Source organism: Anolis carolinensis, chromosome 6 (genome assembly GCF_035594765.1).
Source record: "Anolis carolinensis isolate JA03-04 chromosome 6, rAnoCar3.1.pri, whole genome shotgun sequence".
Taxonomy (NCBI): domain Eukaryota; kingdom Metazoa; phylum Chordata; class Lepidosauria; order Squamata; family Dactyloidae; genus Anolis; species Anolis carolinensis.
Genome location: NC_085846.1, coordinates 31,459,612 through 31,531,700, shown reverse-complemented (window position 1 = coordinate 31,531,700; position 72,089 = coordinate 31,459,612). Strand labels below are relative to the sequence as shown.

The 72,089-nt window shown below is 39.7% G+C and overlaps 3 protein-coding genes across 3 annotated transcripts; all 3 read right to left on the bottom strand.

Annotated features, from left to right (window-relative positions):
• Positions 1-10,448: 10,448 nt before the first annotated feature.
• On the bottom strand, positions 10,449-18,422 carry LOC100553650 (keratin, type I cytoskeletal 19). The gene is made up of 7 exons (XM_003222579.4): positions 17,734-18,422; positions 15,980-16,062; positions 14,239-14,395; positions 12,837-12,995; positions 12,178-12,303; positions 11,050-11,272; positions 10,449-10,789 (listed from the first exon to the last, which is right to left on the bottom strand). Exons 1-7 carry the CDS (start codon positions 18,304-18,306, stop codon positions 10,743-10,745), a joined length of 1,368 nt encoding a protein of 455 aa, XP_003222627.3. The 5' UTR covers positions 18,307-18,422; the 3' UTR covers positions 10,449-10,742.
• Positions 18,423-28,833: 10,411 nt separating this feature from the next.
• Positions 28,834-39,642, bottom strand: LOC100553851 (keratin, type I cytoskeletal 19). The gene is made up of 8 exons (XM_016994589.2): positions 38,608-39,642; positions 37,120-37,202; positions 36,329-36,485; positions 34,235-34,396; positions 33,561-33,686; positions 32,638-32,864; positions 30,600-30,762; positions 28,834-29,118 (listed from the first exon to the last, which is right to left on the bottom strand). The coding sequence occupies exons 1-7, from the start codon at positions 39,571-39,573 to the stop codon at positions 30,624-30,626; spliced, it is 1,860 nt and encodes a 619-aa protein (XP_016850078.1). The 5' UTR covers positions 39,574-39,642; the 3' UTR covers positions 28,834-29,118; positions 30,600-30,623.
• A 16,578-nt stretch (positions 39,643-56,220) lies between these two features.
• Positions 56,221-67,667, bottom strand: LOC100564200 (keratin, type I cytoskeletal 14). The gene is made up of 8 exons (XM_003222465.4): positions 67,008-67,667; positions 65,121-65,203; positions 63,748-63,904; positions 62,099-62,260; positions 61,862-61,987; positions 60,542-60,762; positions 58,433-58,473; positions 56,221-56,517 (listed from the first exon to the last, which is right to left on the bottom strand). The coding sequence occupies exons 1-8, from the start codon at positions 67,494-67,496 to the stop codon at positions 56,420-56,422; spliced, it is 1,377 nt and encodes a 458-aa protein (XP_003222513.1). The 5' UTR covers positions 67,497-67,667; the 3' UTR covers positions 56,221-56,419.
• Between the last annotated feature and the right edge of the window lie 4,422 nt (positions 67,668-72,089).

Below are 72,089 nucleotides of genomic sequence, written 5' to 3'. Positions count from 1 at the left end.
GTTGCTGTTTTGTTGTTGTGTGCCTTCAAGTCATTTCCAACTTAAGAGAACCCTAAGGCAAACCTATCATGAGGTTTTCTTGGCAAGATTTGTTGAGTGCGGTTTTGCCTTTGCCCTCCAGTAAAGTTGAGAGAGTGTGACTTGCCCAAGGTCACCTTCACATCCTAGTCTCTGAAGTCCTAAACCAACACTCAAACCATTATACCACACTCTCTCATAATTAGGGAGGGGCATTTAGAATACTCAGCCAAAAATTCCTAACATTTCACCAAGCTAAAAAAAAACCCAAACAAACCCAGAATACCATAGGATATTGTCATGGCAATTGAAGTGGAATCAGAATGCTTTCAATGTGCAGTGTGAAATGACCATAGTCATGCACAAACACCTGTCCATCCTCCCCAAATAAAACATTCAGACTTTTTGCTTTATAGAACCATAAAGGAGCAGACACATTTGCTCCATTATGCTTTATCAGCACAAGTACAGTTGTCACTTCACTTAAATAAACCTCTAATATAAGCTGTTACTAACATAAAGCTCCATCCAGGTAAATGCTTTATAGAACCATAAAGGAGCAGACACATTTGCTCCATTATGCTTTATCAGCACAAGAACAGTTGTCACTTCACTTAAATAAACCTCTAATATAAGCTGTTACTAACATAAAGCTCCATCCAGGTAATCATTGAGGGTTTATTCTCATTAGTGGTGGACCAACTTGGCCTCCATCCTATTAGTAGTCCTAGTTCAGTGGTTCCCAGCCTGTGGTCCGTGGACCACCAGTGGTCCCCAAGAACTAAAATATGGTCTGCGGCCCTAATTTACCACACCATTGAAATGAGAGCAACTGGTCTCACAAAACCCTCATATAATGCCAAGGCAACAGAGATGTCAGGAAAGGAGAGGCTGACTACCCACGGAAGGCACAACAACAAGCCTCCTGACTGATGCTTCTCCTCCTCCTCCCTCCCCCTAAGTGGAGGCGTTCCATATGGGGCTTGAAATCAGGGGCGCCTTGGTGTCTTCATTTTTAGGCCTGTTCCTGGGTTATTTGGGGCGCTGATTCAGAAAATTGCATTGGATAGACCACATCAGCTCTATATTATTAAATATGGTTTTCTGTGGGCGAGCAGATGGTGACTACTGTATGGCATATGTTCTGTATCAGAAACTAGAGCTGATGTGGTCTATCCAATGCAATTTTCTGAAATAGCACCCCAGATAACCAAACCAAATCTAAAGTTGACCAAAAACTGATTTGTGACCCTTTTGGTGCTAATGTAGGAGAATGGTCCCTGGTCAAAGTGGTCCCTGGTGAAAAAAGGTTAGGAACTACTGTGCTAGTTGCAGTAGGTCCATAGATTCAGCTGTTGAATGATGAGTCAGAGTGTATGTAAATTTCATTGATTCAGTGGGGCTACTCTATATAAAGCTTTCTTGACTTTCTTGGGGTAGATGTAAATCCATTTATTCTTGGTATGCTGAGGAACTTACCTTGATAAGTCTGTGACAAATTTCAATCCTATTGAAACTGGTTTAGAACAGGATGCCCTGAAGAGAGCTAGTGGCCTCTTCAGAATTTTGCCATGCACAGGTTCCTATTTAGAATCATAGAATCATAGAATCATAGAATAGTAGAGTTGGAAGAGACCTCATGGGCCATCCAGTCCAACCCCCTGCCAAGAAGCAGGAAATCGCATTCAAAGCACCCCCGACAGATGGCCATCCAGCCTCTGCTTAAAAGCCTCCAAGGAAGGAGCCTCCACCACAGCCCCGGGGAGAGAGTTCCACTGTCGAACAGCCCTCACAGTGAGGAAGTTCTTCCTGATGTTCAGGTGGAATCTCCTTTCCTGTAGTTTGAAGCCATTGTTCCGCGTCCTAGTCTGCAGGGCAGCAGAAAACAAGCTTGCTCCCTCCTCCCTATGACTTCCCTTCACGTATTTGTACATGGCTATCATGTCTCCTCTCAGCCTTCTCTTCTGCAGGCTAAACATGCCAAGCTCTTGAAACCACTCTTCATAGAGCTTGTTCTCCAGACCCTTAATCATTTTAGTTGCCCTCCTCTGGACACTTTCCAGCTTGTCAACATCTCCCTTCAACTGCGGTGCCCAAAATTGGACGCAGTATTCCAGGTGTGGTCTGACCAAGGCAGAATAGAGGGGGAGCATGACTTCCCTGGATCTAGACGCTATACCCCTATTGATGCAGGCCAGAATCCCGTTGGCTTTTTTAGCTGCTGCATCATATTGTTGGCTCATTTACTTCAGTTTCACATAGTAATGGAATTATAATTAGCACCTAAGCTGCAGACTTATTTTCCACATACTCGTCCATTGGAAATGGTGTCTATCCTAGGGTATTGTTGGGGGTGGAAGAAATGATTATCCTTAGGGGGGGAAAATTGGTATGTTCTGGTAACACCATTTTTCTCCCATCATCTTGACTCCCCTTTCATGCTGCAACCCACCTGCCCAAAATAAGAGTCTTCAAGGAAAGCTTGGGCTTAGAGATGATCCCAATGTCTTTAAAACAGTGGTTCTCAATCTGTGAGTCCTGAGATGTTTTGGTCTACAACTCCCAGAAATCCCAGCCAGTTTACCAGCTGTTAGGGTTTCTGGGAGTTGAAGGCCAAAACCTCTGCAGACCCACAGATTGAGAACCACTGCTCTAAAAGGATCCACACACTAAAGGAAATATACAGTGGGCTCTTGGTATCTGCTGGGATGTGGTTCCAGGACCCACCGTGGTTACCAAAATCCACGGATGCTCATCCTGTTATTTACAATGATGCAGCTAAGTGTATTTCATGCTTCCTTTAGCCCATCTGAGTTCCTTTGGATGAAGAATATTCCCTCTTCTTTCTATGTGAATTTCACTTTTCAAGCTAGAATTAATACATTTCTTGAATAATGTATTGATGTGATGTGCATTTTCTTCTCAAATCCAATTAATTGCTTTAATGCAATTTATGTGAGTATTTTTCATTTTGTTAAATAGCCACCCAGACTTTGTCTGGAAGAGAAAGTGCCACCCTGTTACTTCCCATGATCTCAAGAGCTGGTCAGGTCTCCATTCTGCAACAATTTCCATTTGTAAAATAAACACAAATGTACATTGCATTCACATAACAAACACTATTTAATTTGCCTCCTCATTCATACATATTTATGTTTACACTTACGTCATATTTGGGACCGAGTCAAACTCATACCACAAAATTATATAGATTTGACACCAAATTAACTTCCATGGTTCAATGCTATGGAATTCTAGGATTTTGTTATGCAATCTGGTCCCATCACAAACTATAAATCCCAGGGTTTCCTAGAATGGAATTATGGCTATCAAAGTGATGTCAAACTGCTATAATTCTGCACTATGGATACAGCTTTAATAATAGAGCGGGCTCATAAAAGTAAGTGGAACTTCAGTCTGATCCATTTCAATTCTTTTGTCAGATATGGACAAAGTGGAGCTAGACGCCTCTGTACAGGTCGGTGAAATGCTTGAGAGTTCTACTTTTGAATAAGGTGGGTTAAAAAAAACTTTAAGTTAAAATTCATAAAATTATCCACCTCATTTATATTAAAAAGTTACCTGACATTAATTAAAATTAATACTTTATTAACAAGCATTAATTTTTCCATTACTTATCAAGAAATCCAGACACTTATGTAATAAATTATTATTTATAATATATTTAGATATAAATCATTCTTAAATGTATTTTGATTTATTTTATTTTATTGGATATTAAAACGATATTGTGTATTGATGCAGAATTGTAAGGAATGAAAATGACTATGATAATTCCTATTCCATTGACTACCAATTGTACTTCATCTGTTTTAATCTTGTTTAGGCTTGTTTTAATCTTGTAATAGTTTTAATCATGTTAATAGTCTAATTCTATTTTAATGTTGACTCTTTGTATGCTTTTAATTCTACTGTGATCTTTTCAATTTGGAAGCCAATTACCCATTTGTAAGCCTTGTCATTTAGCCATCTGCTGCCAAAATTCTGAGCACAGATTAAGCGTTCATTTCTATTGAAATACAAACGGGTAATGCATAATAAAAAGTGCCTCAGGTGGAACACAGTCCATAGCTACCTCTCCCCAAAAAGGTAGGGGGAATATAAGGAAAGAAAAAGAACCAGAATGAAACTATCTCTCTTGTGTCAAGTAGAGAAGATTCACCTGAAGCAATTCTGGAATCTGACAGATCTGGACAGCCAGGAGCAGGTTCAGAATGCTAGAGGCACACCCAAAATGATGCTGTTTTTTAAAAGTATTTATAAGAGCACAGAATGTCCTTTTTTCCATCCAATGTAAAGAAGGCCACTCATTCCTAGATTACTAGAAAACACCTGTAATTGTTTTTAAAGTGATGCTTAATGCTTTAGCATAGCCCTGTAGGGAATCTGGTGTTCCACCTTCTTATTAAAAAAAATCTCACATAACAGTGCAGCACTAAGGAGAGGACACCAAAAGGCATTACTGGAAAAAGGTGGCTGAAGCTTGGGAGATCTTATCTATAGGAACAAAATAAACAACAACTCTGGGCTCAAATGGATGAGGCCCCACCGGGCGATTTGCCACCACCCATGATGAATCATCGGGGCAATCCCAGCACTCCGCCTTGCCCACAGCTGATGCTTCCCAATCCCACGTGGGGAAGTATCACCACTGCGACTTGGCCTCATACTTTTCTATGGAATACGGGAAGCCTTCCTTGTTCTGAGAGAAACCTCCTGCACTGCTATCAGGACACTTCCGCCACAGGGCCCCACCAAAAGTCACTATACATCATGTTGTCATCTGGCAAGGAGGAAGTGTCCCAGAAGCATCCTAGGACACTTAATTTGCCTCATGTGATGAGCCTGTATGAAAAAAACATGTTCATTAAATTCATAAATAATTAAATGAACAAAAAGTGAAGCCCCCAATTGGTATCCCGCCAGAGATGAGACCCAACACTTTTTATAGCAATCACTAGGACTCTCATTTGCACAACAGATTTATTATTATTATTTATTATTATTTCCATCATTTCTATCCTGCCATTCTCACCCGAAGGGACTCAGGGTGGCTTACAAAACTGGCAGAATTCGATGCCAATATACAACAATACAAAAGAATAAAACATAAGCAATTAAAAACAGATTTAAAATAATACATCCACAAAACCTTGTACATACATAAACCTTAGTCCAGACCGAGTCGAAGCCAATGAAACTTATTCTTTGAACGCTTGCTCGCATAGCCAGGTCTTCACTTTCTTTGTAAAACTCAAAAGGGATGGAGCCTGCCGGATGTCACTAGGGATGGACCAGTTCCAAGTGAACGGGTTATCTAATTAAAGCCATGCATACAAAAGTTTTAACATCTTGTATAGTTGGAACACAGAAACAATATGGTGGCTTGGATGCAATCCCAGACAGAAATCTCTGCTTCATGTAGGGGGAAAAAACCTCTTGTGATAAACCCTTGTACTTGCTATTGTCCATCCTTTCCCTTAAGAAAGCACCCAAGTCATCCCCCAGATACAGTCTCAGCAGAGATCAAACATTAGTGAAATGAAATAATGGATGAAAGGTCCTCTGGGCAAGGAGAAGAGACTCTAGTAACTATAATTGGTCATGGGGAATGCTTGTTAGGGAAGACAGACTTTGGCATAGTGTCTTATTATTACAGTGTCTCTCCCACAGTGGAATTGCTTAACAAATAGCCTCCAGCATAAAACATCTCAACCACAACATTCCAGTCTCTCGCTCTGTTGTCTACTTTCTTGAGACTGTAGGGAAAAAAATTCTGGGTAAAAAGTAAGAAAAACATCCTGATGGTAAGAATTGTTAGATAGTGGTGGTATACACTGCCTCAAAGTATAATAGAGTCTCTTTTTCTGGGAGTTTTTAAACAGAGACTGGATTGTCATTTTTTGGGAGTGCTTTGATTGTGTATTCCTGTATGGTAAGAAGTTGGACTTGATGAACTCTCTTCTATGATTCTATGACCTGTGTGTGTATATACATATATATATACAGTAGAGTCTCACTTATCCAACACTCGCTTATCCAACATTCTGGATTATCCAACGCATTTTTGTAGTCAATGTTTTCAATACATTGTGATATTTTGGTGCTCAATTTATAAATACAGTAATTACTACATAGCATTACTTCATATTGAACTACTTTTTCTGTCAAATTTGTTGTATAACATGATGTTTTGGTGCTTAATTGGTAAAATCATAACCTAATTTGATGTTTAATAGGCTTTTCCTTAATCCCTCCTTATTATCCAACATATTCGTTTATCCAACATTCTGCTGGCTCGTTTATGTTGGATAAATGAGACTCTACTGTATGTATATATTCCTCTGCCTTTCCTACATGGAGAAGGAAAGGGGAGAATCAAAGTATGTTTACCTGGTGCTTGCAGAATCTTAAAGTATCAGCATCAGCAGAGAATGCCTTTCCCAGATTTCTGGGAGGATGCAGTAAAGGACTATGTGGAGAACCTTCTTGGATCAGTTCAGGAACCTCCACTAGTTAGAAGTTCCTTTCCCTAGCTGTGATATAATTTTGTGGAGAACCTATGTAGTTGAAACAGCAAATCAAGAAGCTCCACCAGGCAACCTAGACAAGAACTCAGTTGTGTTAAGGGTGCAATTTTATTTATTTATTTATTTCCCTCATTTCTATCCCACCCTTCTCACCCGAAGGGACTCAGGGCGGTTCACAATCTGACAAGAATTCAATGCCAATACTTCCTAAACCTCTAAAAAAACCCTTTCCTCCACTCATCTCCAAATTGTTGTAAAGCTTGCAGAATTACCCACAAGACCTTTCCAGAGATCAACCATAAGGAGAGTCATTACCCCAATGCTACTAATGAGAGTTCAGCATAGTCGCTGGATACAGAACACACTGAACTGCTGACTGGAATAGAAAAGCAGTGGCTGAAGGAAAGGGAATGGAATACCTTGCAAGAGGGCATAGCTGGCCTGCCAGAACCTTGAATAAGTCACTTTACACTCCAACATTGTGTTGCATATCCCACATGCAGAATAGCTCAGAAACTTTTTCATCCCAAAACAAGAAATGTTACATTGGTTTCATAATGGTGACTTCCCCAATCATTATGCAAAGCTTGTTCAACATCATTTTTATCTTATTGCCTGTCGTAATTAGTTTACAATATTTGCATAATGCCTGAGAGGCACCTTCTAATGAAGGCTTTTTCTGTGTCTTTGATGAATTAAGCAGACTGCGTGATGAGAGAAAATAGCACAGGACACATAATAAATGTGGTGTTTTAATTTGTGTGCATGCATTAGACATAAAGAGAGACACATTCGATTTTAATTCTATTTTGTATGTTTATTTCATTCTTGAATTCCCTACGCTTCAGAATGAACAACCTGGAAGATGTTGGGGCTGCAATTTTTTGCTTTTAATAATGACGTTGTCCCATACATCTTTAATAAATGCAAGAACTTAGGCTCCAGTCAGTCTCATTTCTTGTTCTCAAAAAGAATTCATTTTAGTCTTTCTCTTATCCAAACAATGCTTTCATGAAGGACAGATTGGTACTAGACGGGACCAGAAGGCGGATGTACAAACATTTATTTATTTATTTATTTGCAGCATTTATATTCCGCCCTTCTCACCCCGAAGGGGACTCAGGGCGGATCACATTACACATATAGGCAAACATTCAATGTCTTTTAACATAGAACAAAGACAAGACAAACATAGGCTCCGAGCGGGCCTCGAACTCATGACCTCTTGGTCAGAGTGATTCATTGCAGCTGGTTGCAGCTGGCTTGCTCTCCCGCCTGCGCCACAGCCCGGGCCTTCACAGTTCTTCATCAAGAGACAGATTTTGCTGCTCCAAATGCTTGTTTTGGACAGAACTTAGAAAAGTTCTTTCAGAGGACTACAACTCTCAGAATCCCACAGCTAGCATCTGCCTGGGATGATGCCAGTTAGCACCTAGCTGGGATGTTCTTCAAGCTGTAGTCTTCAGAAGTAACTTTTCCAAGCTCTGGCTTTGGAAAAGACTTCATTTATCCTGATCCAGAAACTCCCAAGCTCTGAAACTTTCTTTGTTGGATGTGCAATGGAACCTTAATCCTATTTAGGCAGCATACACAGACAGGGTGAACATATAGAAGAAGAATGGTGCCTTTGCTATTTATCCTATTGGTCAGTCACAATTTGGGTAAGCCAATTGAATCAGATGTTGAGTGATGAGAATTAATTAAACCTGTTGGTGTAGTGAGTCTACTCTGGTAGAATATATTAACAGGATTCTATTCATATACTTCAAGCCGACCTCTAATGAAGTCTTTGTCTCCCTATATTTTGTGGGGAGGCTCCAGCAGGCTTCTATTTGCATTTCCATTGATGAAAAGGGAAGGAAATGTTATGCTCTCCCATTCTATGGTGCAATTGTCATTCTTTTGGGAATCAGTTGCTGTGGTAGGAAACTTAATAGCCATCACCAGTTGTTAGCAATGGCAGCATCCTTGATGGGGTAGAAAGAATCCAATATGGACTTCATATCTCCATAAAGTTCCCTTCCGCTTGGAAGAATATCATGGCACACAAGAAATCCTGAACAATACTAGATTTGACTTTATACAAGATTAATACTACTGCAAGTGTTTTCCTGACAAGGGAGCCAAGTCTTTCTGATGTGCATATTTAGCATGCTACTTGGGTCAATTGTAATAATAATTATTCTTACAGTTCTTATTGATCCATAAAATTACTATTTTGGAACTAGAGTAATGTGAGATGGTTTTATAGGGCTGTGTTGCAGGAGGGAGGACAACCCAAGCCATAGAATAAAGGCAGCCTGTCATTTTGCATTGTCTGTTAAAAGTGGTTTCTCATGAGGGCATCATCTTCATTTTGCAGAACTGACTTTCTTTTCAGGATTACTTGCAATGAGTAAAGCCATTATTAGAAACACATGAGCTAATTAACCAGCTGCTGGAAGTATTAATATGAACAAACTGTCTGGCTTAACTTGAAAGCAAAGAACTTGCCAGAAGCAAGAAAAAGAGGGGTCAGATTCACTTGAAACCAGTGAGAGGGGATTGTTTAAATAAATGTGTCCCAAACCAGCCTCAGATTCAGCATGTTCAAACTGATTTTAGGGCTGTTGTATAGACAACCAGGGAACACATCCACTTTTGCTGGGGTGGCGAACATCTCAATTCCTCTATGTCACTGCTGCTTCTACTAACTACCTACAACCTGGAGATGCTTCTGGTCAGAAGGGGGCACAACAGGCAAGGGAAAGGTGCAATCCTCCATTGTTCTTGCTGATCACATGAGCATCTCATGCTGACATTAACAGAGGTGTCTATGGCAGTCAGGTGCTCAGATCCATGCCCATGGCTGTTTTCATGGCAATCTAGAATGGAGCCGATGATAACATGGGCGTGATCCATCCCTTTCCCCTGTGTTGAATTATGCCCTGAAGTCTGGTCTGGATAGCCGATCTTGCCTAATCAGACCCAATACTATCGTCCAGAATACCATAGAGTTTCCAGTAAACTGCAGCCTATCCCCCAAATTTGCCCAAAGCACAGTAAACTCACATTAAAGCAAAACAAAAGCCTCTGTATTCATCAGAAGCCATTGTGCATCATGGAGGCAGGTAGCCGTCCAAGCATGGTGACTACAAGGTGTTTTTTGTTGGGTGGGGGCAATGGTGGCAGTGTAGTAAAGCCTGGATTCATTCTTTTAGAATATAGAGTCTTGTATGGTGATCAAAGTCCTCCCACAACCCACCATTTACTGTATGTGGTTTTCCATGACTGTGTACTAGATGGTAGAGTAGTAGATAATCCTTCAGCTATATCCTTATAACTAAAGGATTCTCCACTTGGACATCATACTCAAAAATCTCTGGGTGGTGTGAGGCTCCTTCCACATAGCTAAATAAAATCCTACATTATTTGCTTGGAACTGAAATATATGGCAGTGTGGACTCAGAAAACTCAGTTCAAAGCTGATACTGTGGGTTATTCTGCCTTAATATTCAGGGTTATATGTTTGTGTGGAAGGGCCCTGAGCATGCTTCATCTATGAGGATCCAGGTACTGGAATATAGCTGGATGCTACTCTGATGTCCCCTTTCTCTCCATTGTCCAGGATGTTGCCATGAGAGAACAGCAACTAAAAGACTGGATGCCCGTGGCAACCTTAACATCTCCCTATCTAAGATCTCAGCCAAAATATTCCAAAATGTTTAAATTATTTATCCTTTTATCTTATTCACTGTACTGTAAACATGAGAAATCTTGAATATCACCTAGTAGAAAGACCTAGAAAAACTATTATAGCTTATGTGATTATGTATCACCATCACGTTTTTTCCTAATCTGCGCAAGGTCTGCAAAAACTATTTCTTTTTCGAGATTGACACATACACATGTTTTATTCCCCAAGATTGGCTCCTTTATTGTGTATACAATTCAGAGTTTAAAGTGTGTGCAAAAATAGGTTTCATCCTATGATAAATGACTACATACACAGAGGGTAGCATCCCAAATTGAATCCAGCAAAATGAAAAACCAATAAACATCATCAGGTATAATAGCAACACAGAAAAAGAAAGACATTGTGATTGCTTACTGTCGCTCTGATCAAACAAACATTCTTAAATGGGTGAACACTATAAAGATATACCAAACAATCTTCTGTAGAAGAGTCTCTTCTCATGCAAGGGGAGATCTTTCTGGCTGCATGTCAATGGTGGATGAGGCTGAAACCAACCAGATGCAGCACCAAGATCAACTTTTTTGTTTCTATCTTGGTATATCCACCACCATTGTCAATCTCTCTTTTCCACTCTTCTCCCTTTTCTTTTGTTTCCACTCCCAGCAAGCTGCACTAAAAATGTATAGATGCTTAGCGTACATATTTTATTTTTAGTTTCTACAAGAAGTGTGGGCAACTTGTGATCACAGGGCTATAGACCTCATTCTCAAGTGGTCCTTTTTGACCCCTCTACACTTTACTTACGGTCATTCTGCCCTTCTTTGAGCAGGCTGCTATAGGTCTGGATCTCTTGCTCTAGCCGTTTTTTGACATCTACAAGCCCTTTGTATTCCTGATCCTGAGTCTCCATTTCCAAGTGCAGTTCTGCTAACTGATGCTCCATGTTGGAGATCTGCTCCTGCATTTCGCCAAGCTGAGTCTGGAAGTGACATTCTATTTCAGCTAAGCAGACTTTCAGTGTATCCCTCTGTGTCAAGGGGTGAAAATGGGCAGGGAGAGAGAAAAGAAAGCAATAGTATTATATGGATTAATTGTACATGATGGATGTATTGCCTTTTGAACTGGAAGTTGCCCAGGATATAGAGAAAGATAAGATGGAGAAAACGTAAAAGTAACTCATTCAGTCTTGCTCTCTCTCCATCCATCAATGTATTAAAATAGTGGTTCTCAACCTGTGGGTCCCCAGATGTTTTGGCCTTCAACTCCCAGAAATCCTAACAGCTAGTAAACTGGCTGGGATTTCTGGGAATTGTAGGCCAAGACACCTGGAGACCCACAGGTTGAGAACCACTGCATTAGAATATTTCTATCACACCCTCTATCAAAAGATCTCAAGGCAACACATGATTAATACAATATGAACAATTTAAAACAATTCCATATAAAAATGACAGAATAACCATAATAGGATAAAAATCAAAGACCTCACCAAGTAGCTAGATATATCAGAGAAGAAGGCACAAATGTTATTTGTGGCACACAACTGACATCTCCAGAATACTGATTTGCAAGAGTATTGCATCAGCACACAGATCCAGGTGAAAAGTCCTCACCTATGCTACATCATTCCAATACACTATGAATCCCTGTATCCATGAGAGATAGGTTCCCTCAACTTCATGTGTATACATAAAAACACAGAGAATGACGGACCCTATTGAAATGAAGGAATTCTGACACAATAATACGATAGTCACATTGGAGGATCTGGAAAATACTTAGAGGGAAAAGGCGTCATCAAGTTGATGCTCTTATTCAAATTGCAAATCATCAAGAGATCTACCAGTGGATTCTGAATCTATTTTTACACAAAGACTGCTCTAAAAACACAAGATAGAGCAGTACGATGCTCCTCATCTCCATATCCCTTACCATATTATATTGGGCTTGTAAATCAATCTCTAGGGCTGGCAGTTTGCATTTGAGATCCAAGACTTTGTGGTTGCCATCTTCGATGTCTTGGCTACTGTTGTTGACATTCAGGTTCATCTCCTTCAGCTGAAACAAATATTGATGTAACATGAGAATTTTAAGAAGGCTTATGTATAATTTATTGCACAGGAAAGATGGACTGGATTTGTGTTTAGACAGCAGGCATGTTATTGAGAAGGAGAACATAACAGCCCATAATAACATAGGGGCCTTCCAGACAGTTTCTATATCCCAGGATCTGATCCCAAGCTTTCTGTTTATCCCAGATTATCTGGCAGTGGGGACTCATATGATTCAGGTTAAAGTAGAAAACCTGGTATCAGGTCCTGGGATACAGGGCATGTCTGGAAGGACCCATATACTACTAAGATATTGATCTTAAATACCAGTGTGTTATCATTTTGAAAAAATGAAATCAAGTTGTGCTGCTTGAATATATTCTGTATTTGTTTTGGTTGTTCCTTCCGCTACTACCCACCAACCATGAAAATGGACAGAGAGTTATTCATAGGCCAGTACCATCATTGCCATTCTTGCCCTTTCCCCATCCAGCTGCCATCTTTTACATTTTATTCTTGTGCAGGGCTTACAGTCTTTACCTTGTCTTCATACCGTTGCACAACCTCCTTGCGGTTTGACTCTATCTTTGCTTCATATTTTTGTCTCATTTCCTTCAGCATTTGCTTCAGATCTGTGCCAGGGCCAATGCTGACTTCTTTGTTGCTGCCATGTGATCGTTTTTTCCGACAGTTTAAGTCCTGCAAAGTATCATTAAAAGGTATGTTATGAATATAAAAGCATACATGTAAGAAGATCACTATTGGGTCAGACCAATGGCCTAGTTAGTTATCCCAGTATTTATTCAAACATAGGTCAATCAGTCAACAGTGGAAAGCTCACAATGTTTAGATGAATGCAACAGCACCCTTAGTAATATGTGTCACAAATTCCTTCCTTGATACAAGTCAGTTTGGTTAGAATGTCCTGAACTGGATATAGATCATCCCCCCGTGTTTTCTACTTTGTGTCCAGGAAGACAAGGATGGTTAGTCTGAGATCTTGAACAGGGAAGGAAAAGTAGTTGAGGAATCTTCATGCATACTGCCATGAACACAACAGTTTCCTGATCATCATATTTTCCAGCAACCTGTATACAGGTAGATATTCTCTTTAACACTGGAGATATAGCCATCATGACTTGCCTTGTTCCATATGAATATTTCCAGAACCTTTTTAAAGCTAAGTCAGCAACCTACGTTATTGCATGTGGTTGCAAATTCCACAATTTATGCACTTTCTGAAGGAGTACCCCGCTTGTCCAGATTTGGAGCATATTTCACGATTGCTAGATCTTCACCGCCATTTGGTTAAATTCAACATGAGGAAGACGGCATATGTGTAGATAGAAACCCTAGACATCACTTTACATCAGGCCTGCATAACCTGCGGCCCTCCTGGGGTTTTGGACTTCAGCACCCAGATTTCCTACCCACTGGAAAAACCAGCCAGAGCTTCTGGAAATTGGGGGTCCAAACATCTGGAGAGCCTCAGGTTGTGTAGGTCTGCCCTAGACAGTTATATCAGGATCACATAATCCTACATGAACCCTTTCTCTCCATTGAAAACCTCAATTCCCAGAAATCCTAACAGCTGGTAAACTGGCTAGGATTTCTAGGAGTTGTAGACCAAAACACCTGGGGACCCACAGGTTGAGAACCACTGTTCTATTGTGTTCCTTCTATCATCTGGTTGGTATGTATGCCAAACAAGGTTTTCCTGATTAAGACATTTAGATTTGGGGAACTCACTCCTTCAGGGGAGAACTCCTTCCACAATCACCTTTCATTTTAAACAATATTGTTTAAATGTGCCTTCCTGTTCCCTTCCTTATAACCTTTGGCAACCCATACATTTCCGTATGAAAACTATAATAAACAGATAATGATTGCACTTCTTTTCATTAATGAAATGGTTTAGATTTTGATGAGCACAACAATCTACCTTTTCATGGGTCTTCTTGAGGTCACATATTTCCTCTTTCAGTGAATTGAGCTCAGCCTTGAGGTCAGCCTTATAGCCAGTGAGTTCCTTTAGAACAGGGCGTAATCCATTTACATCAGCTTCCACATTTTCACGGATGACATATTCAGTCTCATATCTAGATCAACCAAAGAAAGGTCTCTAAAACTGTACATTCATTAGAACACTGGACTTACTCAATTAACATGCTTACATCTCTAGTTCCAGTGTAGCAACTAAAACCCAAGCTCAATAGATGTCTTCCCTTTAATGTTATTGAGTATAATGAGCATGCTTACTTCAATAACTAAACCTTATCCATCATGTTTTTCACTCCATTCTGGGAGTCAAATGTTAAAATCCTGTAGAAGAATTGAGCATTTCTGGAGCCCTTTAGTTGTCCAGATGGCTGGCTGAGTGCATTGAGGCCACCATTGCCATTGTTTCACTGGCTAAAAGCAGCTCTGTGGCAGAACCTGGCTGGCGACATGACTTCTGATTAGGTTGCAACAGGGCATCCAGCCATGCGACCCAGAAAAGCAATGTCGCCAGCAAAGCTCTGCTAGGAAGCTGCTTTTAGCTTGCAACATAGTGGCGGTATGTTGGCCATGTGGACACTACATCAGACTGGATCCAGCAGTCCGCATCTCAAAAACAGTGGGATAATTCCAAACCTTCCTAGCTCTTAAGTAAATTTTAGTTCTCCTTTGTACTAGATTCATGGTTGAAAGCAATGTTTCTGTTGTGAAATCAGCCATACAAAGTGTGGATAACAATTGCAAGCGCGCGCACACACACACACACACACACACACACACACACACACACACATATATATATATATATATATATATATATATATATATATACATACACATACATACATACACATACATACACTGTCCAACAAAACTCAGTCTTAATAACATTACCTCTAATGATACAGAGAAGGGAAATAGAACCTGCAGCCCAAGGGATGTTTCCTTCATGCAATCTACAATAAGCTGGCAAAACTGGCATTTTACGGTTTATGACAAATTAAAATTGGCAGGCGTTTCCTCATAGATGGAAATGAACAGAGGCTGATTTGGGTATGATATGTGCTGGAACAGAGCTTTTGGGTCCTTACATCTTGTCCTAGTTGTTGCTCCACCTATGAGTTCTCTAACATCAAATTAAAGCCTAATGAATCATGGCAAGCAAAAACAGCACTTGGGATCCAAAATATCAGACCTGTTTCAATTAAAGGTAATTAAATTTTCTTTGAGAATGTAAAGAAATTTGTGAGTTTTACTTTCTACTGATTCAGGTTTGTTTTGAAAAACATTCACTTCATTCTTGTGTTTTGTGAATTTTAGTAAATTATTTGAAAACCTACTGAAATGAAATTCTCTAATTGCACTAAGGAAACCAAATAACCAATAAGTTTATACAAAATTACATATACAGGGTGTTTGAAAAAGAACTCTCTAGTTTTAAGTATAAATAAATGGTGACTAGGGAGTTCTTTTTCAAACACCCTGTATTAGGAGAAATGTGTAGAAAATGCATAGATCCAGAGACAAAGTCAGCAAAACGTAGATTTTTAAATTTATATTTTAACAATAAATCATAGAATTGATCTGCATCTATCTAGTACAAACTGGACTGGAAGAATACTCATAAGATTTCAGATCTTACCAAAGTGGGAGACATTTGTTATCTGGTTTGGATATATACATACTTCTTTCTCAGGTCTTCTAGGTCCATGTGATTATTGTCAATCTTGAGAAGTATCTTGTTATTCTCCAGATTAGCAACAAAAACCTGTAGAGGGGATTAGAAGAGAAAAAGAATCTGGTTCACAGATATAACATGATAGGATATTACAATGGATTGTGTCATTTCAGGCTTCTGATAGAAAATTCTAGTTTTCAAATGCCCCCTGTGTTAGTAGGAAAAAACATCACCATATGACTTCTTATAGGCAAAGCAAGTAAACTTCCCCCCTGAATTTTTCCCAATGAATTTTCTTTCTACAGTCTTGATTTTCTCAACTCACTAATTTTGATTGTGTTCATTCAGAACATGTGGAAAATGATGGAGTTTTTTTTTTAAGCTGAATGTGATTTTTTAAAGCGTGTCGAGGAGAAACCTGGCTTGAAGAAAATCTTGACTATTTGGGATTTACTCCATTCAAAATCCACACATTTTCTGGACAGAAAATATTACAGCATTTAAAACAATATCTTCAGTGGGGAAAATTCTGTCTTCTGTGCAGAACTACCATATATACATTTTTCATAAACTAAGTCCAAAACTACAAATTATCTTCTAAAACTGCAAAAACTAATGGGGATTTACCTGCTTTGATGATTCAAATGATTCCCTATTAAGACATGGAAATCCACTGGGTGACACTCCCTAAGCTTCAGAGCAGTGGTTCTCAACCTGTGGGTCCCCAGATGTTTTGGCCTTCAACTCCCAGAAATCCTAACAGCTGGTAAACTGACTGGGATTTCTGGGAGTTGTAGGCCAAAACACCTGGGAACCCACAGGTTTAGAACCACTGCTTTAGAGGAAGGCATATTACCCCTCCCAATCAACAAACTTTGCCAAAAGAAAAACTCATGTTAGCTTCACTTTAGGATTGCCATAAGTCAGAGATGATGTGAAGACACACAAAAACAATATACTGCTTAATATGATTTACCAAAACATAATACAGTGTAAAATACTTGGAAATTCATATGGCGTAATAAAGAGCAAATGGAGGAAAGCATCCATAGGAAATAGAAACTGTTGATATGTGTGGTTCCATAACAGACTATAACGTTCCAAGGGGCAACAACACTAAGTCCCCAGTGGCTATAAAATTCATGAGAAAAGCATCAGAAAGATTCCCCTAAATACTGGCAAAATGAGTACAGAAATCTAAGTATAAAGAGCTCTCTCAGATAATTTGGATATTGCCCCAAGAATATGGGGACAGCCAGTCTCTTGAATCCTTCCCAAGAACTCAATACATTTACAGATGAACATATATGTATATTTCTGCCAAGAGCAGGAGACAATCTCTGGGGAAGTCATATTTTGTATAAAGAGCAGATGCTTCTCTTGTTCTTAGAAATGACGCCACCTGCAGTTTCACATGCAGTTCAGTAGCAAAGTAAATTCCTTCTTGCTCACACTGTCAGATTCCAATAATGGCATGCTTTTCTTTTGACTGATAAGAGGAGAGGACTTTCATGATGAAAAAAGTTGCTGGGGCTCTAGATAGCCCATAGGACACTCATAATTGACTGGTCTAATACAAGGAGAAGCGTCGATGGCCCCACAGAAATTGTTATGCTCCAGTCACATCATACCTAACAACTATCCATGATGTATGATACTAATGAAAGTTGGTCACAACATCTGGAGGCCAATGATTTGCTACCTTTAAGTTACCATAATCCATGATAGTTATGGTTATAGCCCCAACCTAGATTGCCCTACCTGTTTTTTAAGTTCCTCAATCTGTTGGTAAAAGTGGCTGTGATCCTTCATTTCACCAGTAAGACCATGCTTGAGACAGAAGTCACTGATCTGGGATTCAAGGGCTGCATTTTCCTTCTCCAAGCATCTCACTTTGTCTATGTAATTGCCCAGTCGGTCATTGAGGTTCTGCATGAGGACCTTCTCATCGGTGGAAGAGAAGATGATGCCACAGGTTGAAGGGACTCCACCCAGACCACCTGTGAACACTTGCCCATCACCATATCCAAGCAAAGGATAACCACCATGGCTGCCATTAAGACAACTTCCAGTACTCATTCTCCTCCCATAGCCACCGCCGCTCATTAATACACTGCTACAACTGCGGCTCGAAAATGTGCCTTGGCCGCCATTTGCAAAGTCAAAAGGGGATCTATCCACAATATGGCTTTGACAGGGAAAACTACTTCTGTCTAAGCCACTGGAAGTGCAGTGAGTGGAAAAGGCAGAAGAAATCCGAGATTTTCCATCTGAGCCAAGATTGACTCTATTTCTTCTTACATTTACAGGAATATGCCGAGCATAACTAGCCATAGTAACAGCCTTATTTAGAAGCAAGAAGGATGCTCAAACTCAAAGCCTGACACTCAGCCAGAGTGTACTACTAATGTTATACAGATCTCAATTTATATTTTTTGGTAAGGGTGTCACCTCCAAAGGTTCATAAAGCTTGCTGCTCCTTCCAGGTTTAGTTTCAGCTTATCTATTCTAACAAAAAGTGGGTAAACACACCAGTGGCAATTTGCCTCCAGATAGCCCAGAAAACATGTAGCTCTTTACATATGACCTGCTCTAGCTGAAAAATTACCATATAATTATTATGTCTGCGCAGAATCATTATGACTTTGTTTTTTTCATCAAGGGAGAGGAAATAGTTATTCTGGTATTTGCTGAATTTGGTGATTGCTTGGGCCTAGCATTTCAAAATATTTTAAAAGAATTGTGTTGCCTTTCTTCTGGAATACAAGCTGTCTTATCTGAGAAATTGTGCTAGATTAGTTTTTAATTTAGATAAAACATTAGAGGCAAAAAGTAATGGTAGAATAATTATTTACTGGAGAAATATGAATGTTTTGATCTCTTTTATGTCAGAGATCCATACCAGGGGTCCCCAAACTATGGCCCGCAGGCCACATGCGGCCCATCAAAGCCATTTATTTGGCCCCACGGTGGTGGCTCCCTCCTCCTCCGCCGAGGAAGGTGCATGCACCTTTCTCGCCTCCTCCCTCACCAGGTGCGCACCTTCCAAAGCTTTGCTTGTGTTTATAACAGTATTTTAATTATTATGTGATTAATAATTAATTATTAAGGGGTGCTTTGTTAGTGTTTTTGGTGTACAAAGGGAGAAGGGGGTTGGACTAAATGGCCCAAGGGGTCTCTTTCAACCCTTATTATTATTATTATTATTATTATTATTATTATTATTATTATTAAAATTGAGGCTGGGTGGCCATCTGTCATGGGTGCCTTGCTTGTGCTTTTGGTGCACAAAGGCAGAAGGGGCTTGGACTAAATGGTCCAAGCGGTCTCTTCCAACATTATTATTATTATTATTATTATTATTATTATTATCATCATCATCATCATCATCATCAACAACAACAACAACATTGAGGCTGTATTTGTTCCCGTTTTGTTTTGTTTTTTACTTCAAAATAAATTATGTGCAGTGTGCATAGGTGCACAAAGGCAGAAGGGGCTTGGACTAAATGGTCCAAGCGGTCTCTTCCAACATTATTATTATTATTATTATTATTATTATTATTATTATTATCATCATCATCATCATCATCAACAACAACAACAACATTGAGGCTGTATTTGTTCCCGTTTTGTTTTGTTTTTTACTTCAAAATAAATTATGTGCAGTGTGCATAGGAATTTGTTCATAGTCTAAGGGACCATGAACTGACCCCCTGTTTAAAAAGTTTGGGGATCCCTGCTCCATACCAAATACAAAAATATTTGAAAAGTCCAGTAGATGCTTCAATGCCAAGCTGAAATGAAATTCTCCTCCATTTACTCCAACCTAATTCAATATGTAGAATCTATTCTCTCCATGAAAAGGACCACGTTCTACATGCCTATCATATAGAGTTTAAAGAAGAGGAGCTTTCCAGAAGTGAAAAAAAAGTAACTTTATGCTAAAATAGTTCAAGATACAGGGATTGAAGCCCAGATTTCTAAAAATCTCAAGATTCAGTCCCCTTTTTTTGATTTCTATTTTGATTTCCTACACGATTGCTTGCTAGTTTTTAATCTCAAGTTCTTTCCACCTGAGCATTAAGCTGTTTGACAAATTCTTATCCAAAAATGACATGTTATGAGATTTTCATCCAATCTAATTTAAAGCAGATAAAAAGAGGATCTCTTCCTCACAATACATAACCAAAGTATGAGACTTGTAACAAGATGTGGTGACGACCAGCTTCTATAACAGACTAGTGATGTTTCCTAAGGATCTTCATAAAAGGTCAGGAGTTAAGCGGATACAGGATCATGTTTAAAAATGACAGCAAATTATTTAGGGTAGGTAAAGAAAAGGGACAGAGAATAATTCTAAACAATAAAAATGACTGTTATTGGTGTTGTTGTGTGCCTTTGTGTGGTTTCTGATTTACGATTACCCTAAAATGAAATTATCATTAAGTTTTCTTGGCAAGATTTTTTCTTGCCAAGGGCTCAGAAATAAATATATGATTTTCCTTTTTTAAAAAAAGACTCTTTTCAGACTTGTGCAAGTTCAAAGCTTGTATCTTTCTGTATACTGTATCTAATATATAGAATGTATAAAATCTCTATATATAAAAGGCTTTTGGCATCGCAGCGACGCACAAAACAACAAAACCCAACACCCCCCAAACTCTAAAATTGGCAACACAATCCATCATCCCCACCTTCATTAAGATACAACACAATCACACAAAAACACAATCACAACACCAAAAAAGGCCAAAAACTATAACAGGCGATGTACGCATGTGCGTGGAACTCAAAGTATTTTTTGGGACAGCATGGCTGCCCAGGATCAGCTCTCTCCCTCTCTCAGGTCCCCCCTCCTTCTCTGCAAACCCTTACCAGATGCCTCCTGGCCTTTTCCCGACAGGCCCCGGCCCCTTCCTTCTGGCCATTCAGGACGCACCCGGTCTCTTCTGGGACCTCGGGGTCCACAACTTCCTGCACCCATGGGCCTCCCTATCATCCCTCGACTGCTGGACCACCTGGCCCCGCCCCCTCCCAGGGCCATACTGGCATCCAGGGCCATACTGGCGTCCATGGCTCCCAGGGCCATATTGGCGTCCATGGGCTTTCCGGCCTTCCCTTCCAGGGCCAGAAAAGGAAAAGAAAAAGGTAAGCAAGGGTCTCCTCCTCCTCCTCCTGCTCTCTCTCTTCCTTTGGAAGAATTACTGCTCCCTCTTCGGCTGCCCCATATGGCCGAAGGAAGAAGAGGAAAAGGAGGACAAAAGGGAGGAAGAGGGAAGGGGAAAGGGCTTCCAGAGCGGGAGGAGGGAAGGGAAGGGGAGGGGTCACACTCTCTCACCCCCCTTCCTCCCCTCCAAACAAAATATAAACAAAGGCAAGGAAAGACCCGACAATAGAACACAAGGTTGGGAAACAACGAAAAACAGCACGAGGAATTACAGGGGGGACTTTCTTTGGGAGGGGGCTACCATGGGAGGGAAGTTCTACTATTCTTATTCTTATTTCCATGCTTTCTATATTTTGTAATATATATATAAAATACAAAATAATAAATACAGCCAGACATTGGAGCTGCAAGGATATTTTGTACAATTCAACCAGACCAATAAAAGATTAACCTTCGTAAAAGGTGACCAGGCTTTGAAACAGTGATACTACTCTGAAGCTGACCAACCAAAGGTTTCCTCTAGGTAGCAAGCACCCAGGCTTTGAACCACTGAGGCTATTCATTACAATTCTACCACCCCAAAAAAACATTCCCCTAAAAGGCAACTACCTAAACTTCCAAGCAGCAAGCCTATTCCTTTCTATTCCAGCTCACCAAACAAGGATTCCCATAAGAAAATGGCCAGGCTTTCAGGCTACAAAGCTATTCACTGTTATTCCAAACAAAGAATTCCCATATGCCACAGCAACGTGTGGCCAGGGACAACTAGTTTGTTTATAAAATGTGGCAAGATGTAGGCCAGAGAGAGCCACCTCTGCTGAGACAATCCCTTGAGAACAGAAAGGTTGGGTAAATCCCTCTGGCTGTCTCCCAGGCCAGAAAACCATTGTTTGTATATACGCAGAGATAGGAGACTTCCATGTCAGCCCAAATAAACCCAAACCTGTTATCTAGTCATATGGTTTACTTGAAGCTGAGAGATTGCTGCTTGCAGGCTCAGAATATGTGCATTTGTTAAATCTCTGTATTAACAGGCAAGCCTTTCATTGTCCAAGATCATCACCTTTTGTTCCAAGAGTGCCACTCTCATTGTTTGGCATGGAACTGGACACTTCAGCTCATCAGAAGCCCATCAATGTATTATTACCATTTGGTTAACCTAGACTGTGCCCTTCCAGGTAATACCTCTGCAGCCAATTGGTCCTTGACTATGACCAGTACCCAGCTGTCATTCTCCTATCCAGCCAGTCCCATCATGGATCCTAGCCAGTCCCTTTTCTGGCCAATCGGGGAGGAAGTGGGAATTATGAATAGCTGTCAGAATGTATAAGGTGTCTTGTATTTCTGCTTGGTTAACACTTGTACATTTTGAAGCAAATTGCTGTACTTGCATCCTTTTTGGTCAAATCGTAAGAAACCTCTCTGGCTTGTCCTTCAACCTGGTGAGTTGGTTTCTCTGTCCTGGCCTATCTGGTTTAGCATATGCTCACCAGGCATGGATCCTCTTAACCGTAGTCATAGTTATCCATTACAAGAGATGCTTTACCTTTGGGTTCCTCAGAGGCTGAGAGAATGTGACATGCCCAAGGCCACCCAGTGGGTTTCAACTGTGGTCTCCAAAGTTGTATGCTTAATACTCAAACTATTACATCATGTGGTCTCATCAAATGAGCTTTATAGTGCCAAACATAGTAGGTTGATTGGAGTTGGTGTTGCAGAAAATCATTTTATGCAAGTGCACGTCCTCTATTCAAGTGCAGCTTAATAATGTGTTCAACCCCTCCAAAAAATTTCCAAGTCCTAAACTGCCATAGGCATTTGCAGTCCAAAGGAGAAAAGGAGGAGGAGACCTGGCAACAACCTGTTGAAGAGCCAGGATAGTTCTCTTCCCTTGGATGAAAGAGTGTAGACAAACATTGGCTAAGTGTCTTCCAATGTTTTTCAGTCCATAAACTCCAGTAGTGACTTCCATGAAACAGGATGTAGAACTCCAGAGTCAGTATTATATTCCACTCATGCAATATAGTTTCCTGCCCTGCAGTTGGGTGTAAGCAAATGTGAAGCAGTGGACATTAAGAAAAGTCTACCTGACATGTGTGTGTGCACACACACACGCTTTGAAGTGAGAGTGCTGGCTAGAAATAAAATCTTCCAAGACACATAGTTCAATGAAAATGTTGATCCAGTGCTTAACAGGTAAAAACAAAGGAAATTCTGTGTCCAGGATCATACCAAAAGAAGCCAAAAATAAACCTGTCATGATTCCAGCACCTTTCTACAAATCTTGGATGTAGATAGATAGATAGATAAATAGATAATAGCAACAGCCACAGTCACAGCCACTACAGTGGGCCTGTGTTATTACAAAAATCTATGGATGCTCAAGCCCCATTATGTACAATGCCTTAGTAAAATGGTTTATTGTATATAACATGGTAAAATCAGCTCTCCTATGAGAAAAAGTTGATAATTTTAGCTAAGGAAAAAAGGGAAGGATATAATAGAAGCATCATTCCTCTAACAAAGGTGAAATGTTTTGCAAGGAATTGCAGAAATGTGAATAAATAAACAAGAGAAATGCACCAATCAAACCCCAAAGTCCCATAACCCATATATTCACAACGACCCCTGCAGCAACTCTTTATCTCCCTGCAATTCCTGTTTGACAGTATCTCAAAAAAACAGGTGTGTGATTGATGCTCTGCCAATTCACACTAACTTCTTTCCTTTCCTTATGAAACAGCCAAATTCCCCAACAGGGAAAACACATCACAGCTTCTCTCCAAATGCAAGTCAGCATAGATTTCAAATCAAAGCTGGAATGATCCTCTGGGGAAGGAGGGATCTCTATTACTTTAATTGCAGCTTATACACAGTGATTGTGTTCGGAAAAACGGAACAAAATACAGTAATTTGTTTACCACTCCCCATAATAATTCTACATATTATTTTGCACCTGTCATAACTCTATGTCTAACCAAAACAACTCATCCATGTAAGTTTTATTTGTAGGTTACTTTCCAGCCTTAGCACTTTTAAAGATCCATACACACATGGCATGTAACTATCTTTTGTATTACAGGGAGCTGGAATCTGTTTCTTCCTGAATCTGTTGCTTCCAGCTTAAGAAACATGAAATAGGTACACCTAGAACAGTGATTCTCAACCGGTGGGTCCCCAGATGTTTTGGCCTTCAACTCCCAGAAATCCTAACAGCTGGTAAACTGGCTGGGATTTCTAGGACTTGTAGGCCAAAACACCTGGTGACCCACAAGTTGAGAACCACTGACCTAGAACAAAGGTCGCAATGGCTTTCTCACCTGAATTTCTGTAGAACAGGAACAGACTGCCAGATCTTGCTCCACTACAGCTCCTATCATCCCTCACCTTTGACTATCTTGGAATGGAGTGGTGGGAGTTGCTGTTAAAAAATATATAACGCTTCACATGTAGGTTGTTGTGCATTTTCCGGGCTTTGTGGCCATGTTCCTCATCTTTTACCCAAATATATGGCAGGCATCCTCAGATGTGCCCTGTCTATGCTCTAGAAACAGGCTGCAGTTATTGGTCAGAGATTGGCATCTTGAGTTTGTTGGGCAAAAGATTGAAATTATGTGGCTCTCAAGTATCATTGAAACACAACTTTCAATAGATTTAACAAATTTAATAAAAGAGAAAGGATGAAAGTACAGTAGTTGCAGTTTTATAATATCTGGAGGGACAAACAATTGCCACCCCCTGGTGTGTGTTGTAGGCACTGCCTCCACAGTAGCATCTAAAATAGGGATTTGATTGTATGACACTATAGAATGCATTGGATTCCAGATCCAATTGGCCAATGATAAAAATCATGTATGTTTTAGACTCCCATATGAAGGGCCTTTATTCCTGGTCTGCAATGTAGTAAATCCAGTGGTAAAACATGATGCATGCAAAAGCCCATGTGCTAAATTATTATTGGTCCAAATATATCCTTCCTTCCCTTCCTCTTGTTCTCCCTCTGTCCCCTTTTTGGTTTGTGGATTCAAATGTTTTTAGGGTTGTTTAAAAATTTAGACCTGTTTGAAAGGCTACTATAGTTATTACTATCATAAGTTATTCAAATTGTGTCGTTTGTTACTTACTTCTGAATGAAAAAATTGTCTTTTCACAGCATGGAATTTGAATAGAAAGATGCACTCCGGCATCTCTAGGAATGAAGCTGTTTTTTCCCCATTGGCTGCATGCTTTCAGCCAGGCCTGTAGCGAGGGGGTGGTTTTAGGGGTTCAACCCCCCCCCCCCGAAATTTTTCAGGTTATAAAAAAAACTTGGTTTACTCATGAATTTTAACTGGTTAACCAAATCCCCATGCTAAGTCTATGAGACGCAAAACATTAAGAATCCCTCCAGGCACTATTTCAAGCAGATATTGACAGGTTTGTAGCGGGGAGAGGTGTGTGCTAGGGGTTCAACCCCCCCCCCCCCCCCCCGAAATTTTCAAAACCCCTCCCGAAATTTTTTTCTGGCTACGGCCCTGTTTTCAGCATATAACTAAATAGTACATTGATCCTTCAGAAGACAGCCAACTATTGAATAATAGTGTTGTTGCTCTCTCCCCTTCTTCATGCACTTATATAAAGCAGAGGATAAATTCAAGAAGAAAAATAGCTGATTTAAGAAATCAGATCAGTTGACATCCATCTGGAGTCATTTCTACACGGCCATATAAAATCCAGATTATCTATTTTGAACTGGATTATATGTCAGTGTAGACTCATATAATCCAGTTCAAAACAGATAATGTGGATTGTCTGCTTTGATAATCTGGATTATATGGTAGTGTAGAAGGAGCCTGGGTCTGACACCATGGTACTGTAAAGGCCAAGGTTGAGAAAGCCTAAAATCCAAGTACGCATCACAAAAGTAGGCAATCTAGGGGCCTGCAGATGTTTTGGCCTTCACCTCATAATCCATTCCCATTGGTTATGTTCCTGGAGACTTATGGAGAAGTGTAAGCCAAGGTGTCTAAAAGGCACCATGTTGCATACCAGTGTGTATGTTTATGCCTGTATGATGTTGCTTTCTCTTGAAATGCTAGTGTTTATGGCTAACTTGGACCAAAAAGATGTTAACAAGTGTTTCTGATCTGAGATCATTTGTTTAGCATACTCATTGATTGTGCCAGGTTGAGTGGAACATGCTCTAGTTTCCTTCTTTGTCCCCAGCTTACTTCAACTGAGCAAACAGTTCAATTCAAAATTAATTTTCTCTCTTTTAATTCAGCAGCTGAGAAAGATGAAGAAAGATGAAATCTCAATAGCAGTGTTTACCATCTTGACCACACTCTGATATTGCATTATGGTTTTCATCTGTGAAATGTTGGAGGGTATGCTATAGAAGCCTATGTGTTTCATCAGATTTTATTGGTTTTTTCAATTTAGCTTGATCATAAGAAGACCAGACAGTCTACAATATCTTATAGCATCCTTCCAATCTAAAAAGGCATATCCTACTGCCATGAAATCCCATGCCAAAAAACAGGAAATGTTTGCACTAGTGGGGTGGTGAAATGAACTATAAGGAATCTATCCAATTTCTGTTTAAATCAGTTCCCAGACGGAGCCTCCGGTGGCCTAGAGGATAAAAGCCTCGTGACTTGAAGGTTGGGTTGTTGACCTGAAGGCTGCCAGGTTCGAATCCCACCCGGGGAGAGCGCGGATAGAGCTCCCTCTATCAGCTCCAGCTCCTTGTGGGGACATGAAAGAAGCCTCCCACAAGGATGGTAAAACATCAAAACATCCGGGCGTCCCCTGGGCAACATCCTTGCAGACGGCCAATTCTTTCACTCCAGAAGCAACTCCGGTTGCTCCTGACACAGAAAAAAAAAAGTTCCCAGATATAAAATGTTCTTCAGAACAATAGAGGACTAGAAGGTAAGAAGGATTCCATGGAGTACAGATCTCTGTGTGTAGTCTTCATTGGATGGAATAGAAAACAGGCAGATAGTCTGAAGCAACAAAAATGACACATGCTGACTTGAAAAAGCAGGAACATTTTGATTACTAACTGAATTTGAAGTCCCGAGAACATAGCTAATTACAACAAACAAGATGTTTCTTTCTGGAATACTGAAAGTTGGTTCACAAGGTAATAGTCATCACATGGGTGGGTGAGAATCTGCACAGAATGAGCAGTCCTTAATTAATGTGGAAGATGAGCATTTCCCATCAAAGTGGCATAATTATCTCTATGTAATCAGCCACATTATAAAGCACATAATAAATCGTGTAAGCTGTGATTTAGAAAGTCCTTCTTATGTAGTTACTTCTGAATGTACTGGGCAGCCTTAGGGTAGGCTCTAGCTGTTGGTTTCATTCCTCTGTTTTCATTATGGGAATAATAACAAGGTTTGCCAGAGTTAGTAATATACAGGTTGTGCATCCCGTATCTCAACCTAACCCAAAATCCAAAATATCCAAAATCTGAAATTGTCCACATTGGTAGCTAAGAAACAAATACATTTGCTTTCTGTTGGTTCAATGTACACAAGTTTTGTTTCATGGACAAAAGTATTAGAAATATTGTATAAAATTACCTTTGGGTGATGTTTATAAGGTGTATATGTAGCATACATATATTTCATGTTTAGACTTGGGTTCCACCTCCCAAGATATCTCATTGTACACATATATGCAAATACAAATATTACAAAATCTGAAACACTTCTGATCCCAAGCATTTCAGAGAAGGGATACTCAGTCTGTATAAGTGAAATGTTCTGTACAATCTCAAAGGGTGTGCGTTTATAATATTCCTACTTCATCAAAGCTCTGGGGCACAGGAATGTGGTCCATGGCAGAAAGATAGGAACTCAAGTACAGGGACAAGAGAAGTCAACCTGAGAAAGCAGTGGGCAGCTATGTTTTTGTGGAAGTGGGTCCGGGACATGTGAAGTGGTCTCTTAACAGAGTTTTGATCCAATTTAGTAGGCATGCACAGGCATACATGCTTATCTGTCAATATTTCCACATTGGTGTGTGCACATTCACAGGCACACTAAACTTCATAGCCACAACAAACTACAGATCCCAGGATTATGTAGAATCATAGAATCATACAATAGTAGAGTTGGAAGAGACCTCATGGGCCATCCAGTCCAACCCTCTGCGAAGAAGCAGGAAATCACATTCAAAGCACCCCCAATATCCCCCAAAGCCATCCAGCCTCTGTTTAAAAGCCTCCAAAGAAGGAGCCTCCACCACACTCTGGGGCAGAGAGTTCCACTGCTGAACAGCTCTCACAGTGAGAAAGTTCTTCCTGATGTTCAGGTGGAATCTCCTTTCCTGTAGTTTGAAGCCATTGTTCCATGTCCTAGTCTCCAGGGCAGCAGAAAACAAGCCTGCTCCCTCCTCCCTATGACTTCCCCTCATATATTTGTACATGGCTATCATGTCTCCTCTCAGCCTTCTCTTCTGCAGGCTAAACATGCCCGGTTCTTTAAGCCGCTCCTCATAGGGCTTGTTCTCCAGACCCTTGATCATTTTAGTTGCCCTCTTCTGGACGCTTTCCAGCTTGTAAGATGAAGCCATGACAGTTAAAATGGTATCATGCTGCTAAAATTCTGTAGTATGGATGGTGTCCTAGTGGTCACCATTATTTATTCAATGCTTTTCAAGTTTTGATTAGAGAAAACATATTGAACACACAGGCCTTGAGTGGCACACAGAAAAAACCAGAGCCTTTATTTTTGATCCCTTCTTTTGTTTTCAGTGGCTAGTAGAGAACCAACCACGGCACGAAAGCATGATGGTTGAGTAAGCTTGACAGAGGTTATGTTGCAGAATAATAGTAAAGAAACAGCAGCGTGGAAGATAGTGAAGTGGGATCTCTGGTCAGCTTGGAAAGGTGTAATTTAGACAGATGGAACAACAGCCGCATGGATGTACCATCAGGTATGCTTCTCTAGGGACATGGTTTTCTTTGCTATTCTGTAGCTCTAAAGATGAGCAGAAAGAATCAAAATGTAGTTACTATGACAAGGAAAAAGTCAATGGTGCATCATTCATATTGACAGAACATATTTAAATCCATGTACAACCATAGTCAGTCTCATGTTAATGAGAAATGCAGACATAAATTCAACTTAAACCTGCATATGGATTTTTATGGTCATTGAGGATAGTGGAACTCAGTTCTGACATCTGGGCTGATCCCCTAATTTATGCTTGATCTACTTTACCATATAATCCAGTTTCAGAATGTAGATTAACTGAATTCAGCTGGATTATATGGCAGTGTAGATCCAGCCTTGAACTCATTACACCAGATACCCAATTGCCCCACTTTCCCCCAAAAGGAGGATGTTGTCTCATTGTGGTCAGGTGCTGATTCTTGAGCCCTAGTGGTATGAAGACAGTAAGTTAAGGATGGAGAGGAGCAAAGTCCTTATTTATGCCTGTCAGAGCTTTACATTCTGAAAGAATGGTCCAGGATCTGGACTAATATATATTGTAATCTGATCACTTATCAGACTGGATGAGGTCTAAATAGTCCATGCTTTGCCAATCTAAATTTTCCATAATCTTCCAACCATTATAGCCCATCGTCTCCTGAACAGCGTTCAGCATGGACATTATATAAGACTTTTGGAAGGACTTATATTGGTCTCATGTTGCCTGGATATTTGTCTCCTTTATAGCAATTCCAAAGTATCCAGTATAGGGTTTCTATAGGTCAAAAACATGGTTTTGTAGAATAGTAATGCCTTTCTCTAACTGCTTGGCTGAGAGAATATGTAGGTCCTCTACTTTTGCAAGGATCAGAGGTGCAGGACCTGAAAGAATATCTTTCTAAGAATATCTAGGTTCAACGTGACTCTATGGTCAATTTCTGCTGTATGTTGACCATTGGGTTGTGCTAAAGGTATTTTCTGCATTAATTCTACAGTGTAGATGCACTGTAAGTCATCCAGCATGACTGGGGAAAATTGACCATAGAGTCATGTTGAACCTATGAATCCTAGGTTCATAGATATAACATTTTAATCAAATCTATGAATACACAAATCTACAAACATTAAAATTGCAAATGTGAAGGAATGACTATATTTATAATAATATCAATAGGAGTTGCCACTTTAAGTATTGATGCATGAAACCACGTCTGTCTTCCTTTTCCCTCCCCAGCTTATTTTTCTTTAGTGTCATATCTTTTATATAGCATGCTTGCAAACGTAGTCATTTATGCTTGTAATCTAAGTGCAGTACTTTGTTGATTTTATATGTGTGGTTAACCTATTTTTCACTTCGATCAATTCACAATTTCATCTTCGGTATCTAAGATATTGCTAACTGCCTGGTTGTGCCTTCACATACTTTTAATTTTGTCCCAACATGGGACACTATCACAAAATCCTACAAGATCTCATAAATAGGGGAAAAGTCAACAAGAACATAGATAGACATATCTATTTCTCACCTCAAGCACGTTTTCCTTGTTGGCCTAGTGGTGTAAATGACCTCCATGGTGTGTATGAACTGCAGAATGGGTCCCGTAAGTGTGGGTTGACCGACTTTCACTGGAGCGTCCATTTGATGCACTACTAACTCTGCTGGTGTTCCCGCCTCCTCCATTGTGGCTACTGAAAAAAAAAAGTTTTGATCAGAAGTCATTTCACCCACACAGATCCCCAATTCAGCATATCAGTGTCAGCTGCTTTCATTGTTCTCTGGGGGAGATTCTGGGGAACACTTTGATATTTGCTAAAAGAAAATGCTCTGAAAAAACAATAGGAAGAGAAATCTATCTGCTTTTTAGAGTCATGTGTCTTCTTTCCAAAATGTGAAGACATATACTACTTATATAAATTATTTTCAAAAATCATTTCAAACAAAAAAAATTCCATTTCTACTGGTCAAATGCATTATACATGCATTGCGTATTCTTAAATCAAAGTTTCTATAGTCTCCCTGCCTGCTTTATTACCTAAAGAAGCACAACAACAACAAAAAACGTGGCACTCTAATTCAGCACTAAAATATTTGATTACAGTCAGCTTTCCATATCGATGGGTTCTGCATCTAAAGATTCAACCAAATTAGGCTTGAAAATATTTGTTAAAAAAACAAAAACAAACCCAAATCGATAAATTAGTTGTTCAGCACTGGCTAAATTTAACGGGCGAAGCTGTTCCCAATGTTGAAAGTGCTTCATTTTAGCTGCAGTTAAGGTGTTTAAAAATGGGAAGCCTGCTGTACAAAAGAGGTAGCAGCTCTAAATCAATGCTACCGTGGTTAAATACACAGGGATTCAAACTTGAACTTTTAAATCATTTGCCCTGGGCCACAAGAAATTTATCCATCAATTGCAGCCTCTCATGCATTCAGATGATGTTTTTCTATTCTAAGGACCTCACAAGAGGCAAGTAAATTGGTATTACAACAGGATAAGAGCAGGATTCATTATATGACACAATTCCTCTTCTGTCGTTCTCCCTGTGGGAGATGGTTGAAAAGTGTTTCTTTTCCGAAAGGAAGTTATTATCTCTATTGAATGTATTCTGCTGATGGTCTCAACTTGTATGTATATAATAAAAGTGTATGCATGTATGTATGTATGTGTGTGACGATTTATGTTTTTGGACAATTTCCTATTGGCTCCCACTTCCAGGAAGCCCTGTGACCCCCACCGATGACGAATCTGGACCAAATCTGATACACAGCCCCCCCATGATCAAAAGAAAATACTGGCAGCATTTGGGAGGGATTGACCCTGGAGTTTGGGAGATACAGTTCACCCACATCCAGAGAGCATTCTGACCCATCTGACAATTGATCTGGATTGGCACGCATACCCAACATGCCCAACTCTGAATACTGGTAGGGTTTGGGGGATGAGACTTGTAGTTCACCCTGCATCTAGAAAGCCCTCTGAATGCCACCAATAATGGATTTGGTACACAGAACTTCTGTGACCAACATAATATACTGAAGAGGTTTGGAGGGACTCACCCAGCATGATAGACATTGTAGTCATCCCACATCCAGAGAGCATACATACCCAACATGACCAGCTTTAAGTACTAGTGGGGTTTGAGGAGGGTTAACCTAACTTGATGTGAGCTGTAGTCCCCCCACACCTTTATACAATTTCTTAATGGGACCATTCATAAAATCCAAAAACAATGACTTTTTCAAATACATAGTGTTACAAATTACAAAATTTCTAACCAGGGAATTGCAGGATACTTAAGCTAGTTGTTTATAGAAGTAATGGGTCCCAAACAGTCTCCCACTAGAGTAACAAGAGGAATTCTTATGCCATGTGATAAGTCCCAGCCAATGTTCTCCTGTAATTGCAATTTACCTGCTTTGTTGTTATAAGATACTACATTGTAAGAAACATGTAACTTTTGAAAAATTATATCAAAACTAAACTGAAGTGTGTCCAATCCGTAATGGTAATTCATTTTATGGGGGAGGGAGTGTTTCACTACCTCTTTCTCTCTGCCACTTACTTGCTGTCGTTCTGTCCCCCTTCCAGCAAGCCACGGTATGTGCCAATCTCCTGCTCCAGTCGGCTTTTGACATCTAGGAGCTCGGTATACTCATGGTTCTGGCACTCCATCTCTGAACGCAGCTCAGCCAGCTGCTGCTCTAGGCAGGAGATACGCTCCTGCAGATCTCCCAGATGGCCATTGTAGCGAAGCTCAGTTTCACCTAGGGAGGCTTCAAGGGTGTCCCTCTGAGAAATAGAGGAGAAACATCATTTTTCTTTGTTAACAAATGTCCTGTTTCTCGTTGTTAGCATGGTAAAGTGCAGAACTCTCACCTTCCTTCCTTTTTTCCTTCCTTCCTTTCTTCCTTCCTTCCTCCTCTCCTTCCTTCCAGTTTATACTTTTGATTTCTAGATGATGGACCTCATCACATTGATGAAGTCCCCCATGCTGATTCACCAACCTCTGTAGCGAAGTGGCAGGACAGTGGGGCAATCCTGGCACCCCGTGCCCTACCCATTAAATTCTTATTTTTTTCCTAATCATGTGGACAAGGCATAGGAACAAATCCTTTGGCCCCAGGAGTGCTTCCACAAAATGTGTTGTTTCTGTGGTTAGTGCACATACATCAGATGTATGGCGCAGGCGGGAGAACAAGCCAGCTGCAACCAGCTGCAATGAATCACTCTGACCAGGAGGTCATGAGTTCGAGGCCCGCTCGGAGCCTATGTTTGTCTTGTCTTTGTTCTATGTTAAAAGGCATTGAATGTTTGCCTATGTGTGTAATGTGATCCGCCCTGAGTCCCCTTCGGGGTGAGAAGGGTGGAATATAAATGCTGTAAATAAATAAATAAATAAATAAATGAAGGCACATTACCTGCCTCCATTCATTCGTCTGCCCACCCCGCTTTCATGCTTCCAGGGATGCAGAAGCTGTCTCTTACCAGACTGCACTGGGCTTCATAGTCAATCTGCAGGGCTTGCAGTTGGCGTCTCAGTTCTGTGACCTTGTTGTTGCTTTCTTCAATCTCCTGGCTGCTGTTGCAAACATCACGGTTCACCTCCTCAATCTGGAATGTAGAAAGAATTGGGAAAAGGCTGTAATTCAGCTGCGTCTGTCACAATGGCATCACTAGTGTTAGTGTCACTAAATGCAGTAGTACATGGTGTTACTTCAACAACCTCCTCCCTTACAATTTTAACCACAACACTGTAGTTAAAATATCAGAAAGCTTGACAAAACTAGCAACTATTAGCACCTGCAAGCAAGACTACATGACTGGAAGTGTCATTGTAGTTGGCTAAGAATGACAGCTCTGATTGGAATACATGAGTATTAGAAGGTTCAAAAAGTAAATTAATATAGTCTCGTAGGTATATGTAAGATGGACTTGTGAAAAATGTTTTTTGTGGTTATATCTAGCTACAGGGAATTTTTTTCTGAACAAATTATATATTTCAACTGAAACTGTACAAAAGTTTTATAGATTACCATTTTGGTGTCATCCCATCACCCTTTGTAGTTCACATATCCTGCATGTCATTGATCCCTCATCACAGTTGTGATTGTATTCTCCTTCTGTTTTGTGCATTGTAAACTTAGAAATGTACAGCTTACCTTAGATTCATACCAGGCCTCAACCTCCTTGCGGTTGCCTTCTATCATTGTCTCATACTTGCACCTCATCTCTTCCAGGATCTTCTTCAGATCGGGTCCAGGACAGGTATTGACTTCCACATTGACATCACCAGTGGACTGCTTCTTCAGGCAGGCAACCTCCTGTAAAAAGAAGCCAAAACCAAATTAAACAATTCTCAACTGTCACTTCCATTTATTTTCTTTCTACTTTCCAATACTACAATAGAGTCTCACTTATCCAACACTCGCTTATCCAACGTTCTGGATTATCCAACAAATTTTTTGAGTGATTGTTTTTAATACATCATGATATTTTGGTGCTAAATTCGTAAATACAGTCATTACTGCATAGCATTACTGCATACTGAACTACTTTTTCTGCCAAATTTGTTGTATAACATGATGTTTTGGTGCTTAATTTGTAAAATCATAACCTAATTTGATGTTTAATAGGCTTTTCCTTAATCCCTCCTTATTATCCAACATATTCGCTTATCCAACATTCTGCCGGCCCGGTTACGTTGGATAAGCGAGACTCTACTGTACTTCAAATGAATACTAATAATTAGGATAGCTGTATATGAAAGAGACTCTTTAATGGTAAATCAACTAAAAAATACATCTACATTGGTCCCATCTACATTGACTATTTAATGCAGTTTCAAACTGGTATTGAAGAAAGTAGTTTTGCTATGCAGGTGATTACATAGAAAATCCTGGAACCAGTTTGAGGCTGGATGGTGATTACACAAACCACAGAGCACTGATGCACATTAAAGACTTTCTTTTGTGTGCTATTGTGGGAATTTGTTGTCTGGCCACCACAGTTGGAAGCTAGCTTCGAACTGCATTGAATGGTCAGTGTAGATAAGACCATTTCAAAATATATTTGCTCCCTAGGAACACAAAGAAGAATTTTTTAAAATTCTTTGTACGTTGTACAACCTTCTTTAGCAAATGCTCAGATGTTCTTATTCTAGCCTGCTTCAAACTCTAAATACTCTTTGGCTGCATTTAGATATCATAATAAACTGTAGTTTGAATTTATATCTGAACACATTCTCTGAATATTACAGTTGTGAATAATGTGGATTTAGTTAATATAGTTTTCCATGTTAATTAAATGATTGTATGACATGAGTACCATCTCACCATAACCAAAACAAGTCTGAATGATCCAACAAAACTTTCTGTCCTTCTCATCCACCACAGTGAATGTTTTTCAGAGGTTAAAACATTTTAATTCTGTCATAATTAACAGGATGAAACTTAATTTGATACTTTTGCCATACAGGCCTTGGTGAAAATACTTATTTTAATATACCCTATTATGCTATGGATGGACCAAGTTTTCTGGGTCCTCTAGCAAGACTCTGGTAAATTCCAATGCAATTTGTTTGTTTTTTGGGTTCAATTCTAAGTAGTTCATCAAACTTCAAATTCCATAGAAGAGAGTCATGAGAAGTAAAGTGGTATTAAGGTGCTACAGTTGTTCAGTTTGGATAGATCCTACATGTTGTTTTCCTCACTCTTTTATGTAAACATCACTCAATAAACACAATTATCTTAACCATGCACCTATATATGTTTCTCTCTGGGGATTTTGAATGTCTTCCATGTCAATGGATATTTTTCCCCAATCAAACTTGAATTCTTGGATCAGAAATATATAACATTTGGAAAAAATAGTTCTTAGTTAGAACCAGCTCCACCATTAGATAGAGTAGGACATTAACTTCTGGTGGCAGATACTGGTAGGCAGCACTAATCTGTTAGGGACTGCTAAAATTGGGCTGCTACCATCAGTTATAATGGAGAATTTTGACCCATCACCAGTGAGGAAGAATTATACCACTGCCTATTCAATTGGATATTTTGTGTTGGAAGCCACCATTTTGTTCTTCATCTCAATCCACAGAATGTCTTGAGTTGGCCCTAATATCAATATATTTTGACATGCACCTTTGGCATGTAAGAATACTATTCCCAGACCTAAAGTTCTTGTAATAAGAAGAGTATTCTTTTAGACATGTCACTTAGACATTCTGAAACAGGAAAATGCTGATCCCTCACCTCTGCATGGTTCTTCTTCAGGCAGTTTAGCTCATCCTGTAAGTTATCACACTGTACATCCAGATCAGCCCTGCAGGCTGTCAACTGATCCAGGATTTGGTGCAGGCCATTGATGTCAGCCTCCACGTTCTGACGGAGGCAACATTCTGTCTCAAACCTGGACCAAAAAGAAAAGAGCATGAGAATTTGATTTTGATTCCTCCTCAGGAAGGGTGAAGAAGGAAGGGTAAAGTTGATCACTGTATGTTCAGACTAGAACTTCATATGAGTTTTCATGGACTTTGAAGACCAGCTTCCCCATTCATTGTGAGAGACATATATCACTGTCCTGCTACTAGATTGGTTCTTGTTGCATACTTTCAAGTTGTTTCAACTTATGGTTACCTGAAATAAACTCTATCATACTATTTTCTCAGGAAGATTTGTTCAGGGGAGGTTTGTCATTGCCTTCTTCTAAGTTTGACAGTGTGATTTCCCCAACGTCAACTAGTACCCAGCAAAAGTACCCAGCAAAAAAGTTGGCTTCTGAGCTAATTACAATGTTGGCTTTGCTGCCAGGCATGTTGGATTATAGTCCCACTTGTATGCCTTACAACAGTGATTCTATAATAATATTATTCCAGATGTTTGGGGCATCTGAAATAATTCCCAGAAGCCCCAACTGTCTTGACCAATGATTAGGGATATTGGGAATCTGATCACTCTTTCATCCAGAAAGTGGGCCTCAATAGAATTAATGTCCCTTCCACCCCCACCCCCAGTTGTTCCCATATTATCTGAAAAATACGCACTTGGTCCTGAAGTCATCAGCAGTCAGCTTGCTGTTGTCAATGCATAGAAGAAGTTTGTTGTTCTCCACACTTGTACAAATGAGCTGCATAAAGGCAAAATGTTGAGAGGCCAATTATAAGACCATATATCTCTCTCATATACAGTGGCAGCTGGTGGTGCATATGTTAGTGGTATGATTAATCCATTTCAGAGTTCAGTAGAAACTCTCAAGTTACTGAACCTAGGGGTAATATCAATACCTTGAATAGATTCAGCAATTTGGATTGCACCTTTAAAGTTTGGATTATAGCCTATAAAAAACTGCTCAACACACAAACATGGAACCCACTAGCCATCATTGCCTACACATGAAGATCAGCTAAGAGTTTTAGAGTGTACACCTCAGTGCCAGGCATTTACTAACCTAATATCCTGCAAAAGTCCTTTACTCTGATATATCAGTACATAGCTAAACCAGAAAATAGCATGCTTGCTGACTGAAAGACTTCACTATCTATTTTTTTATTTCATTAAGAGCTAATATAGCCTTGTGTTCATCCATTTTGCGCATTACATCATTTTGGAAGTAGGGTTACCACTCAATATTTATTCCACTGTCTTTGGGACTACAAAATCACAATTGTGTGACATCAACTTAATTTCCTTATATGCCATCTTTTTTTCAGGGGCTAAATTGGTGAATGGCAGCTCATGGTGTAATTGCACCATACCATTCAAGCAAACACAGACGACGACGCTTAATTTGAGCCATATGATGAGGTGGTCAATGTGAGCTAGTGATTTTCATGCCAGTGGGGGGTAATGAAAGCACCCCAGGTTTTAAATAGTTTTCAGGGAACTCTCAAACATACTTTTAGAAGGTTTAGCACCTTGGAAAGCTCATTTGAAACCTGGATTGGATTGACTAACCCAATGTCACAGTAATCACCAACTGATTCTACTGGGAACCATGCAGTCCTCTAGATATTATTGGAATACAACTCCCAGCAGCACTGGCCAACATAGTCAGTGGTGAAAAATACTGTGTTGCAGTTCAGCAAATTCTGGAGGGCAGAAGGATTCACACATCTCAATTTATTTTTCAATTATTCCTTTCAAAGAATGAAAATATCAAGTTTGGGAATAACGGAAACATACATTGAGCAAAATAATATGGGAAGTTAAGAACACATCTAAAACCCTTTGAGGTCCATCTTTTGCATTGATGTTCTGATTTAAACCCAAGTCCAAGAGCCTGCTTTTTACTGGACAAAAGCCAGTAAATAGAGGTAGTCACTGGTATGTGAGCAGAGCAATAAACCTATTCTGGATTTAACTCTGAACTTTGAAAGAATTACACCCCCCCCCCAAGTGGGGTCAGCAGCTTCAAGAGTTCCTTTCAAATTTGGATTAATACCCAAAGTGGATTCACCATCCCACTGATATGGAAGTCACCTATCACAACTGCATGAAAGTAATGAAAAAGAAATTAAGCACTGACATTTTACCTGGTTTTTAAGATCTTCAATTTGTTGATGGTAATGAGAGTAATCCTTGGGTTCAGAGAGGGGTCCTTGCTTAGCATAAAATTCCCTGATTCGAGATTCAAGATCAGCATTTTCCTCCTCCAGGCATCGGACCTTGTCCAGGTAGCTGGCCAGTCGGTCATTGAGGTTCTGCATTGTCATTTTTCCATCAAAGCTGGAGAACACACTTGCACAAGCAATGGGCTCACCACCCACTGCACTAACCAAAATCGGTCCAGTCATCACACTGGTTACCCCACTCATCATGCCTCCATGACCACCTCCCATCATACCCCCCATGCCAGCTACCATACCAGCAGGTAAACCCCCAACCATACCACAATGGCCAGCTACCATACCGGGATGAGGATTGCCAGCTACCATACCAGGATGAGGATTGCCACCTACCATACTGGGATGAGGACTGCCAGCTACCATACTGGGATGAGGACTTCCAGCTACACTACCCATGCTACCAACTACACCAGCAGGCATGCCCCCATGAGCACCCATTACCATACCACCAACTACACCAGTAGGCATGCCCACATGTGCACCCGCTGCCATGTCACCAGGAATAGCATGGCCAGTACCTCCGACCACAGTTGGATGACCAGCACCAGCACCACCAACTACAGTATTTCTTGCAGCAGGATTCGTAACATGAGAGCCATCCCCATAGCCACTTGCTGCTACATGCCCACCAGCGACAAACATTCCACTGCAGCTGCCACTTGAGAAATGGCCTCTTCCTGGCCCATGGGTACAGGGGGAAACTGCTCCTGTATTACTCCGGACAGAGAAGTTACTTCTCCCATTGCTGATCCCACTGGCAGCGTACCGTCCAGAGGAGACGGAGCCGACCCCTGCCCGTCCTCCACCTAGGGTGCTGCTCCCACTGCTGCTTCTCGCAGGTGTTGCAACAGTGTGCCTTGTACCACTGCTCATAGCGAAAGGGATGGAGGCTCTCTAAGGTTAAGCAGAAAGAAAGAAGCACCCTTGGAGTTGAAGTTAAGACTGCTGGGCTCCACTTCGCACCAATCTGGATTTATACTTTCTCCGTAGGGTGTCACCAATACTGGTTGTGCTCCTTCCTTTGGGTTTTTCTCCTCCCCTTCTACATTCATAGCATTGGATGCTGTAATTATTCGTTCCAAGGAGAATTTCCCAAAGGCAAGCTGCCTGCAGATATCATGGGATTCAGAGAAGATGCTGCACGTGTCAGCAGCTCCTTGGGAAAAATACAAAGAGAATTGTGTGGTTTGTGTGAGTGTGTTGGCAACACTGGAACCGCACAGAATAATTGTCTCCCTTTTGCCTACAGAAGGATGCAAAGCTCCCCTGAGCTAACCGATTTTTGACTGGCAGCTTAAATGAAATCTTGTGGAAAATCTAAGAAAACTCTGCTCAGCAGAGTCCCAGTTCAACAATTTTATGCGGGTGGGGTGCAAAAATATTGTGTGACAATTTTTATCCCATTTCTTAAATGTTTTGGACTCCTGAATAAATATTTACTGAACTTGCTGTTCCTTGAAATGTCTTTGATCGGTGATATCAAGTCATCAAGGTCACATCTACCGTGACCATTTAAAACATTTTCAAACTGGTATAGGTGAAAGTTTCTCTGTACTGATGATTAGATAGGAAATCCTGAAACCAGTTTGATTGTGGTGATTACACAAACCAAAGAGCACTGTTGTGCATTAAGGGATTTCTTTCATCCACTTTTGTGAGTGTTTATTGTCTGGCCACCACAGTTTGACACTAGCTTTGAACTTCATTAAATAGTCAGTCTAGATGGGGAATAAGGTATCTGTCTTAACTATGCAATATGGTAATGCCACACTGTTCATTTTAAGATCCTTTCATGCGGTGGGATCACCCATGTTACTTTTCCTTGAGGCATTGTCCCACTCTTTCATTTCCTGATTTGGGCTTCAAGACATCATCTTGTAATTAAATTTTATTAGTTCTATCATATTGTTATGGTGTTATCTTCATCACATGACTCCTTTTTGACTGAGATCGCTCTCTTTGCTGGCCTCAGAAAGAAGAAATGGAAACTTGGTGGAATAACAGGACTGAATACTGAAACCAACTATCAAAACATTGTAGCCAAAAACAAACATCAAGTGAATTAAGTGAATGATTGAATAAACTGCTAAAATTCCAATGAAAATTGTTGCTGCTATGTGCTTTCAAGTCAGTATCATTATGGGAACCAAACTCTGGTCTTTGTAGTTGTGGTCTAATATTCAAAGCACTACATAATACTGACTTCAATGAAAAACATTCACACCAAAATATATACTGAAAATTTGAGGGGATGGTAGCCTCTTGGGTCTTTTCTACATTTCATCCTAGTCGCTTTCAAAAGACAGAACCATCTGTCTCTCTTTTTCTCTATTACACATAACTACAGACACACACATACACAGGATTTTGAAAGGAAACTATATTTCCCATTTTATTTTCAGCCTTAGATTTAATCATAGCTGTTTCCCTACATTACAGGTTCTGTTCTCCTAATAACCACCTTTCTTTACACATGAAAATAATTTTACCAGTCAACATTTTCCTCATATTGTGTGGGAAGGGTGTGACTCTTCCACAAGGTGTTACTTTCAGATGTGCTTCTTATATATTTACTTACTCTGTTTGGGACGAAGCTAATTAGTGTTGATATTAATTTAGTTCTCTCTCTGGGCATAATTATATATTTTATCAGTCTTTCTTTGTGGTTCTAACAAACGTAATGAAAATGACGTCTCTCCCACACAGAGTTGAGTATATCCAGTGCTAGAGTTTGCCTATGGCATTTTACCATACAAAGAATAGTTTTAAAATAGTTTTTCCCCCTGCTGAATGGGATTATGATCATTTTTGTACATTTTGATTTTTTTTCACCTTTACTTTTTGGGCAAAAATAGCACACACTAAAAATACTGTGTTGTGCAAAAAAAATTGCACAAAAAATTGTATTTTTTCCACATAAAAGTCCCCAAAAGAAAAGAAAAAATCTGATATCCGATTACACAGTCCAACAAAAAAATTACTGGTGTCTTGGTTTTTTAGGCCTGTTCCTGGGGGTTATTTAGGGTGCTAATTCAAAAAAATAGCATTGAATAGATCACATCAACTCTAGTTTGTCAAATATGATTATCATGATTTCTTATGGATGAACACATGAAGAAAAGTATATGGCATATGTTCTGTATCTTAAAAACTAGAACTGGTAGGAGAAAACTGGTGCCATTTTTGGAATCAGCAGGTCAAATATAACCAGATATATGTGTAGCACTTCAGGTACCAAATGTGTGTTGGTCAGTGTTATCATTTCCTTATTGGATGAGAAATTTCCTTATTGGATGAGTCATACTTTCTTATTGGATGAGAAATTGTTGAGTATTCGTGACATCTCTAACCAGTGCCAACTCAAAACAATTTGCTATCTGAAACAAAGAACAGACTGGCATCACCCAGGGTCATGTAAATGAATCAATTGGATTGGCAGCTGAATATTAGGTTAGTACTGGCTAAAGGTCAGGTTAGAGATGCACAGATCAAATAGGATCCAACATCTTTCAGCGGTGCTTTTGAGTGCTCTTTTGTCCACAGAGTTCTCTTTCCAGATTTTCATGCTAATGGAATTGGAGCTGTAAAGAATACACAAACTCATACATTTTTCGACAAGGTAAGGAAAATACATATTTTTAGGGGGTAATCAAATGCATGTGCTTTCTCTCTTTCAGTTTCTTTCATCATGATCATTCCTTTTCAAAAAGAACACAATGACTGGAATCCTGTTGGTTAGTTCTAACTAAAATAGACCTACTGAACTAGTGAAGTGTACTATGTTAGATATTCACCAATGGTAAATTGAATTGATTCAATGTGTCTTCTTAAGTGAGGAATAATAATAGGATTTGAGAGCAAATATGGTGTAGCGGTATTAGACTTGAATTCTAATAGAAAAATATTTGATCCTTACTCAGCCATCCTTAGAATCATAGAATCGTAGAATCATAGAATTATTTATTTACAGCATTTATATTCCGCCCTTCTCACCCCGAAGGGGACTCAGGGCGGATCACATTACACATATGGCAAACATTCAATGACTTTCAACATAGAACAAAGACAAACAAACATAGGCTCCGAGCAGCCTCGAACTCATGACCTCCTGGTCAGAGTGATTCATTGCAGTTAATTGCAGCTGGCTTGCTCTCCCACCTGCGCCACAGCCCGGGCCCAATAGTAGAGTTGGAAAAGACCTCATGAGCCATCCAGTCCAACCCCCTGCCAAGAAGCAGGAAATCGCATTCAAAGTACCCCCAACAGATGGCCATCCAACCTCTGCTTAAAAGCCTCCACCACAGTCCGGGGCAGAGAGTTCCACTGGACGAAGTGAAACATGGCTGGAAAAGTAAGACATACTTGTGACAATGTGTACACAAATCTTTGGTGCTTTCAGTGTTGCAAGCAGTTTTATTGAATGACTGCTCAGATGGAATCAATATTCAAGCACATAGGTTCATGTATCCTGGAAATTGGCTGCCTAGGACTTTGCAGAATGGCCAGGGACATTGAATTATGCCTCTGGAATCGAAACAGGCATAAAACAATATGCCAGGAGAAAAACTATACTGACATCTTTTCAAGGTTTGTTCTCCAGCCTTTATGATATGTCAAGGATTCACAATAAAATGTCTGACAGAGAAGCCCCAGACCATTTCTACTGCTTTTAATTTCCACTTCCAATTTCTGGGTTTGTTTGCTATTATATCATCATAGCATTATAACATGTCTTGCCATCATATTATTTCAGCTACTTTAAAAAAAAACATAGTCAGACCAACAATGAAGTGAGGTGTGAGGCGCAAGAGTATGCATTCATGACGACATGAATATGGGGGAAAGTATGCAAATGGTGCTGTTAAGGATATAGAGTGCTAACAGTCAGCTACTCTCCCAAGACTGAGAGAAGTGGAATTCAAACAGTGTGATAAGGCTTCCTTGTATATGAAAATTTTCAGTGCAAGACATTTAAGTGGGCAGTGGAGATCACTTTGCAACAGCATTAGAGTTCACCATTGGCCTTTGTCTACAAGCTGTCTGCACTTACCATCACAACTCTTAGTTTTCTTTCTTTGTGAACATGAGCTATACATTCTGAAAAATTTGTCATCTCTACAAACAGGAAGAAGGTACACATCTGGAAAGGTTATTGAATATTAAGAGTTTTAGCCAGCTCAAGCGTTTCTCACTGTACAGTCAGTGAGGCACACACACACTACTCCCTTTGAAGATAGTTCTTAACTTTTAATTTCCCTCTTTACTGGGAGAAAGAAAGCAGAGAGAAATACCAGCTTGGTGAGATTATATTTAAGAGGATTTGGAACTGATGTTTGTTATTACTTAAATGAACCCCGGGCTCTTGGTCATTCCTTTGAGCAAAGTTTGTGCTAAGTAATCCAGTTCAGTTTAGTTTTTTAAACCTACATACACACAACCTCAGTGGAAGCAGTCAATAATAACTATTTGTCAGGGCACAGCAATTTGCTAGCTTTTGGGGTCTCCTGAAGCTGTCATGTCCTCAGTTGTCAAAACTGACATTATAGGTCCCATTCAAATAATGGGCATGTCTACAGAGGACAGTAAACCTAGGGCCAAGCCAGAGCAGGAGTACCCTAGATTGACCCCAGAGCCAACTATGTGCATTAGCAGGTTGTAATCTACATGATCAAGTCAAACCAAGATTAAATCAGCTTTACTGGTTTGAGAGATTGACTTCCTCCTCACAACCAGAAACCTGGAGGGGGCCCATCTCTCCAACATTTTACCTGTTGTGTGGGTGCATCTGTTGGTGGGTCATCCACAATGAACAGGAGCTCACTTTGAACTCTACGGCCAACTGGGAGCAGCAATGGCAGCTGTAATGGTGCCCTGTGTGGACAGTGGACTGGTCCAAATCAACCTGATTCCATTATTGCTCTGAAATTTCAAGCAAACTTTAAAGCATCCCCAGTTTACCCCTCCCAGAAGTGCAGGTACATAATGGAGACAGGCAAAATTGAACTCATGTATGCAGATGAACCTTTAGTCGTTGCAAATTTTGTGCTATTGTTGCTTCAGCCAACATAATCAATGGTAAGGGATTAAGGAAGTTGTGGCCACACTATCTGAAAGTTCACTACTCCTGTTGATGAATTCAGCATTTGTAATGTATCTCATTCTCACCAGGCTTGTAGTCTGTTGCAAGGGAGCAAAGATGACACTAAACAATCCATAAATAACCCAAATTGCAAAATGAAACACGTGAAAGTATAGGGTCAACCATATTATGGATGATTCTTCCCAATTCAGTTCAACTCAGGACAGGTCATAGCTGGCACACCAAGTGGAGTTGTGCAAGCCCTCTTTGCTGCTTAAGAGCAGGGCAAAAATGCTACAAATAAATAAACAAATAAAGTTGATTTTAACAGTCCAGCCACAGTGACTGAAAGAAACAGAACAGCTTCTGTATCAGACTTTAACAATCCCAAGAATGCCAGATGAATGCCCTAATATTTACTATGAGAGGTATGTCTGAAGATAAGCTAAATACCTAAGCTCTCATGAAGGAGAAATAGAAAAATTCCACCAAAGTGAAACAGGCTTTCCACACCAGATTTATAGAAGTTACAAGATTACATAGCAATAGGTCCAACTTAATAGAACATTGCCAGAAAGATATGGAAACAAAACAAACAAAATAACAGAACACTTCACACATCGTTTTAAAAGAAGAAAATGAATATGCTATAAGCCATAACACAGACCCTTCTACACTGAACAAAATAGAGAGAAACCAGCATTTTAAAAAGAATCTCCTTTTGTATTTTGCAGGCAGACAGCGAGCCCAAATCCTGCTTTTTTGCCTGAGGTGGGCAGATACCCACCCATCATACCCCTCGCCTCCCTGCCCCTCAACTAGCCCTTAAAAATAAAGGAAAAGTCTCCATGTGGAGGAAGGAATGACGGTATGGAGATTTGGAGAGGGGATTCCCCTCTCCCCTCTCAAAACATCAGGGCAGCATATTCGGGTGTCAGGAAGCTAAGGCAGACTTCTGTCTTCGCACATAGGCTTTTGCTTTATTTTTAAGGGTTACATGGGGTGGGGTAGGAAGGGGAGGCTAGCACTACCACCCCTCCTCCCCTAGCTGTCTAAGAGGAGGATTGTCTCCTGGGATCGTGCACTGCCTACATACATGTAAAAGTCTGGATCTTCTAGGAAGTTCTGGACCTTCAAATGTATTGCTTATACCTGGAATGAACCTGGATAATCAGGTTTATTCCAGGTTGAACTGGATTAGCCAGGAGCATCATTTGGACACCCCTGGCTAATCCGTTTCCTATGCCACATTATGTGGCAATGTAAAACAGGGCCAAGAGGAATAGTGCATCAGTGAACAATTATATAGACGGAGAGGAGGAAATGACTGGATTTGCAACATCATAAAGATCAATTTATTAGGTCCAAATTATCTGAAGGTCCGTTTTCTTTCATATGAGCCTGTCCGTATTTTGAAATCTTCTAACAGTTACCTTTCTGGACCATACCACCCAGAATGTCTGAGCCAATCTAGCCACCATTCATTCTAGATGAAAGATTCTGAAAAGTAAAATACCATAGTAACTTTCCCAAGCTTCATCCAGACAGAAGTCCCATTGGCCCTTCCTCTGAAATATTCTACCTATTGATGAGCCATAATTGTCCCGTTCCAATCTATTGCCTGCCTACTTAGTGTTATTATTTACCCACCGAGTAAAATATCACTATACGTTTTCAAATTCCAGTAATATAGCCAGAGCTTAATTGAATTAGGACTCAGATCCAAAATATGCACCTGATGCTGGATTCAGTCCAAGAATGTATGAATGAGTGTCACTTAATCTATGAAGAGTACATTTTTCCCTGGCAGCATAAACACATGCAATCCCCTATTTTTTGTTTTGTAACTTGTCTTTAAACAACTTTGAATTCAGTTAACAAAGTAAATTAGCTCATAGTGCTGTATTTTTGAAATAAAAGAAAATATAACATGATTCCTCCCCACCTCTATTTGTGAACCTGGCAGTCACATGGGGAAAATATCAATATTTTGTACAACTCCTTCTGCTGGGAGCAGCTTGGACTTTGTTTTCATGACTTCAGGGAAGCTCATGTAAGGCAATGGTTTCTTATATTTCATCCAATAAAGTTCCTAGAGCCTTTGTGGTGGTTTGCTGTCAAGTCAGCTTCAGCTTATGGTGACTGTGCTGGTACAGCTGTACCAGAACCTTCTACTTTATTTTCTTGCTGCAAATGTTTGCATTCATAGGACAGGCCACCTGTCAATCATCATTAAGTTTGGTTCCGCCCCTTGTTCAGGGCTCTGGGAGGGAAGGAGCCATTTTTAAGTTAGTCTCACTTAGGAAGCTCATCTATAGGACGTAGACCAGCTCGTCCTGTAAAAAGCTTCATATTTCAAGACCACCGGGGATAAAGAACACCAGGGATAAAGACTGTCCGGGGATACAGAACAACAGCACAGAAACATCTGCAAACCATTGGCTGGTAGGTCCACTCAACAACCAGACGCACTTGGAGTTGGCAGTGGGTCCCAGACCAGCCAGCTAGGCCCAGATAACAGATAGCCTGGGAGGGGTTATAAGAGGGTTTTCACAGTTATTCAAAGCCAATCGCCTGTCCTGTGGGACAAGACTCCTTGAAGATTTATTATTTGTTCGTCAATAAAGACTTTGTTATTTCTTTAAAAGACTTCAAGGCCATCTTTTCAGGGAAATTCCTCAACGACCTTTCTTTAGGCACCCTGGCTTCCCGCTGGGCGTAAAGAGTACGTCTTATATAACAGACAATCAGTCACAGGCCCAGCGCATGACAGAACAGTGACCGTATGAATGAGAGACCACCATGAACAACAGCTGTGCTCAAGTCTTGCAAAAACAGAACCATGGATGTCTTGACTGAGTCAATCTACCTGTAATAGGTCTTACTGCTTTTTAGTGCCTTGCACTTTACCAAGAATTGCTATGTTTTCTAGTGATCTCACGATATGTCCAAAGTACAACAGTCTCAATTTAGTCATCTTGTCTTCTAGGAAGAGAACTCTCCTCCATGCTACATTTCAGATGAATTTATTCTCTTCCTGACAACTTTCTTCACTTTCTAAGCTTTCACGACCATATGTACATGTCAGAAATATGTGTCAAAGTACATATTTTGCTTTTTGAGGCAAAGAACAAGATGCCATCACCATAATGAGGTGAAATGAACCAGAATGGCAGCTGAATTTTATGTCAACATTGGTGATGACACAACATTTTTCATTACACCTGAGGCCAACTAGAGATATTATAGGAGGTAGGACAAAACCCACCAAGTACCTTAGTTGGGGAAGTCACACACCCTTAGCTTTAGAGGAAAGCAATGGCAGCCTCCCTGGGAAAAATTGGCAAAGGAAACCATGAAATATGTTCACCTTAGGGTTGCCAGGGGTCAGAAATGACTTGAAGACAAACTAGAAAAACAAACCGCAATTCCCAATAGAGGGTAAGGTTAGGTAGACGGACATTCTTTCTTCCCATTGTCTGTTACCTAACTGGGTAGACTAGACTTGTTTATTAGTAAGGATTAACTATCAAAATTCTAGAGTAAAGACAGTAATCATAAAGTCCTCCAGATATACTTGAACTAGAAATACTAAAATTTACCCCCAATACCAGAGTTGGTGAAGGCTTCTGGGATTTTCAGTCCAACAATATCTGGAGGCTCCATGATTCCTAGTCCTACTCTATATTTACTGAAGCAATTAAATTGACTCTTTAGAACATATGCTGAGTGTAGGTAAAGGTATTCCTCTGACATTAAGTCTAGTTGTGTCCAACTCTGGGGGTTGGTGCTCATCTCCATTTCTAAGCCGAAGAGACAGAGTTGTCCATAGACGCCTCCAAGGTCATGTGGCCAGCATGACTGCATCGAGTGCCCAGGGCTCCTAAGTCGAGTATACGGTATTTTAAAAAATCTACTTATGACAGGAAAGCTCATTGTTTCATTCCAACATGTTGATTTCTGTCAATTAATGTTGACATGCAAGGTTCCTGGATGAATGGATTTAAGTATTTATGTTTTAAGCTTGTATACTGTTTTTATTAAGTAACGCTTAACTGTTTTAAATGTGTTATGTTTTATTTTATTGAATTTTGTTATTGCCATTGAATTTTGCCAGATTTTGTAAGATGCCTTGAGTCCCCTCGGGTAAGAAAGTGGGGTAGAAATGCTGTAAATAAATAAATAAATAAATGTGTATACAATTACACATGCACATATATATATATGTGCATAAATTTATCAGAAGATCCACGTTTGTGCTGATGTACATTTTCTGATTCAGCAATAATCCTGTGAAATAATCCTGTGAAATGACACACCTCTTTGCCTCCACTCTGTTATTTAGTGAAAGCATAATTATATTTCTCTCTTGTCAACCCAGAAATTGAGAAAAACTTGTATGACATACATTCTGTGTCTTTCTCAAGGAAGTACAGAGATAAAATCAAAGTACATTTTGTTGTGATGGTGACGGTTTAGTTTAAAATGCGTAGGATTAATTATTTTGTTTGCTTGTGTTATACTGGTTGCTATTTTAACACAGGCATAATCAAAAATGTTCTCTTCCCCCCCCCCCCAAAAAGTTTTTTAACAGTTGGAGAAGTAGAGGAATGAGATTTCTGATGAACCAAACCAAGACTTCTAAGTGAATGTGAATCGTCTATAGAGAATGATCTCTCCTTTACGTACAGCAATTGTGAAGAATGGCCTTCTCTTTCTTAGATATGGAAGGTTTTTCACCCAAATTCTGAAAGAGAATCAGGACAAGGGACCTCTCATAGAACTTTCTCACTTTCTGCCGATACTTACTTGTAGTGTTTTGGTCCCATTGGATGTAGATGTAGATTTCTTTGTTTCTGTTGATATTTCAGAAAACACAGAGAAGTCTAACTGAGCATCTTTGACCTGCAGCCAAGTCTTTCCACAGTACTTAACAAAAAGAAGCTCAATGTCCTTTCTTTTTTGGCTGCTGACCTGAAAAAGAACCGAGTGCAACATAGCCGTGGCAGAAATAGCCATGAAATACCGGGCTGAGGATTGATTCCATCTACAGGGCCACAAAGGAGGCACTAAAGAGTCAGTTATAGTGAACCAAGTGCCCCTCACCCCCAACAGAATGAATAAATGGATCCTTAAATGTAGCATGTGTGCCTTTCCCCCTCTGGAAGACAGTGAATACATATACCTCTGGTTAATTTAATTACAAGTTATTTGTTTTTGTACCTGATTATATTTGCTCCAGGGTGGATGCAAGCATGTCAATGCCTAGGGCAGAGGGCAGAATTGTGCCCTTTTCATTTCATGTGCAAAAGTCAATTGAACCTTCCTTCAGTTACATCAGTGTCAAAAGGTCATCCATTGCTCCCCAGGGGCAAGAGCAGGGCAGGCTACAGGAATCACATAATTTTGTCCCCTTTGAAGGGAGACACCAGGGGTATTAGGATAAACATTTGGATATCTATCCCCCTTGTATATCTGCACCTAATGTTAGGTACCAGCCCTGGCTGGTTGATTTCATGGTTCTGGTTGAAAACAAAGCATACTTTCCAAGCTTAATAGGCACAGGCAGACACCCAACTTCAATTCAGCTCAAATAGAACACATTCTACAAAATGGTTGCTATGCGGACATATAAGTAACCTGTATAAAATTAATGAAGACAGGTTTAGCCTGAGACCATTAGGTGGAGTGTGGAATACACTATGATTATTTCTTCTATAATTTAGCACCTTTTTCCTGATGATATATGACAACTATTATTGAGGCTCCAAAGACTATAACTTGGCATCTACATTCTGCCCAATTTGGCAAGGAGCCATAGGTACATTTTAGAGCACTGCTGTAGGCCTCCAGATATTCCCCATCTATAGTTCCCTTAATACCTCATTGGCTGTGCTGACTAAGCCTGTTGGGAACTGTAGGACAAAAAATACTGATGGTCACATTTTCCCTCTCTTGCCTCTCTTCCATATTCTAGTTTAATGTAGCTCCAGACACATAAGACCTCATCACATGAGGCGTGGGAGGGGGAGGGGGGGAAAACAGAGGGAATTATCTTCTTTCATTCCCTATCATCAAGGTCCTGTACCTTTCCATCTTCTGTGATACCAATGGTAAGTTTCCATCACACTTTTTTGTCTGTCTTTACCGACTTGTATCCATTTTCTCACATTGTAAATCAGGTAGCACCCAGCTCTTGAAAACTCAGTCTTCCCTCCATTTCCCTGCACTGCCACAATTGAGTCCCATGAGCAACCACCGAAAGTGGTCTTGCATCAAGTAATGGCCTCCATGGGATTCCGTTTCAGCAGTGTAGAAAAAGAAAGGGGAGACTGTTTGTGATGAGGTCCTCAGTTGGCCATTTCTTGTTCTCAATGGGAAGGAATATGAATCATGTTTGGAGCTTTACTTGAACAGAGATGTTCTTTATTTATTTGGCTGGCGCTTGGCCCAAACAATAATTACCAATTCTGGGCTTGTTTTCTGCTGTAGTTTCCTGATTCTCATCAGGTAACAGTTCAGCTCAAGTGGTCACTTGCACATACCTAAGAAAAGAGGAAATGTTTCACTAGAAAGAAATCAAAATGACAGATTTTTATCTTCATGCATATTGTTGCACCAGGCAGCACACAGTAGATAGTCTTTTGTAATTTTATTGAGCAAAAGCAGAATATATATAATATCAAAGCAGGAAGAAATATAGTTCCAAAGGTAGTTGCGAAATAGAGTAAGTAAATCCAATAATCCATAGACAAGAAGCAATGGTCCATTCTCAAAGATACACAAATCCAAAGGTTACAAGGATTCACGAACAAGAGTATATCCAAAGCAGAAGTAGCATGAAGAAATAGACCATCCACCCAGATGAAGCAAGAATTTGCTTTGACAAAGATTTGCCCTTCAACACACTGTTTTAAAAACAACCCAAAAATGCATTCTTTTCCCCTTCACTGGCCTCCCTTTTCCCAGCTAATCTAAGACTTCGCCGTGGCATTCCTTTCCATTGTAAATGATCAGCCTGAGAGAGCAACGGGCCTTCAGACCCGCCCTGACCATCAAGGCCAAACTCCTCATTACCATTATTTTGCACCTGAACCTGAGCCTGAGACAGATCAAGCTCATTATTTCCCATGGGAATGTTTCCTTGGTTCTCATCCGTGACAGGCTGCATCTGGAACTCATCAACAGGCTGCACTTCTGAACCAGCCTGTGTCTGAATTCCATAATTCCCCACAGCATCATCCTGAAACTCATCATGAATCCCATCATCTGACATCTGCATCTGTAATCAAAAATCTCCTTCCTCATCTTCACTCTGGAACTGCTGCTGTGGCTGTTGAGTTACAACACATATTTTATCAGAAAATGTAGAAATAAACGAATTGCAGCTAAAATACAGCTCATTCATCTCAATGAGAACTTTGTGACTACCTGTACAATATACTGACCACTGAAAACAGCTGGTGAGAGGTTTCAAGGCCCTTATACTCTTGTGTTTCTTCATCTTTAAACAGAAGATGAACTGTCCTTCAGATCAATAACATCTTCAAAGAAAGGATTCTCTTCCCTAAAGCAGGACTCATACTTCTCACAAATTCAGCAAAGCCAAAGCTATTTATCTATTTGTGTCATTAATGTGTAAAATGGCCTTCTATGTTTGCACTGATAAGCACAGCCATGTTATTAATAGGCCATCTGCAATTGTTCATAGATGAATTAGAGTCATTCATGGATTAGGAATGAGACCAAAGATAACTTTGATTTGAACAGTATGCAAAACTTTCCTGTGCAAAACAAGCACAGGCTTTTTGGTGATTGTCCATAAAGTGTCTAAGGCAGGCACCAAATTATACCCTTCTTAACACTACATTATAAAATCTATCAATTTAGTGCCTTAAATTACAAAATCTATTTTACACTTTAGTGTCATATCCCACTTTTCACCTTCTTCCACTCAAACTCACTTTTACTCCATTCTACTGATATTGACAACCCAAGGTGGTTTACTAGTGATAGCCTAATACTATTTCTGAAGTAATGAAATACCCATAAAATAGCAGTGGATGTCTGTAAATGAAAGGAAATAAATGGCAGTGTGGAAAAATGAAGACAAAGCTAATTGAAGGGAAACAGGAGGAAGGTAATTGGTGGTAAGATAGAATGTGTTGCACTCTGGCCTGGAATCACCTTTGCACTCATCACCACACAAGAGTCCAATAGTATTAACTAAATAGTTTATTGAAAAAAGCAAATATAAAAAAGACAAAAGGCAAAATAAAAAGCAATAGAGAAAAGGCTTTCAAAAGGCAAAAGTTCTGCTCAAAGGTGACAAAATACATGACAAAAGTGACAAAATACATGAAGAAACCAGGACTCAAAACATAGGCATAAATCCATAAACAGGAATACAGGAACTTCTTCCAAAACATGAATCCATGAACATGAGCGCAAAATTTTCCGAAAGATCTTAGACAAAAACGTGAACGGGGAACGAGAACTAAGGTCAAGGTTAAACTTTACATGGTATTGCAGCATTGTCTGCTCTAACCCTTTCACTAAACAACATGGTAATTTAAGGTCCACATGCCACACCTTTGGCATACCTCTGTTTCAAGGATTTCTCACTGGTCCGTCTCACAGATTTCTCACGCAATCTTTGTGACCTCCGTAATCTGATTCCTTTCTCTCGTAGATCCAGTCTCATGCTCCTCCTGACCACAGGTGTTTCCTCAGGGGAAAGATCTTTCTTCTCTAGCTCCTTATCTGGTGTTGCCAAGGAACAACCAGGGGAAAGGTCCTCCGTATCTCCCAATGCCAAAGCATCTTCATCTGCACCCTGCTCTGAAGCCGTTTCATTCTCCCATACAGAATCATGATCCAAAATCCACTAATTCCCCACAACCTATGGCTTAATCATTCCCTCATCTTCAACCTCTGGCTGAACCACAACAGACTAGAACAAGCAACATATCGAAATCAGGTGAATGTTCTCTGGGATACTATTTATTCTTCAGTATTATTCTCCGTTTCAGGGACAATAGATCAAAATTAGAAAGCATTGGTGCACTAGATACAACTCCCTCATAAAGGAATATAAGGTTATATAAGAAATAAAGCTTGTTGCATAATTTCTCTATCAATGAAATGTGTTTATGCACATTTTTTCAACATTTTTTAAGGATGGTCTGTGACTGAAATAAACTGATGATTGATTGATTGACATCCAGCTATTCTTGAGCACTTAGAAATATGGGAGCAGCCCAAATGCATTTCAGCACTCTTCCATCACAAATCTATGATCAGAGAAAAGGGAGATGACATAAGGAGAAAACAGTCCTCATTCAGCTCCTCCTCCTACTCATAGTTACCACAACAAATCCCACTGCATTTCACTTGTAGCATCCCAGCACTTCAAAGTTTTGCCTAATAAGAACAATGGTTAACCACAGTTTGTGGTGTATACATATTTTAGACAGCTACATTTTTTCCAAACACTGCTTCACTACACCCGCACAAACAAGGCATCTTTCATCAAAAGACTCTGAAAAATCACTTCGTCAGTTGATTTGTAACACTAGGGTGTCACTTAAAAGTCCTAGACATGTCAGCAAAAAGTAAGTGGTTTAATTTCGCAAATGTTGCTCAGACATCTTGGGATACTACTCACTTGAGCAGGACTCACAATGTAGAGTGAGCCAAGCCAAGCCAATAAATATATTCATTTTTATGCCCAAAACAGCAACAAGAGTACATTTTCAGCGGTCTCTGTAACTATGCAGTTATAGAACTATATTCCACTTTAATACAGGATTCCAGAGCCCTCTGTATCCTATGGAATGCTGAGTTTTCTAGACTAGTAAGAAATGAGAGCAGCCTGGCAGGGAATTCTAGAGACCTCTCACCTATACTGCAAATCCCAAGATTCCATAGGAAATTAAATGTGGCAGTTACAGTGGAATAAAATGCTATGATTATGTAATGTGCAAGGGCCTTAAATGTTACAGGAAATGTGATATTTAAACTTATTCCAACCATCCAGGGGTCAAGGCAAACAATAATGAAGGGGCCGGGCTTAGCACAGTAGGCTAAACCCACTGTGCTGCAGAAAAATCCTGCCAATAGAAAATTTGGCAGCTCAAGCTCAGGTTGGGGTGCGTACCCACAGTTAGTCCCAGCTCACCTGCCCACCTAGCAAGTCTAAAGCAGAAGTGTGAGTAGATAAATAGGTGCTGCTTTTAGCAGGGAGGTAATAAAGGGTGCCCTTAGGGACATCGATCAGTAGGACATCTAAGGATGACAAAAAGCTCCTCAACATGGAAGATGGAGTGAAAGCAGCACCTCCACTCCAGAGACTATGACTCTGGAGACTAGGATTCAAATTCCCACTCTGCTCTGGAAATCCACCTGCGGTCTTGAATAACTTTCAGCCTTGCAAGGAGCCAAGAGGAAACATTCTCTGAACAAATCTTACCAGGAAAATTCTGTGATAGGTTTAGGGCACTTCAATTCTTAAAATATAATATATCAAATGTAGAGTAAAAAATAAAATAAAAATAAATCCTTTTTTACTGAGGGGAGAGGACAGACCCTTCCATCACAAATTAAATCATTTCTCATTGCACTGGGTAATGGTGCAATTGATATACTTTGCCTTTCAATAGCTGGGGCGGCTACAAAATTGGGAAGTGATGAACTTGCAATGGCTATCACATGGCATTGTGTGATAGTGACTGTTACCAAATATCCTTTTCTGTGCCGGTTTGCCAACTCAAAGCAATAAAAAAAAACCAACTGCTCCCCATTATCTATCACCACACTACACCATGAGAGCCTCTCCCTCAAAACCAGGAGCTGGTACTTGTTTATTGGCCTTCAAGGTGGATCTGACTGTGGCAACCCTATGAGTGAAAGGCACCCATGGCATCAATCATCAACAGCTCAGGCCTTGCAGACGTGTCTATCCTTGATTGTGTGTATCCATCTAGAATCTAGTCTTTCTCTTTTGCTCTTGCCCTCTATCTTTCCAAGCATTATTGCCTTTTCTAGTGTGTCATCCTTTCTCATAATATGGCCAAAGTACAATAGCTTCTTGGCTTCTAAATAGACTATAGACCCTGATTTGTTCCAGGACCCATTTATTTGTCTTTTTAGCAGCACAGAATCCACAGAAATCTATTCCAACATGACATCTCTCTTCTCATGAAAATTATTCCTAATTTGCCTTTTTGATGAAAAATATTATTTTATTAATATATCATTTTTTTCTCCAAAGAGTTTGATGTGGTTTGTATGTGTTTCGTACCATCTGCATTAAGTCTCCACAAGAGTGATGCTGTGAGGTGAGTCAGCTTCAGAGATCGTGACTAGCTAAGGTCTTCTTAGGGAGGTTTATGACTTAATAGTGATTTGAACCCAGGCATACAATGACAAAAAAACTTGCATTTTGCATGGCAGAGGAAAGCGCACTTTATTAGTTAATTGCAGGTAGATTATATAATCTGTGAGACTTCACTTCTGTTAAAGTTTCATGTGCACGTTACACATACACATATAACATGCACACTACAGAATGCATGGAAAAAACATGATAAGCTCTCTCAATTGTGCTCACGCTACTTTGTATTAAACAATATGGCCTTTTCAGTAAGCGGACTGCTGCAACTGCTCACGAGAAGAGACTACCTTCCCATTTTCAACCTCTTCCACAATCATGCGAACTTGGCGTGAAGTCTTTGACACTGCAAGAGAAAGGGGTGTGTGAGAAAGCGTTTTAGCTTTGGAATGCATAACCAGAGGTCTCTCATACCCCCTCTGAGTTTTAGTCTTTATTGTATTTTATACATAATTATTATATTTACTGCTTTTAATGCAATCTTAGGGCCCATCCAGACAGACCCATAATGCAGGTTCTGTTGTGGTTTTACCGGAGATGTCCAAACAATGCCTCCAGTGAAACCCAATCAATTTGGAACAAAGCAGGGTTTCTAAAAGTAAGATCTGGGTTTTACCAGATGTGGGCCCTGTGTGGATTGGGCCCAGGGATCATGTCATGCAATCCCCAGACCTAATTCACATAGCCATCTTGGTTTTTCAGACTCCAGGAGTCCAAAAAACAGAAGGCACCTACCCCCTACCCCTGAATCCTTAATGTATCTGTTAAAAGAAAAAAAATCCTCCTTGTGCCCTCCTGCAGCAACAAAATGATGCTCCAGGAGACAGGGGTCGAGGAGGGATTTTTCTCTTCACCCCCACTCCAGGCACAAGGAGGGACTTAATGGCAGCCAGGTAAAGATTTTTTACTTTCAACAGAGAAATTTGGGGAGCTTCGGGGTGGCTGCATGCCATCCCTATTGTTATCCGTATGGCATGTAGCCACCCTCCCATGGAAAGCCCAGGTTTGGGGGTATGTAAGGATTTAAATTCACACCAAAGCGGGTTTTAGAAACCCATTTCAGCACAAGTTTAGGTTCTGTCTGGAAGCGCCCTAAGAAACATTAAAAAGGGGAAAACAAGGAAAACAAAAACAAGGAAAAGGAGGGAGAAAAAAAGTAATCTTATAAAATCGCACGTGTGTGTGTGTACAGTAGACTCTCACTTAATCAGAACTCTCAAGCAATCAGAAAAATTTATTGACTGACATAGAACTAAAATTGCACACAGCATTCTCAAAACTATTTTTATAATAGAGTAGAACTGTATTACATTGTTAAGTTTTTTTATTTGTTCTTATTTGCTTTAATTACTTATTTCAATATTAATATGAAGCCAGTACAGAGCTGGGACATGAGAGAAGCCTCCCACAGGATGTTCCCTGGGTAATGTCCTTGTAGATGGCCAGTTCTCTCACACCAGAAGCAACTTGCAGTTTCTCAAGTCGCTCCTGACATGAAAAAAAAATACAGAGTTCATGGTATGATATAGTCTGTAGCATAGTATCAGTTTGGCCTATTTTAAATAGTAACTCCCAAGCAACCAGAAACTACATTTATCTAGCATCTACCAATCCCCATGGGGGCTGGTTAACTGAGAGTCTTGGATGTATACTATATTAAAACACGAAACATAATAAACTAAGATGAAAAATCCAAACTAATGCACTAGACACTGACTTACAAAAACATACAGGAAGTCTGGTCCCCTTCCCCAATCTAAACTGTAATGACTAAAATATGAAAAAACAAATACGTTATTCTACCATTAAATATCTTTAAGATATGCAATAGTAGAATAATATATTTGTCTTTTCAATTTTTAGTCATTACAGTTTAGACTAAAACTTATTCTAGTTTTAGTCTAAACTGTCTAAATTCTAGTAACTTATTAGTGTTACTAGAACTATTAATCACAGGTAAATAGGAAAAGCAGGGTTTATAAACTATATTAAAGTTTCCCCTATTCCCACCTATAACAGGTACTGCATACATTTCTATTGGGAGGCAAACCCCATTGACTTCAGTTTGATTTACTCCCAACAGACCATAACCAGAATCAAGAATGCCAAAGCCCTGACTTTGCAAGACTTGAGCATAGTCTCTTGGAAACCTTTCATTCATAGTGTTGTCATAAGTCAAAGTCTGCATGACAGCACATAATAGAATTGTACACACAATACGATCATGGATCTCTATGTTTTTCATTGAAAAGTGTTCTTACCTTCTCTTCCTGATATAGCCGCATTGTACTGGGAACTGATGCTGTAAGAAAGGTGTGGGAGAGAAGATGGCAAAATTAAAAATGACAAGCTTTTGTAAGTATCCAGAAGGAAAACTCAATGAAAATGCAATATAGTATAACAAGCCTTATTTTCATCTTAGTGATAAAGTTATGATAGCCATAAAATCATACAATGATCAGTTTTGATATTATTTCATTACTATTTGTACATATCTCCAGAGATTCAAAATTGATTATAGAAGACCATTTAAATAAAGCCTGAAAAGGTTTTACAAAGAGAGACAGACTAGTTTGCAGCCCTGAAAGATTTTACAAAAAACAAGAGCTTTGATCAGGGAAAGTTTTGCACAGAGCAGAACTTGTAGTGTATGGTTTCTTTAACAAGGAATAATTAAAATGGCAGTTCAGACATTTATTTACTGACGTCAGTGTGCACAAATTCAATTTTTGACTTTACCAATGGCTATGAAAACAAATAAAGATTTTTCAAACCAACATTCCAAGCTCTGTGTGTGTGTGTGTGTATGGGGTGTGTGTGTATGTATGTGTGTATATATATGGTGTGTGTGTGTGTGTGTGTGTGTGTATAGTTGACAGGAGAAGATTAATGAAGCCCGAACAACATATGTTCCATAACCCTCAGGGGCAAAATTGGTAGGTACATCTTTCACTAAGACTGTTGATAACTAAGAGGCCAATGAACGCTTTCTGAATGGTTAGAAAATAGCTGAATATTTCTAAAAGTAAAATGTGTTCCTCTATGTCTTCCCACAATCTAAAGATGATGCTGTAAAAATAAATGGAAGACGAAGCAGCTAGAAACAGGGGCAAGCTGAATGCTGGGCTTAGCAATGGCATTGCATTTTGGGGTGTTATCTGTCTCTGAGGATCTGGACAACTAGCAATATATTTTTCTATTAGGGTGTTTTGTTTACACTGTGTCCCTTTGCCTATGTTCAACCTAAGTATCTGAAAATAAGTTCAGCTATTTCTGAACACTGTGATCTTCATTATCTTTCTTTTAAAAGATATTCATTCTAAGTAAGGGCTTTATCTCTGGAACTTCCTGTCACTTAATGAGTTGGGGTAAGCAGTATAAAAGTATTAATTAGCAGTTATTTAATGACCAGAAACCAAGTGGATGCCAAAAGCCCTTTCATGGTGCTAGGAGGAGACTGGGAGTGAGGTAAAGGGAGCCCAGGTTCTCATGGAACAGAGTGGCCTAGGAGCAGCCATCAAAAAGTCACTCTTGAGTTCTCACTAAATGTTCCTGTGAATGTGGTGGAGCCAAGAGAAAGCCTTCTACTTAGAATCTCAAAGCTTGAGCAGGCTCATCAAATTGCCTGTTGACTTATGATAACACCATGAATGTCATAAGGGTTTTCTTAGGTAAGAAATACTCAGAGTTGATTTTTCCAGTTCCTTCTTTAGGAACAAAGCCTACAACTATATTCCTGGTCTTCCTTGGTAGTTTCCCAACCAAGTACTAACCAAATCTGATAGTGCAGATGAGATTTGGGTTCTCAAACGTTTTCTGCCACAAAGGCTTTTTTGATAAAAAAAAAGTTTTTCACGGAGCCCCAATAAATGTTTATATTATATTGTATGTGTATATATCAGGCACTGAAAAACTTTTTGACCAACATAAATTTAGTATTTCATTGGAAGACCCCAAGGGCCATTGAGTCCAACCCCCTTCTGCCATGAAGGAAAAGCACAAAGTATCCCCGGAGTGGTGGGAGGGAAAAGGGTTTTGGAAGCAAACAAGGCAAGCAGGAAAGGATTGGGATGGTGAGGAGGGTGAGAAAAAGGGGCTTTTAGCAGCAAGGGAGGCAGGGTGAAAAAACATTTGGTAGTGAGGGAGGCAATGGAGGGGGAGGATCAGGAAAGAGAAAGCTTTGAGGAGGAGGAGAAGGAAAAGTGTGGAGCCTCTCAGTATGCTTCACAGAGCCCCAAGGGTTCCACAAAGTACACTTTGAGAACTGCTGCCTTAGGGCAGATCAGTCTTTCAAACGGTTTGAGCCAAAACGATGTAGGTCTTTATAAGTCATCACCAACTGCATTCTCCACCCCCTGCCCTTTACGTACTGGGCTTCCTCTCCCTCCAGCAGGCGGCGGTAGGTGGCAATCTCCTGTTCCAGGCGGGTCTTGACATCAAGAAGCATCTTGTACTCATGGTTCTGGCGCTCCATTTCGCATCTCAGATCGGCCAGCTGCTCTTCCACATTGGTGATCAGTACTTGAATCTGACTGAGCTGGGCACCATAGCGGGCTTCTGTGTCTGCCAAGGAACTTTCCAGTGCTGCTTTCTGTAGAAAGATCATTTGGAGGGATGGGTCTGAGTTAACATTCTGGGAATACTGGGAGGCAATCAAGGATAACATGAATTATCTCAAGCCTGGCATGCATTCAGTTGCCCTCCCAGATAGACATTAGGGAAATAGTTGATTTAGCATTTCTTTAACAAATTATCAAATTCCTACTTCAGATAACTGGCAGCAGTATAAACTCTATCTTGTCTCACAAATCCATAATTTTTTCAAGTCAACAAGGGACACATAATGAGGAATTAAGTCTAATTGTAGTGATCCTATTATGCTCAAATGTAGGATAAATTTAGCAATGACTCATTTTCTCCAGATTGTAGCCTTTGAATTCTGAATGTCGGAATAAAGGCTATGGCATAGAGTAGTGGAGTCACCTTGTCATCCTGTTGTACCTGCCCCATTGCCTGCTAGGACTTAATCAGGGGTTTACTAATTCACTCACATCAGCACAACATACTTTAGATCCAAAAATAACATATAAAACAGCTTTCTATTTAAACAAAGAAATACATCTGAGACCCAAATATGTGAGGCTGATTGGGGCAGGGAAATACACTGTATATATTCATTTTTATCATACTTGTTTACTGTATTATTATAAGTGTCTTATTTAACTTATTACATAGAGTTTTATTAAGTTGTATCAAGCTTTGTTGTTTGGTTCGGAATGATGACATGACCTAAGGGCTAATAAATAATTATTTATTTACTAAAATGTGAAGGATTCTGGATCCATGAAACAAAACAAAGTATCCCACAACTCTAATATATTGATCTTTAATTTACACTAGATTTTTTCATTTTTTTTTACTTTTCTTTTTATCATAAGTTATTGCTAGAGCTTTCTTCTCAATAAATATGACAAGGCCCACATGACTTTGTCTTGCCTGTTGTCAGTGGTATGGTTCTCTTTGGTCTACCTTGTTTCTGAAATTATGGTCATTCAATAACCATAAAAATACATAACAGATGGGAAATATGAAAAAGTTGAACTTTTTAGACTTTGCCACAGAGACAAAATAAAAAATCTTTTGAATATTCAATCTGGGGCTTTCCGACATCCACATTATGTCTCCCATACCATGCTAAGCTGAGCGTTGAGCTCTATTTCCAAGTTTTGATAGGTGCGTCTCAGTTCTGTGATCTCAGTCTTGCCACTCTGCAACTGCTCTGTGTTGATGGCAACTTCACGGGTTAACTCTTCTGTCTACAAACAAAAGAAGACATAATACTTAAATACAGCTCAGAGCACTGCGCATCCTTTGAGGACCATTTGTCACTCATTTTTAGAGGCCCATTTATAAAGAGAAAAGCCCACCTTGCTAAAGAACCACTGCTCAGCATCTTTACGGTTCTTCTCAGCCAAACTCTCATACTGTTCACGCATCTCTGACAGGATCTTAGTTAGGTCTACCCCAGGAGCAGCATCCATTTCCACAGAGATTTCTCCACCAGACTGGCTTCGGAAAATGCTCATTTCCTGCAGAAGGAAGAAGTCAGACATTTTATCTGTATTTCTGTCCCTGTTGTGATATGGACCTCAGAAATTATGTTATTCCATGCCAGATTCCAATTTGAGTTGCGCATCAGACCTAGAATTATCTAATTCAAGAGACTATGGGCTTCAAAATGTTCGTGAACTATCACTCCTAGCATCATTCACCACTGAGCAGGATATTTGGAGATAATGGAAAGTCAAGTTCAACCATATCTAGAGAGCCATAGTGTCCATAGCTCACTGGATTACTCTGATTGGCAGTGTCTCTCCAAGCACTGAAGATGTTGAACTTAATGCTTTTTGAAATGTCTACTACCGGTAGTATTTTGACTTTAAGAAGTTTATGTTTTACAGAAAGGTAATCTGTTAATCCAGCTAGTCAAAAGCAAAGACACATTTGTAGTTCTTAAACTATTTTTCCTAATTAAGCACGAGGCCTTCCTCTCTACCTGTATGCAACCAAGCCATCAAAGTATGTCCACAAATGCCCCAACCTGCAATATAAAATATCTTTCTCTCCCTTCTATTTGTCCTTTTCCTCCACCCCTCATTGTCTTTCTAATCCAGCAACATTTGGAGGATTGCTCTAATAGTGGTGCATCTACAATGTAGAATTAATGCAGTTTGACGCCACTTTAACTGCCATGGCTCAAGACTATGAAATCCTAGGTTTGTAGTTTGGTGAGATACCAGTACTCTTTGGCAAAGGAAGCTAAAGATATCGTAAAACTACAATTCTTATGATTCCATAGCATTGAGCCATAGCAGTTAAAGTGGTGTCAAACTGCAGTCATTCTACAGTTAGATGTACCCTAGGAGTTTTTTCACACTACACAATTTCAGGACTATGATTTGACTTCAATAGCTATGGTTCAATCCCATAGACATCTAGGCTTTGTGGTTGAGGGAAAGGTATTTTGTCACAGTGTTTCAGTGCTTTCCCAAACTACAAAACCCAGGGTTCCATAAGATGGAATAACAGCACTTTAGTTGTATAGTGTGAAAGGGCTTCTTTCCATGTAAATGACATATTCTAGTTATAATCGATTACTCCCATATCATTCATAAATTTACTTCTGGATTTAGTCTAAATGTTGAATGAACTCTCCAAGGTGCTAAATTTTATGCCTAAATTGGTTCCTTTTTCATCATACCACTGACATAATCACCAGCTACTACTAGAACAACCACCACTGTTGTGTTCTGTTATTCAGCCATGACTTTTTCCCAATGTCACCATCCCATAATACAAGAGCCTCCAACACTACCAGAAACTAGCTTTTCAGTCAAACTCAAATCAGTATTTTTTGCATACCATGAAAAACCACCCTTATGTGGTCCAGAGGAAGCATACTCAAAGAAGAATATCCAAGGTTATAGCAGTGAGGCCAACATGCACAAAATGTTCAAGTACTTCTTTGCTATACACCAACAAAGTTTCCAGGTTTACTGGTAGCTATGCATCTTACCTCCTCATGGTTTTTCCTGAGATAAACCAGTTCCTCTTTAAAGTTCTCAATCTGCATTTCCAGATCTGCCCTGGCCAGAGTCAGTTCATCTAAGACTCTACGCAGCCCATTGATGTCAGCCTCAACATTCACACGCAGAGCATGCTCTGTCTCAAACCTGGAATAACAAAGAGAAAATTTAATGAATATCTTACCATAGTTCTCAATCACAACCACTTTTGTTCCGATATAGGAAAGGTGGGCAACTTCTGGCCCTCCAAATAGGATTAACGTGCAATGTCTATCATCTGAAGGATGATGTTGCCTATTGCCTATGCTGGCTAGGGCTGATAGATGTTGCAGTCCAAAATCTTTGCAATATATGTTTATATAATCAAATCTGCTCTCGGCACCATTGTTCCTATTGATTAGAACAGTCATCATCAACTATGTTACTTTCATCTGGAAGGTTTGTATATTTTCAGCTTAGTGTCATTTGAAAGCACAAAAAGTACTCATTGCGGGCAAAGTAAGATATGTTATTGAACTGGAACCATTACTGGAAGAAGGGAAGTTTTAATTATTTACCTCCACAATGATTGTCCTGTTGTGCACCTTCAGGTCATTTCTGATTTAAGGCAAACCTATAATGGGGTTTTCAATATTTGTTCAGAGGAAGTTTGTCATTGCCTTCCTCTGAGTCTGTGGGAATGTGAATTGCCCAAGATCACCCAGTGAGTTTCCACGGCTTAGAAAACCCTTTGATAGGGCTTTGATAGGCCAGAAATAATTTGAAGCCACACAACAACAGTCATATGCAGACTCATGAATGAACATCCTTTCTATTCCACCTCATATCCACTTAACCAGAAAAAGAGCATTGAAATGGCTTGCCGAAATTTTTCAATGACTTGCTTTGGTAACAAGTTACCTTCTATGGATGGTTACTTTTTCACCTGTGCATAGCTGCTACACTTAGCAATTAATGCTTTTCAATTGAATGAGTATGGGGTTTCTGCCTGTCTTGCACAATATGCATCTCTAAGTGTCTTTTCACTCCAAATATTTGCAATCTAAATCTATATTCTCCAAAACTATTCATAGCAGTATGCCTGCCTTTGAGTTGAGGACTGCAGTGCAAAATACCATGATGAGCAAAATCTCAGGATTAACTGCCTGCAGATACTCACCTTAGTTGCAAGATTGTGGGTCAGGCTGGAATGCTTTGAAATGCCAAATAAAATCCCTAAACAACCCTGCTTTGTCTCTGCCTTGGCTGCTGTTCACATATTTGATGTGAACACTCTGTCTCAAATCCTGACATCAATCTCCAGTTCTTAATATGTCTGAAACTGAGCTGAGCTGGAATCTGTGGTATAAAGAGATGAACTTACTTATTTCTGAAGTCATCAGCAGCCAAGCGCGCATTGTCAATTTGCAGGACAATGCTGGCATTGTCAACGGTGGCAGCTAGTATCTGAGGAGACAAACAGGTACATAGTACATACTAAAGATCAGCCTTAAAGCGATGCCGAAGTTATTTGCTCTGATCACATGTAGGACTGTGATCAGTACTAGAATCATAGAATCGAAAGGGACTGCAATGGCCATCTGGTCTAATCCACTGCCATGCAAGAAAGCACAACTAAATCACTTATGAAAAATTAATATTCAACTTTTATAGTAATAATAATAATAATATATTTATTTATTTATATCCCACGCCCTCTCCCCAAAGGGACTCCAAAGGAACTTTTATTTAATATTCTCCACAAAAATAAGAGTCTGACAACCTTCAAGGTAACCTATTCCACTTTTGAAGAACTCTTGCAACTTTCCTAAAGGTTAGGTGGAATTTCTTGTCATTTGAATCAATCAGTTCTTCTTCTAGTCTCTGGAAAGGGAGGACACAAGCTCTATCCATTCTCCATACAATATCCCTTCAGATATTTAAAGTAGCTATAAAGTTATCTCCCAGCTTTCTCTTCTCCAAGCTGAAAATATCCCGTAACCTAACCTATTCCTCAGCTCCCACAAACCTACAGTCAAAGCCACAGTTCATATGGTTAGGATGTTGGAAGATATAGACTACAATTCATATCATCCCATATTGTTGGTTATGCTGACTACAGGTACATCTACACTGTAGAATTAATGCAGTTTGACACTACTTTAACTGTCATGGTTCAATGCTATGGAATCCTAGGAGTTGTTGTTTAACAAGCTGTTTAGCCTTCTAAGCTAAAGAGTGCTTGTATCTCACCAAACTACAGCTCCCAGGATTCCATAGCATTGAGCTATGGCAGTTAAATTATTGTCAAACTGCATTAATATTGACAATGTAGATGCATCCTATGAGTCATAGGCCAAACCAAAATACTTGCAAGGTCAATAGTTGCCATTCCCTGCTGAAAAGCAAAGAAGTGATTGACTTTCAATGGTTTTTGTAATCCCTTTGTTGATTTTAATGAAAATAATTCTTCTAAGGTTTAGGGTAGTTTAGAGAACTATGCAACATCAAAGCCCCATCATGATTTTCTTTTTAAGCCATACATGCTGAAAGAAAGGAGGAAAGGAAGAATGACGCCAGTGGTTTAATGAGAGCAATGGATGAATAAACAGAGAACAATCTTGGAAGAAAATCAAGAAGCCTCAGGCACGGCATCTTTTAGAGATAGTCCTAATGCAATCTCCTTGACAGGTTGAATTAAATAGATGTGTCATACAGGTCTTTTTGTTTACTTAGCAAATCCATTGTTCAAAGAGTTCCCTTAATCGCTCACCTTGGCTTAGTGAAAGATGGCAGCCACTGTTACACATCAGCAATCTTTCATGCAAGACTAGATAAAAGGATGCGCCACTTCACAGCCCTGCCCTGAAGCTTGATCAACCCCTGGGTGAATTCAGCAGTTTGGCAAAGAAAGCCCATGAGCTCATGCTTGGGATGTAAGTAACATCCGGTACATATTCATGAGCCCATATATCTACAGGATCAGAACTTGGACAAGTAACTTCCTAGGAGTTTATATTCAGAGGAAACTATGTTGGCTATCCAGCAAAAGACAACAAAATCCAAAATCCACAAAGAAGCGAGATCTTCATTTGGTCAACTTTAAAATCTTTATACAAGTTTTCTAAGGATGCAACTACACAGTAGAATTTTGGGGATTGCAGTTCGAAAATAGATTTTTCTACCTTTCTAGTCTCTGGCAAATTGATACCACTGTTAGAATATACATTTGGAAAGCATTTTCTCGTTCTTTCCAGCCTTGATGCCATACCTTACTCCGGAGTTCTTCAATGGTCCTGAAATATGGGCTATAGTCGCGTTCTGGACTAGGTCCTTGCTTCTTGTACCACTCCTTGATCTTAACCTCCAGGTCAGTGTTAGCTTCCTCCAGGGCCCGCACTTTGTCCAGGTAGGAGGCCAAGCGGTCATTCAGGTTCTGCATGGTTTCCTTCTCACCTCCAGCCAGGAGGACATCACCACCACCAGCGACAAAACTGCCACCTCCAAAGCCCCCACCAAAGCCTCCCCCAAAGCCACCACCATAGCTGCTGCAATAGCTGCTACCTCCATAGCCACCACCCAAAGCACTACCAACCCCAGAGACATAGCGGGAAGAAGAGACTGAGATGCCTCCTAATCCACTATGGATGCCGGGAGCTACGTAACCTCTACCGAGGTGGGAAAGCCGAGAGGAGCCCCCACCAAAGGAACCCCCCTTCACGGAGGAAGAAGAGGTGTATTGCCTGAAACTGGTACTCATGTTGCTAAGAAATAGAGGCACTCACCACAGAAACTTCCCTATGATCTAAGAGGCTTAAGAACGCGAGCCGCTCTTGTTTGAATTCCCCTCTTATACTGGGGATAGAGGCGTTGCCAGTCAATTTTTTATAGATCTCTCTTTTCATTCCCTCCAGGTTTCATCACCTCAGGCCTCCATGCCAAATTCCCAAATCATTTTTTCTCCCTTGTGTTTGTTCATGTTTATGTCACATTCCAACATAGTAACTGTGACTTTAAAAAAATTGGGTGGAGTTTTCTTTTTTACTTAACTGTTCTTTCTTTTGTTCTGAAATATATCCTCAGTCCTTACTCTGATGGGCTGATTTTTCATGCAAGGCTACATTTTTATGACAAAAAAGACATTCTCTGCCAAGAGTCCATAGCATGTTAAAAGAAGTCCTTGAGGGCTTCTTTGCATACCTGTCTGAAAAGTCAGACTGTTCTGTCTAACCTCACTCCTCCCACCCTTCAAGCATCTATCATCCTTGCATTCTTTCAGGAATACAGAGTGAGGGCTCTTTTCCATTAAATAGCATCCAGCCAACTTCCTCTAGACTCTGTGAGCATTTCTAATCAACTGTTTTAAGTGAAGAGCAGAGCAGCTCTCTTCATAGACTTTGGTTGGAAAAATAATTCCAAACACTTCTGTCTCAGTCAATAAACAAATCTGGTCTTCCATCATGGGACTCTTTCTTACCTGCCACCCTTTTGCATTGCACAATTCTAGAACTATATTCCACTTTAAAAAGCTAGTGTGGCATAGTGGCATGAGTTTGGGACTTGGATATAGGAGATCAGGGTTCGAATTCACTGCTCAGGCATGAAAAGGATGACCTTGGCTAAGTTATACTGTCTCAACCGCAGATAAAAGAAATTCCTCTGAACATATGGTCACTTTGAGTCCCATTCATGGGAGAAAAGTGGGATAATAATAATAATAATAATAATAATAATAATAATAATAATAATAATAATCACATAGTCCTAGACACTTGGGAAGTGTCCAATATGTGATTCAATACCAGAGCCAGCCTAGTGTTGCTGTGTACTAATCTTGTTGTGCATCAAATAATAATAGTAACATACAGTCATCCCTCCATATTCACAGATTATGCAACAATGGACTCAACTAAACCTATCTTGAAAATATTTGGGGACAATATCTATTAATAAATACTTGGTTTTGCCACACTAAATACTATGCTGATGTGTAAGCATACTTAACCTTACTGTAAACTTACATGGCATTTTATAGATCTTCAAGCTCGGTCTAGTTGTCATTAGATATATTCCTCAAAAGGATATACAGCTGAATATAGTATTAACATGCAAATGTGAGTAGATCAATAGGTATCGCTTCTGCAGCAAATGTAATGGCGCTCCATACATTCATGCTGGACACATGACCTAGGTGTCTACGGACAACACTGGCTCTTTGGCATAGAAATGAAGATGAGCACCAACCCACAGAGTTGGACACGAAAAGGAGAAAACCTTTACCTATAGTATTCACTGGGGTTTAGTTCCAGGACCCCCCATGAATACCAAAATCCAGCAATGCTCAAGTCCATTACATACAATAATGTAGGAAAGCAATGAACAACTCAAATGAGAACCTGAAGATAGCTGCCAGAGATAGCCTGAAATGGTGAGAAACTGGGAAATTTTAAACTCTACTGAAAAGGCAAAACAATAGAGAATCGATTGAGGGTGTTTCTGCTAAATCAGGACAGTTAGAAAGTATGTTTAGGTGCATTGTTTCTTTGCTTATCTTTGCTGCTTGCAATGATGCCAGGAAGCTTATGCAGTTTTGGAAAATGAAAACATTAGTCAAAATTTCAAAAACAGTGCCTAGAAGTGGAGAATAACGTTTGCCAGAATGAATTCTACTCTCACCTACATTAAAATGTTTATAATTGTAGTGTTTTAATATCTCTTAGAAATTATCAGATCATATAATGGGATTGCTCCAGCCCCATCTACACTGCCGTATAATCCAATTTAACTGCATTGAACTGCATTATATGTCAGTGTAAATGGGGCCTCCCTCTTTCTCTCTGACACATAGCCATGAGCTCTGTTTGACTAAGTGGCAGTTATGTCAGAGTGTTCCGTTGAATGTCTTGCCAACCATTTTATCATCCTCAGAGACAGGTCCTAACAATTTCTTCCCAGAAGCTACAAATAAAGTAAAATAAAATAGCCGGCAAGTGAGAGAAGAGTTCCAGCTTGTGAAGAGACAGCTTTGCAAAGGGCATGCACAGGAAAAGGAGACTTCCTAGGAAGTGACACAGAGAGAAAATGGAATGAAACAAGTCTTTACAGTTTCTTTGGCTCCTGTCTCATAAATAATTCAGAGGATGAGATATGCAACATAATAATTAACTTGATACTGAGCCTCTTTTTATTAGAAAAAGGAACTGAAAGCTCTATGAAATGTATCACGAACCATTAATTGTTAGGGCATGTTTAACTGTCACGGATCTGCAGCCCCACTGGAAGCATATTGTAGTGTATTCAATTTTTTAATTCTTTGTATGCTTACAAGTCTGATACAGGAGGGAGGGAAGGGGCAATTTAGACTCATATCATCCACTTCAAAGCAGATATCATCTCACCTGATTCAAAACAGACAATCTGGATTGAGAAACCTGTTTTTAAGACAGTGTAGACCAGGGGTCCTCAAACCTTTTAAGCCGAGGGCCGGTCCACAATCCTTCAGACTGTTGAGGGGCCGGATTATCATTTGAAAAAAATACAAACAAATTCCGATGCACACTGCATTTGTCTTATTTGTAGTGCAAAAACAACAACAACAACAACAACAACAACAACAACAACAACGAAAGAACAATACAATATTTAAAAATAAAAACAATTTTAACCAACATACATTTATCAGGATTTCAATGGGAAGTGTGGGCTGCTACTGGCCAATGAGATAGTCAAGTTAATTAGGGTGGTTGTTGTTGTTGTTGTTGTTGTTGTTGTTGTGTGCCTTCAAGTCATTTCAGACTTTGGGTGAGCCCAAGTCTAAAATGTATTTATTTATTTATTTATTATTTACTGCATTTATTTACTACATTTGTATCACACCCTTCTCACCCTAAAGGGGACTCAGAGTGGCTTACAAATTATATGTACATACAATATATTATATTATTCGCATAGCACAATATTAGCATTATATATTACTATATTGAACTATACCACTATACTGTAATATTATTAGTAATATTATATGTAATATAGAATATATAATTATTACTATATGGTATTATTATTATTAGTGTTATATTGTATTACATTATAATATTATTATCAATATTATATGTATATACAATATATTATATTACAAAACTGAGGGCGGGGGCCAGGTAAATGACCTCGGAGGGCCGCATCCGGCCCCCGGGCCTTAGTTTGGGGACCCCTGGTGTAGACTCATATCATCCACTTCAAAGCAGATAATCTAGATTTAGAAACCTGGATTTTGTGACAGTTTAGACTCATATCATCTGTTTCAAAGCAGATAATCTGGATCTTGCTTTGTGTCCATAAATATTGGGATCGGTAAATGTACCATAGATTGTTGTACATGGAGATAATGGTAGTAACAAGAAATTTTTGATAAGATTCACAGTTTGTCTGGTTATGCTGGTTTGTGATGACAATTCTGTACAATATATAATAAATGTTCTCCTTTTTTTTTTGTTCAACAATAAATGTGCATTCTTCTTCATGAAAAAATAAGACATCCCTTGAAAATAAGATCTAGCACACTGTCTTATTTTCTGGAAAACAAGGTATCATATTTTTGGGACCAGCAGCCTGTAGATAGCAGTAGAACTTGAGCTATTGGGGGAATGACACCCCAGTCTCTGACTGTACACAATTTGGTAGTGATGTGGGGTGAAAGTGTGAGAGTTATCTTCTTCCAGTTTAATAATGCAGGCAGTCCCCAAATTATGAACAAGATTGGTTCTGTAGGTTTGTTCTTAAGTTGAATTTGTATGCAAATCAGAATAGATATATTTTAACTGTAACTTCAGATATATATGTGTGTGTGTGTGTGTCTGTGTGTTTGTGTGTATATAATGTTCATCCGTTAGGGACATCATATCTCCCAAACCAGGGGTCCTCAAACTTTTTAAGTAGAGGGCCAGTCCACAATCCTTCAGACTCTTGAGGGGGGCGAATTATCATTTGAAAAGAAACAAACCAATTCCTATGCATACTGCACATGTCTTATTTGTAGTGCAAAAAAACCCAACAACAATGAAAAAAGAATACAATATTTAAAAATAAAAACAATTTTAACTAACATAAACCTATCAGGATTTCAATGGAACTGTGCAGGGCCGGTCCAACAATGAGGCGAATTAAGCGGTCACTTCGGACCCAAAACATATGGGGGCGCAGTAGAGACTGCTTTTTCTGTTGATTTCTTGTAAAACATGATGTTTTGGTGCTTAATTTGGAAAATCTTAATGTAATTTGATGTTTAATAGGCTTTTCCTTAATCCCTCCTTATTATCCAACATTTTCGCTTATCCAACGCTTTTATTTTTCAGTG

Bases quoted from the DNA above. Each gene is read 5' to 3' on its own strand.
- LOC100553650 (XM_003222579.4), bottom strand. From the start codon at position 18,306: ATGGCTAGTTATGCTCGGCATATTCCTGTAAATGTAAGAAGAAATAGA. The intron at 12,996-14,238 runs GTAGATTGTTGT...GATACTTTGCAG, and splicing joins TCAAGAAGACCCATGAAAAG to GACTTAAACTGTCGGAAAAA. The intron at 12,304-12,836 runs GTAAAGACTGTA...TATTTGTTTCAG, and splicing joins TGCAACGGTATGAAGACAAG to CTGAAGGAGATGAACCTGAA.
- LOC100553851 (XM_016994589.2), bottom strand. From the start codon at position 39,573: ATGAGCAGTGGTACAAGGCACACTGTTGCAACACCTGCGAGAAGCAGC. The intron at 34,397-36,328 runs GTGAGGGATCAG...TTCTTTTTACAG, and splicing joins TGAAGAAGAACCATGCAGAG to GAGGTTGCCTGCCTGAAGAA. The intron at 30,763-32,637 runs GTAAGTGGCAGA...TTTTTTTTTCAG, and splicing joins GGGGGACAGAACGACAGCAA to TAGCCACAATGGAGGAGGCG.
- LOC100564200 (XM_003222465.4), bottom strand. From the start codon at position 67,496: ATGAGTACCAGTTTCAGGCAATACACCTCTTCTTCCTCCGTGAAGGGG. The intron at 63,905-65,120 runs GTAAGTTCATCT...TTGTTATTCCAG, and splicing joins GCTGATGACTTCAGAAATAA to GTTTGAGACAGAGCATGCTC. The intron at 61,988-62,098 runs GTGGGCTTTTCT...TTTTGTTTGTAG, and splicing joins AGCAGTGGTTCTTTAGCAAG to ACAGAAGAGTTAACCCGTGA.